Genomic DNA, 72,089 nt, shown 5'->3' on the forward strand with positions numbered 1-72,089 from the left:
ATTCTAAAAGCAAAATATTTTCCCAACTACTCATTTCTTAACGCCCCTGTGAACTCGGATGCTTCATTTTATTGGAAAAGTATTTGCACCACTCATAAAGTTATTTTCCTTGGCTCGCGATGGCAAATTGGTGGGGGTCTTTCCACTAACATTTGGAATGACCCGTGGGTTCCCATCCCATCATGCTTTATGCCTTATATGCCAAAGCATGCTACTTGTGCCCTTACAATGGTTAGTGAACTTATTAACCCAATCTCCAAATTTTGGAATGTGCCTCTTTACAGACCCTATTCTCAATTGACGAAGTGGAAGCTATTCGTGCCATCCCTTTGAGTATCTGCTCCCCACCTGATTCTTTGATATGGCATTTCAACTGCAAGGGGCGGAGTGCATACATGGTGGCTCTTAAATGGATTCATCCATCGAACAATAGGGCTTCATCCTCAAACTCTAACGCTGCCCCAAAATTTTGGGACAAGATTTAGAAGGTAAACATCCCTCCGAAGATCAAAGTTTGTGTTTGGAGAATTTGCAAAAATCTGTTACCTACCCATTATAACTTGGATGAAACAATTCTACATCCTCTAAAGGACTGCCCATTTGCTAGATGCGCTTGGTTATCTTCCCCCTTGGGCATCCCACTGCGCGGTTTTAACCCTAAATCTCTTATGTTTTTTGTTATGTAAATTACAGACCAAATCTCACCTTGCCACTTCAACTTCTTCTTAGTTATCTGTTGGGCCATCTGGGGAGCTAGAAACTCCATGTTGTGGGATGGTTGATGTGACTCCCCTGACATTATTGTGGCTCATAGGCTTCAATGGTGGCAATCTTTCGTCCAATCAAATGCCACTCTACCACCTACTTCAGCGAGGCCTCCTAAAATCTACAAATAGTCTCCCCCACCGGTTGGTTCTCTAAAGATTAATATTGATGGTGCTTGGAGTTCGCAACTAAAATTGGGTGGCTTTGGATGTGTGAAACCCTGTCCCGAATTATGTAAATTGCCATTTTAACGAGATTGTAAAACGACCATTTTGCCCCCTTATCCCCTTACCCTATTCGGATTCCCTTTCCCTTTTTAAATAGTTTGTCACTATTTTATAACTCTTCTCCTCTCACTGTCTGCCACGTGGCAGTTCCCCATCCTTTTTTTCTCATTCTCTCTTCCCTCCCCTCAACCCTCTCTCAGCCCACTCACTCACTTTCTCTTTCTCGCACAAACTCTCTTTCCATCACCCCTATCTACACACACACACCCTCACACGCCAAAAATCAAGAACACCACGACGGTAACAACACCCCTACCATCACCTCACCCCCACATTTTCTCCCTCATCCTCTATGAAGCGCAGAGAGCCCAGGAAAACCCTCTGGCAAGACCGGTGGCTTTCAAGCCAAACTCTGGCCAACTTTGGCAACTACTTGGGAAACCAAGGGCATCAATCTAACCTACACTCTTTTATCTTCATTTTGGTATGTAGTTTTTAGGTTGTGGTAGAAAAACCAGGTCGATCGGAGCTCGGGAAGCTTCGGCTTCCTCATTCGTGAATCCGGCCTAACAACCGGTTCGTTTCGACCTAAACCTAGAAACCCAATTATTATTGGCCCAAATCATTAGGCCAAACTTTCAAGCCCAACCCAAATGAGAACCGGCCTTTTTAGCCCAAACCCAAACCCCATTTTAACCCAGGCTTTGGGCCATCCAACTCGGGCCTCAGGCCTGTTAAACCTAAGCCCAAACCACTTTTAAAGCCCAGCCCAAATCCCAAGTGACCCCAGGCATTTGGGCGATGCAAGCTTGGGCATTCAACCCAAGGAACCCAAACCCATAAACCTTTTAGGCCCAAGCCCAAACCTGGTCCAACCCAAAACCCAGGCTACGCGTGGACCTGCGTCTGGGTGCGCGTGAAGCCGAGCCAGTGCCTACACATAGTGCACACGCACGCACTGGCGAATTTTTTGGCGACCCACAGCAGCGCATGGGGGTACCCTAGGTCCCCCCTTATGTTTTTCGACGTCTTGAATCCGTTTATGACGTCCATTTTTTGAAATTCAATCGTTATGATAGAGTTTTATTAATTAAACTCTTTATGTGCTTAGGTGCGATTATTAGCGGCGATTCCGTCCTTCCTATTTCGCACGGCTCATCGACAACGAAGTATCTGTGAGTGGACCCTTTTAAAATGCATGTTTTAATAGTAGAAATGCATACATGAAAATCATGATTTCATGGTTACGCTTTATGAGTAAATTAGATTTACACTTTATGATTATTATGTTTTACTGAGAATATTTTGGAATATCGTACTTTATCAAATTTATGTTCTAGGTAGTATATATGATGGATGACTATATACTATTTATGAACATGTTTTTACACTCTTTGTAGTATATATGATGGATGACTATATACTATGAAGATGTTTTTGAGATATGTATACTTATGTTGGAAAGATTATATTCAATGTTTTTTTGCGTATTTAGTGGTCATTGTTCTGCCTACGAGCAATGATAATTATATTGGCTTCGGCCGGGCATAGGTTGGTGGCTTCAGCCAGGCGTAGGTTGGTGGCTCTGGTCATATGATACTGTTATATGATACCACTATTTAGCACAATATACAATATATGTTTTATGAAGGTTTTATGGCATGTCAGGGTTTTCGGAAAACCTATTACATATGATACTATTGAGTTTTCATAAAACTTTGAGGGTTAATACATTGATAAATAACTGTTTCAGTATTATATATATATATATATATCAACTTGGTCCACTCATATTTGTTTTGCGTCCCCTTAGGACATAGGAACGAGGCGTATGATCCGAGCTACGAGGCATTTCCCTACCAGTGACATCGTGCCATCCTCTCTACTTTGACACCACTAGTAATAGTACCTTCTGTTTGTATTCTTAATTAGATGTATGCTCTGAACATGTCATGCATTATCACTATCATTTACTATACTTTTATAATTCAAGCGAAATTTATATGCATGTTTCAGGATGCATCTGGGAACTTCTTAGAGGCGAAATGTGGCAGTTTTCCCGACATCTTCTCCCCTCTTCAAAGTCGAAGCATCTGCCTTCCGCACGGCTGTGGTTTGGGCAACGCAAGAGGTCTTCAATCAATCTTTGTTGAATCTGATTCGCTTCAGATTGTGGAAGCCTTGTCTAATCCTTCTACCAATTTGTCTATTGTGGGACAAGTTGTTGAAGACATTAAGGCCACACTTCCATCAATCACTGAAGCTTCATTTACCCATGTCCGTTGCCAAGCCAATGATGCTGCTCACCGCCTTGCCCGCCTCGATCTCTCTCTTAGCCAAAATTGTGAATGGTTTGATTCCCCTCCAAGTATTATTCTAGATTTGCTTGTTAAGGAGTCCGATGTGCCTTAAACTGGCTTCTGTACTTAACCATTGTAACAACTCTTTTGTCAATCCACTATCATTTCTATAAAATAAAATAAAATAAAAAAACAATAATAATAATACTTAGATACTATCTAATAAAGGTGAGTGTTATTGGTGAATGTACGACTCACTTATGTTAAAGGGCACGTCTAAATAAAATCATTATTTTGTTAAAGGTCACAATAAGGATTTTCTTTCTGTATGAGACTGCCACATTACGACATCGTCACGTAATTTTAACAAGTTCACTGTTGTTATAACACATTTATTATGATGTAATTCAACAACATTGGCTAATTATGATGTAACGGTTAATAAAAAAAAATTATGTCGATGGAGCTATAAGCCCTTTACGAAAAGAGAAAAAGAAAAAGGAAATACTTAGTATTTTCTGTGTGCAACTAATGTTTAATTAGCTTATAAAGTTGACTAATTTAGTGGCGAGAATCATCCACTATTGGATAGATATGTACATCAGTATTAAGTGCTCGGGAACATATCTAAAACAAAATCTAGCGGAGTAATCAAACCTGTCTAGCAACTTTGACGGATATAGGAGCCATGAAAGAAACGACCACAGATAAGAATGTAATCTGGTACCTGCAGCCACTTGGTTTTTTGTAAATTATCTTGTTCAATTAACTAAGAAGAATAATGTTAAAGAAACTAAATTTATAGATTAAAATTATAAACTAAATAATGTGTCATCAATACAAAATAAACAAGTTTGTCAACATTTAAGTAATAATCCAATCATTAACTTTTATATCATTTAGTTTATAAAACTTAGTCTACAAATTTAGTCTTCTTAATATTACTCAACTAATAAATGGAGGGGCAATAATTTCAACTCTTGGATGGAACATTTGAAAAGCAGGTTTGAATGGTCATCGAAAAAGGCGTATTTTTTTCTCGCTACCTTCAAATCATGATAATGTTTACTATTTTATTTGTTATCGTTATATGAATCTTAATTTTGAGATTTGTATTTATCCATTATACAAATTTTAAACTTTAAACTTATTTAACAGTAATAAATAAGTGATGAGCAAAAATATTTCCAACAAAAAACGGCCAATAGAAAATAGGCACATCTTTGAGATTGCCATATAATAATGTGGTAAGCATTATCATCATTTGAGATTGTCATATAACAAATGAACACGTCCAATAGAATCTGAACACCTTTTTAAGATGGCCATATAATAGGATGGTGAGCATCACCATCATGTGTTTATATGCCAATCTCAAAGATGTGTCCAAATTCTGTTGGCTGTGTTCATTTATTATAGGCTGGACTTCCGTCTGGGGTTTTTCTCATTATATCCTAACTGATCAAAACCACCATAAAACAATTGAGACCGGGATACTCGATTGTGTCCTTGAATGAAACCATATTTTGTTGTTCATGAATCTTGAGGGTAGCTAGGGCTCTATATTTTTGGTCCACTTTCTTTCTCAATAGTTAACTTTTCTCCCACTTCGCCCACTACCACTTTGATCTTTTGGTCAAATATATGTTTATTCTTCAATGAATGGAGAGATCGATGATGGATTCAAACTTCTAATACTGAGAACATCATACCACTAACCTAAGATTTAATTCATACTAAAAGTTTAGTATCCACATGCTATTGATAGTATCGTTAGAATATCTTCTTTTGTAAATGTTAAATATAGTTGTCAATGTATACATTGTATGATTTTTTTACTGTTCTAAAAATCTCTGCATAACGCTGCCAATGTCCCACTTAGGCCCTACGTGGCTAGTCACTGTCCTGATTAATCCATACGTGTTTGAAAATTAAGAAAAGGCTCCTAGACCTGCTTAAGCGTCCGCTTAAACCCGCCTAGATCGCAACTCTCACTTATATAGAAAATTGATAAGGATGCAAATTTCTTCCTTCTTGATCTTGGACGAAATTGCACCTACAAAACAATTAACACCTTTGGTCAAGGCCAAGAGCTTCACACGCTCACGATGAACAGGGAGCTTTGGGCGAAGAACCTCCGATGCCAAAGTTAGAATTTAGAGAGAAAGTGTTTGAGAATTTTAGAGAATTTTAGCAAGAGAATTGGAAAAGAGTCTTTGGGAGAGAATGGAGAGCTTTTTATAGGTGAATGGCCAGCCTCTTTGGGTGAGAGAGGACCGGCCACCTAGCTCCTTTTGTGGGCTAGGTTATTGATTTGTTTCAAATTGTGAGTTATGAAATAATTAGCTAATTAATCAAAATAATTCCCTAATTAACTTAGCTAATTATTATCATAAAAAGGAAAGATGTGATAGAAAAGGTAGAAATCATGGTTGATTTCTTTGAGGGTGGAGGATAACCGGCCTTATTGTGCTTTTTGGGTAAAATGGATGACTTAATTCACAATTAAGGGATTAATTAGGCAATTAACCCATCAATTAGTCAATTATTATGTTTTTAGAAGGAATGTTTTAGGAATTATGGAATGAATAAATTATTTAATTAATTGATTAGCTAAATAATGAAGTAGAAAATATATAGAATGAGATAGCTAGGTTTTGGGAATTACCTTGTAGATGGGATTTGATGAAATAGGTTTTGAATTGTTACCTATTTTGGACACTTTCGACTTTGTTGAGGGATGATTGCCCGTTGCTTGCGCGTAGGAATCTCATTATACATCAAGGGTATTTTTGTCCTCTTTTGTTCAAAAATTCACGTGTCGCCTAATGAATATTTTTGGCTCCACAATAACTTTATTTTGCATTTTATTTTTTAATAAAATGTACGAGACTTATTGAATACTCTAATAAATCAATATGTTTTAACACTTTATATTTTATAGGTCATTTTATTTTGTAATTTATGAATCCCAATATAATTATGTATCTCTTTTTAAGTATACATAGGATACTTATTTACAGTCTAAGTGCAGTCAAATTAGAGAGCATATAAATCCTAGATATAAAGCAGATTGATCGAATATAGTCATTTCATGTCCTCTCATATCTCCGGGGAGAGGACCCAAGACGACAAGAGCCAAAGGAAAAAAGATCAACTACTTTTTCCTGAAAGTAAATGACTGATTATGTTGTTTTATCGTGCTTTTGACAAGATGCTGACTCCCCGCTAATCCTGGTCTTTCTGTGGTTCCGAACATATTTTGCTGATAATTATTAGAATCCCAATGATTAGTTGTACATTGGTTGTACATTGGTGCATGAACGTAATTATTAAGAATAAGGATCGGGTATCTTGACTACTGCGCTGCACGATACTAATCCAAATGATTATGCTACTTAATTTGCTAGTTGTGAGGCTTTGCTAGTAAATAATTCCCTTGGTATTAAAACGCAATTTACTTTTTGCAAATAAGTCGAGAGGGAAAGGAAGAGTAATGCGTTCTCTAATTAAACTTATGTTAGATTGTATTATAGGTTAAAGAAAAAAAAAAGATAAACTATTAAACACTCGTTTTTTTACTTGCTTAATTGAACAAAAATGGAAGATTGTATATATTTCAAGATACTACGTAAATGGCGCATCTAACATAAAAATACAATTTTGTAAATACGAAAACACTGAAACCCCAAGGATATATGTCACATTCCGGCCTAAATCCCCGCCACATCCCGGGCTCTACTCCACCGTAGCACGATGTTGTTCGCTTTGGGCCCTAACCACGCCCTCACGATTTTGTTTCTGAGAACTCAAATGAGAACTTCCCAGTAGGTCATCCATCCTAGAATTGCTCTCCCGCAAACTCGCTTAACTTCAGAGTTTGGATGGAACCCGAAACCAGTGAGCTCCCAAAAGGCCTCGTGCTAGGTAGAGATGTGAATATACATATAAGGCATAGAGGATCCACTCCTCTGGGCGATGTGAGATGTTACAATATATGTTAACAATAATACATTAACCTAATTGCTAACTTTTCTAATCCACAAATTCTTACATGAATAAACTTTGCATATGATTCAAATTTACAATCTGACAATATCATACTCATGCATATAATACCAAGATGACATACTATTACATTACCAACTTCTTAGGCCAGCTTCAATCGAAGGCTGGCCAGATGGCTCGTTTTAGCCTTCTGGCTCTCCAAGATATTAATATTTTAATGAACAGTACAGGGTCATATTTGCCTCCATCTCCAACTGAGGGCCATTGGGCTAGTTTTAGCCCTGTCACAAAAAGTCGTCTCCAACCGAGGGCCAAACATAATTTATTATTTAAATTTAAAAACTACAAAAACTTAAATTTAAAAAACTACAACTTAAATTTAAAAACTACAACTTGGTTAATGTAATTTAATGTTGTTTCATATTGTTTCATGTTGTTTCATGTTACTTAATTTAATTTAATGTTGTATAATGGCTTAGGAAGTTATAGGGAAAAAATAAAATTTAAAAGAAATATGAAACAAATTTTGTAAAATAGAAGTTACAGGAAAAAAATATGAAACAAATTTTGTAAAATAGAAGTTATAGAAAAAAAATAGAAGTTATTGGAAAAAATTTTGTGAAAAAAAAAAAAATTATTCAAAAATAACGGCTAGCTGACGTCAGCTAGCCGTTGTATTTAAATTTTTGACCTAGCATTCATGTCGGATATAACCAACATAAATATATTATATTGATGTCGGTTATATCCGACATGAATGTTCAAATTTCAGGCCCAACTCGGGGCTGGCTGGCTGGATTGGGCTAGCCGATTAGCCCTTTGGCCCTTTCAGATTCTGTGGGGCCCACGAGCCCTCTGGCCTAGCCCTCGGTTGAAGACAGTTTTCGGGCGTTTTTCAACCCTCTAGCCAGGCCCTCTAAACCCTTCGGTTGGAGATAGCCTTAGGTTTCAATTAGGATTGGTCTAATGATTTAGAAGGCCATGTACAAATTTACAATAGAGACCTTTTTTTATATCAAAATTGAAAAATCTAAAAAAAAAATATGCACATAAAATAGGAGTTAAAATCATGTTACATCTATGATTCAAAATTTAAATAAATAAAAGTCATTTAGAATTACGATATAGTTTTATTTATTTTCACTTATAAGTATGATTCTTAGATTTGAATTTGATGGATGACTATTTCGATACCAAATTATTATAAAGAATTCATTCTGTGACGACTAAGACCAAATCTGCAACTCAGTGTTATAAATTATATAGTTGTATTTAAGAAAGATAAATATACATACAAATTACAATGCATCATTTTTGCAAACTGAACTCCTCTGGAATCTAAATTATTCTTTTATTTAAGAAACTAAATAATAAAAAAAAACGGTTTGATTTTGTAGAATATAAGAAAAAGTGGAGGCCCACGTCATGTTGGATGGGAGAGGACTCATGTCTTTCCCCAATTGATGTGAAAGGAAACACCAAGACCACAATATTTACAGCCATAAAAGCCCTATTTAAACAGAATTATTGGAAGCCCCTTATTTTTGGAATTCCTGTGCCGTCGAACATGTAGCACCAGCTAGAAGCCAGCTCCGGTTTCAATGATATAGACGTGCTTTAGCATAAAAAAAAATAAAAAATCATTGGTTTTTGGTCACAGACAAGCTAAACCATATTCCAACAATTTAGGGTGAGTGACAAGCTGGTATAAGCACATCCTCTTTCTCTCTGTATGCTTTTTTTTCGATGGTACGTACGGTTTTGCCATGATTAGATTAAGATTAGATGCAGTGTCTCGGTTCTTAAAGGAGAGGCCAAGATGGGCAGTTCAACCCCTCATGACAACAACCAGTTGGCAAAAGCATTATATATGCAAAGTCGAGTACCTGTACATTATGCGCAACCGATTCTAGTCAAATTTGATGGTTTTGAGCTCCAGTTTTATGTTTTGTGTTTTTCATTCTACACGTAAAAACAGGACAACCTGGGCCATAACACATAGGCCTCTTTTGGTTGTAGTGGCAATATCAAGTCACGCACAACTGTCCTTTGTTTGCACAAACAATATAAGAGAAGGGTATAAGATAATTAATTAAGCTTTGAGGCTGAGTTGCCCCACCACCAATATCACTATAGTGTCTCCAAGGTGGAGGCTTTTATCATAAAAGAACTTTATGATAATAGGGGTGAATTCTCCTATGTATTAACTTTATATTATTTCATTTGTTTAAGAAAAAAAATCCTATTATTTTTTCATATGACCGATTTAGAATTCTAGTCTCCAACATAATATAAACAAAAAATTGAGTGCAAGAATAAGCATTTTTAATAAGTTCCGTATTGGTGTAGGTTAAGAATATAGCTATTTTAAATACAATAAAGTTAAAAGAAGGAAGTGATGTTTAAACAAACAATATTATCTACACTAAGGGAAAGGGGATGAGCTTAACCTCACAATGAGTTAGCAATAAAATGGTTCGAATTCACCTTTGGCGAGAATCAAACCTAAGACTTCTCAAGTGAAGAGGAATACCGCTAGACCGTAGTACTAGTGACAAAAGGAAGTGACGTTTGATCAAGAAAAATTATTGGAGAATTAGTAATTTATGGGTTGGTTGTTTTCCGTTGCATCAGTTGGTATCATAGCAAGAATTTACCTCATTTTAATGGCAAACGACCATAGGAGATACAACCTCCCATTAACGTCGATTATTGGAGGAAGGTTATTTAAGACACACAAATTTTAATCAGTGGCTGCTGTAGATAATATCTTGTTGAAGAGGGATGTTTTGGATGATTTTCCTGAAGCTAATCTCGTCAATATGATTTTGAGGGTATTGATATTAAGGACAGTCCTTATTTTATGGGAAGTTTACATGCTTAAAATTTAGTAATTAGATTGATGACAAAGAACATTTCTTTGATATCATGGAAGTCCCATAATAAAGTAATGGTAAAGATGACTACATCTAACCTATCAGGAAGTGCATGCATCTTCATAATGGAATGATCTACACAAATGTTAAAAGTTAAAGTATGGCAAAGGATGAATGAATCGTTATTTTCCTTCATGTCACTTTGTGTTCAATGATTTTGATGATCTGTAACATATAGATAAGAAAAAATAAGCTTTTGTTCTATATTGAGTTTTCACATCTGCTTTTAAATTGAAGAAAATTTTAGAACCTCTAAAGAAAATACTTGAGAAGCCGATTTCGAATTTCCCATTGAGAAAGAGATAGTCTTTTTTCTCGGTGAACAAGTAGTTATGAATATTTTGGATACTCTAGGGTTTCTATGATTTAGGGTTTTTATGGGTCGAGTTCATTCACCATATCAGCAATAAAACATCATAATTTTCTCTACTTTCCATTGAATTTGAATTCATGCTCCTGAATTGAACACGATTATCGATCCGTTTATGTATATTTTCCGCTGTCAACTACAAACCGTCTGATACGGACTAGAAACAAAGTCACAGAAAACAGTATCCCAACAAGATTTCCAGATGTCGACAAAAAGAAACAATTGCATGCAGATTGTGATGGATGGAATTGGATGATAATGAAAAATATCATCCCTAGCAGTTAGTCTACGGGTGCATGAATATGAATTGAATTAGGTCCTACTCATGAGGTCCAATCTGAATTGTCTGCAATATATTCATGTAATAAGATTTTTTTTTTTTCCATGTTTATCTCTTGCTGATGACAGGAATTAGGTTAGGAAGGAAAATTAATATCAGTCAATGTTTTAGTGCGTCCGTGAAGACCGTTGAGTGTTCACTGAAGCCTTGACTATTAAGCTCGCTAGGGTTAGGGTTTAGGGTCTGCATCACATTTTTGACTAAAGGTCTTTCCATGGGTACATCTCCTATCAACCATAAAATTTGAAACGTTTTGTTTTTGTGGTCGTAAAATGGGGTTTCTTGATGAATGAAAAATATTGAAAGTGAAAATAATTTAAATAATTTTTAATTTTTAATTTTCATTTTGTATGTATTTCCTTATACATTTCTAACACCAACTTTTCTCTCTCTCTTATTTAACATTTAAATAAGGGATCTATAGATCTTGGTCCTCTTCCCCACATAGGCATTAGTTGTAGTCCATCTTCAATTTACTTAGACATCTCCGAAGGAGTAGACAAAAAATTTCTTTAAAAGTGTTATTTGCTAACCTATTTGGCACTTTTATGTTACTTTAAATTTTTTTCACTCCAACACTCTTCAACTATCTCTACAAATTTTATCTTTCACTATAAAATGTTTAATCTTAACTTTAGGGAACTGTTATTGATAATCCAAAAATCTCACAAGTGTATTTTTTTTCTTCTAAATAGAAAGTTTGGAGTGCAAAATGAAAATTTTGGAGTGCCAATTGATAGAGAGTACATTGTAAGGCTAGGATGTTGCCACCTGTAGGAAGATTAGAAAGTTAGTTAAGTTGTTAGTTTGTTAAGAAGGCTGAGATGTGTATAAATACTGAAATATGTAATTGCTTAAAAGCTAAGGAAATATACATAGAAGATTACAGTTTTCTATTTCTCTCTCTAAAAACTCTCGACTCTCTCCCTTTTTCTCTATTTCTGTTTCTGTTGGTTAACATGGTATTAATCACCATGAAAGCTCACGCTTGACCTTCGATCCGAGTCTTCCGAAGCTCTGATTCTTCGTCTTCATCGATGTTCTTGTTTCTTGCTCGTGGTTCTTGATTGAATTCACTCCGTCTGCTCTGCAATCTAGGGTTTCTCTGCATCCCTAGGGTTCTGCAACTATGATACTGGCTGCGATTTTGTCTTGTACAATTCGTGCACTCCAGGTGTTTGGTGCTTGGTCTCAGAGACATTTTTGCCAAATTCAGAAGTCTTTAACTCGCAATACTGTAACAATGGTAACTGCTTCTCAATTACTGCTTCTTCAATCACCGATAACTGCATTGGTGTCATCGATTTCCACATATGTGAATGTTAAACTAGATGATTCAAACTATCTAAATTGGCATTTCCAAATGAAATTACTGCTTGAAAGTAATGGAATTCTAGGGTTTGTTGATGGATCTCATCCCTATCCTGGTCGATTTACCTCTCATTCTGGAGAATCTGATGTTAATTCGTCCAATTCATCTTCTTCCTCAGATAGTGATGAGTATTTGGTTTGGATGATGCATGATAAAGCCCTAATGCAATTACTCATTGCATCTTTGAGTCCTGTAACCATGTCATGTGCGATTGGGAGTACCAGTTCTAGGGATCTTTGGATTCGATTACAAGAGCAGTTTTCAACTGTCCCGAAGACTAGCATTTTTCAGATGAAATCGAATCTGCAAACAATTAAAAAGGGCTCTGATTCCATTACTCAGTACTTACAAAAGATAAAGGAAGCTAGAGATTATCTTTCTGCCACTGGGGTTTATTTTCTTGATGAGGATATTGTTATACTTACATTAAATGGTTTACCAACAAAGTACAATACATTTCGACCTGTGATAAGGGGGCGTGAAAATGTCATTTCTTTGAAGGAATTTCGGATCAATTACTTGCTGAAGACGCTATTCTCGAGTCCACTGTCAATGCACCATTTATGACAGCCATGATTGCTAATACTCCAACTCAGAGAAGACTTAATCAACCAAGTTTTGTATCTAGTGGATTCAAGCAATTCAATGCTAATAAGAACAAGGGAAATGGCAAGTTTAATCAATACACAATAAGCTTTTCACCCCGACAGTATATGTATACTCAAACACATGCCATTCAAACTCCAAGTCCTGGCATACTTAGACAATTTCCAAATACACAGCAGCTTATTCCATCTGCTCTACTTGAGAAGCCAAGTTGTCAAATTTATGGGCGATTCAATCATAATACATGGTTTTGTTTTTATAATGAGAAGGGTCCCAATTACATTGGTGCTGGAGCTCATTCTGCTTATTCCCCGACGCATTCATCTCTTCAGCAGGGGTATCAATACTTTCAGGTTTATGTCTATCCACAACAAAGGGTTCACTCATAGGTTCTTGGACAACAATCTCAATCATAGGCTCCATTATATGCTTACCATACTATGGTCTCACAATCAAATCATTCACATGCTTCTACATCTAATCCACAAGTGTGGCTCACTGATTTAGGTGCCACAAATCATATAACTACTGATCTCTCTAACTTATCTCTGGCATTTCCTTATCCCACTAATAAAGTCATCCAAACTACAAATGATGAAGGTTTGCATGTATCTCACATTGGTAGCACTGTCCTTAAACTTTCTATATATCCTATCAAATTAAACTACGTGTTATATGTTCCTAAATTAACACAGAATCTTCTCTCAGTACATAGGATCTGTTTGGACAATAACTGTTGGCTTATCTTTGATGCCTTCTGTTTTCGAATTCAGGACAAGGCCACAGGGAGGATCCCATATAAAGGGCTATGCAGTAATGGAATCTATCCAATCTCTCCCTTAGCCACTGTGTGTCCTGCAGCTTCTCAAAAGTACTGTATCTCATAAAGCTTTCATTGGTCAGCTTGTTAACTCTACTATCTGGCACAATAGATTAGGACATTTATCTAATTTTGTTGTGTCTCTAATGTTCCATAAATCTAATGTTGTTTTTTCGCAAAGAATCTAGGCATGTAATGTGTCAAAGTTGTTTAGAGGGCAAATTCTGCAAACTGCATTTTTCTTCCAATGTCAATAAATCTATAATTCCCTTTGAAATGGTGCACAGTGATCTTTGGAGTCCTGCACTTTGTAAATCTGTGGATGGATATAGGTACTATGTTGTCTTCATTGATGAATGTACCAAGTATTCTTGGATTTTCCCATTGGTTAATAAATCTGATCTTTGTGCCATTTTTGTTGGCTTTCATGCTTATGTTCTCACACAAATCTCTGCAAATATAAAATTTTTGCAAAGTGATGGTGGTGGTGAATATATTAGCAAAACTCTTAAGTCATTTTTTTTACAAAAAGGCATTTCCCATAAAAAAAATCTTGCCCTTACACTCCAGAACAAAATCGCATGGCTGAACGAAAGCACAGACAATTCGTTGAAACCACAATCACGTTGTTACAAACAGCCAAAATACCCTCACAATTTTGTTCTTTTGCATGTCAAACAGTTATCTATCTTATTAATAGGATGCCTACTCTCATATTGTCTAATAAGTCTCCCTTTGAAGCCTTACATAGTGTTGTCCCAGTACTTCATCCTTTATTAAGACCATATAACTCAACGAAACTTCAAGCCAAGACTACAAAGTGTGTCTTCTTGGGTTATGCATCCAAATACAAAGGGTACATTTGTTATGTTGTGTCTTAAAATAAATTCTTTGTTTCTAGACATGTGGTGTTTAGTGAGTATGAGTTTCCTTATACAAATGTATTGGCACAAACTCAACATAAATCTTTCTGTTCTGATAAGTTTGATGGTCTTTCTTCTTCTCCTATGGTTACACCCCAGAATATCGTCACCTTACCTTCTCCAGTTATTAACTCAAGTTCAGTTTCTCCCTCATTTTCTTCATTCAATACTCCAAGTCATTTTGAGTCATCATGAAGTTCACCATTTGTTGTAGTGTCTTTCTCTATATCCCCACATTCATCACTCTCACCTAATTCCCAAAGTTTATCTCAATCCATTATTGGTGTAGTTTCAAACACAGCTTCCATCCCTATGACACTTGACCATAATCCAGATACTTTACAAGTGGCTCCCTCTATACCACCATTTAACTTACATCCTATGCAAACTAAGAGTAAGAGTGGTATTATTAAGAAGAAGGTTTTCTTATCTCCGTTTGCGGCCTCCAATGATATTGATTTGCCTCTATGTGAACCATCATCATATAAATATGCTCTTAAGAGTTCAGTATGGTTTCAAGCAATGAAGGAGGAAATCAATGCTTTACATAATCAAGGGACATGGATTTAAGTCTCTTTACCAGCCAATAAGAACTTAGTAGGGTGTAAATGGATTTTCAAAATCAAAAGGCATTCAGATGGGTCAATAGCAAGGTATAAAACTCGATTGGTTGCCAAAGGCCTTAGTCAAGAACCTGGCCTCGATTACGGTGAAACTTTTAGCCCAGTTGTTAAACCCACCACAGAGAGGATTATGTAGCACTAGCTGCTCATTTCAATTGGTCACTCTGTCAACTCGATGTCAAGAATGCATTCCTTCATGGAATTTTGCAAGAGGAAGTGTACATGGCTCAGCCACCTGACTTTGAGGATCCCCAGAATCCATCTTTGGTGTGTAAATTGCATAAATCACTCTATGGATTGAGGCAGGCCCCAAAGGCATGGAATGATAGGTTCACTTCTTTTTTTGCCTCAGTTAGGATTTCATAACACTTACTCTGATTCATCATTATTTGTGAAAACTGCTGGTGCAAATATTGTGATATTGTTGCTTTATGTTGATGACATTATCATCATAGGCAGTGGTCCTACTGAGATACAACAAGTGATTAGTGACTTAACTTCTAAATTTGATATCAAAGACTTAGGTCCTCTTCACTTCTTTCTGGGCATTCAAATTTCCAAAACTACCAATAGTTTGTTTCTGTTACAACAAAAATATATGCAAGATTTGCTTGTTAAAACAGAAATGATTGAGTCAAAGCCCTGTGATACACCTTGTTTCCCATACAACAGATTACTCACGAATGATGGTGAGCCCTACTCCAATCCTACATTGTATAGAAGTGTAGTGGGAGCACTCTAATACCTCACGTTTACTAGGCCTGATATTGCTTTTTTTGTGTGCCAAGTATTGCTAGCTCATGCAAAATCCAATGGTCTCTCATTTCACTGCTGTCAAAAGGATTTTGAGGTAGTTGAAAGGTACGATGGATTTTGGCATCTCCTACTCTAAGGGAGATTTAACATTATATGTTTTTAGTAATGCTGATTGGGCGGATGATCCCAATGATCGATGATCTACAATCGGTTTAGCTGTGTTCTTAGGAAATAATCATATCTTATGGTCATCTAAAAAGCAACAAACAGTTTCACGTTCATCAACTAAGGCTGAATATCATGCTTTATCTTCCACAGCAACTGAACTGGATTGGATTCAACAGATCCTCACTTTCTTGCATGTTCCAATATCTGCAACTCCTGTGCTATTTTGTAACAATCTTTCTGCTATAGCCTTGTCTTTCAATCTAGTAAAACATCAACGGACAAAACACATTGAAATTGATGTGCACTTTGTTCGAGAAAGAGTAGCCAAAAAGAAGCTTCTGGTTCAATTTGTCTCATGCAAAGAACAATTTGCTGATATATTAACCAAAGGTCTCAGTGCTCCATTATTTCGCATTCATTGTACTAATCTCATGTTAGGATCCTTCAAACATGAGATTGCGGGGGGATGATAGAGATTACTTTGTAAGGCTAGGATGTTGCCACTTGTATGAACATTAGAAAGTTAGTTAAGTTGTTAGTTTGTTAAGAAGGCTGAGATATGTGTAAATACTGAAATATGTACTTGCTTAACTGCTAAGGAAATATACGCAGAAGATTACAGTTTTCTACTTCTCTCTCTAAAAACTCTTGACTCTCTCTCTCTCTCTCTCTATTTCTGTTTCTATTGGTTAACACCAATAACAATTCTCTAACTTTATCTTATATCATGAGGCCCAAATTTTATTTTAAACTCTTTACGAAATAAATAAAATACATTGTGGAACCCAGTTTGCTAATTTGAAGAATTAGCAACAGGTCAATTTCTACTTCTTTAATTGCTAATTAGTTGCTATCTTCCTTGGAGATGTGTTTTCCCTAAGTGGCATAGCAAATCTTACTTTACTACCCAATTACTACCTTCCTTAGATATGCTTTTAGAGATACGGTCCAATCTGTTTATTAGGTTGCCACATAGGATACATAGCTAGGTGGGTTTAATGTTTTGTTTAGTGATTTACTAACTACATTTTTATGCATTGTGTGTATATGGTTGACACAAGTTAGTAATGGCACAAATAAGGAAATAACAAGGCTTATCATTCATGTCCGACGTGTTAGAGTTTCACCGTGTTACAGAGAGGATGATGGACCAATTAAGATATTCATATTTGGAAAATATGTGAACAACAATTTTAACCGGTGTTCAAACCATTTTCTAATGAGGACGACATTGAAACAACAAGTTGGACGTCTAACAAAACAAAAAAAAACTAGTGATGATATGGATGAGGATCCTCTCCTGAACAAAGGATGAGGATCCTTCTGACAAAGCTCATCGGGCCATTAAAATTTTATCCAACAGCTACAATTATTATAACTTTTAGAGGGGCCCCCTGTTTATAGCCGTTGGATAAAATTTCAACAGCCCGATGGACTTGGTCAGGAGGATCCTCACCCTTTGCCCAGGAAATAATCCTAATCCTGATGATATTATATTAAGCAATGGAGCCAAAAACCAAAGATTAATGAAGGACATATCCACTTTTGACACTTACACCTTAATAATGCAAGAAAGAGAAAAACAAAGACATACCAAGATTAAAATTTGCGGCCCAGAAGAATACAACCAATGCTCACCTTAATAAGGTAACAAAAATGTTTCTCTTATTGTATTTTCTCTACCACATTTGTATGCTACTCTTACAAGGACTTCAGAAAATGTTTTCTCACTGTTAGGAAAAATCAATATGTGATAGAATGTTAATAGCCATAAATATAACGCTCGAAAGCATAGTTAGTAAATTCGCGTAGAATATGCATATTATACACGTACATACGTATTTTTCAAAAAAAAATTATGTTTTTCATACATGTTTTAATGATTCGTTTAACTGCATGTTGTTTTTAACTGCAAAGTATTATACATGTACTTACATAATTTTTACATTTGATTACACTTTATTTTAACCCATTTATAAAATTCACGTTTTCTATATGTATTTTTAACATATTATCGAAGAAATAAAAATATTTTAAATAAATTAAATATTAAAATTTTCAAAAGGCCAAAATTTTCAAATTTTAACAAAGTTGTCAAATAATACATGGACGTATTTTTAACGTACCATACCCGGTCCGTTCCTTATTTTTTGAACCATGCTTGAAAGCAACGGGATATTTAAGGGGCTAAATCTTAGACATATTGTCATTCATTAGACATATTGTCATTCCTAACACATTGTCATTCATTTTTTCTTCTTGAATGATTTCATTTAGATTCAGTCGTGCCCTCGTCTTTCTCTTTTAAGGGGTTAAATCTTTTGAACCTTAAAGTCTACCATGCTTAAGGCGTGCACCAGATGAACCATTCATTGCCACTTTATTTTGTCCAACAGAGACATCAATTCTTGCAGGTGCATTTGCAGCTGGTATATATGATTTTGTCACTTTTATAGCATCTTTAAATATATCTAGCATTTGATTGGCAATACTTTGAAGATGAACGATCATTTTCACTTCATTTTCACATTGAGTGTTACATGGATTAAAATGAGATAAGGTGGGAACAACTCATGTCAGCTCTTGCCGTTCTTCTGGAACGGTCTTTTCTTTCCCTAACAATGGGAAAACTCTCTCATTAAAGTGACAATCAGCAAAACGAGTTATAAACATATCACCTATCAAGGGTTCCAAATATATAATGATAAACGGTGAATCAAAACCCACATAAATTCACAGTCTGCGCTAAGGTCCATTCTTAGTGCGTTGTGGTGGTGCAATACGTACATAAACTGCACAACCAAAAACTCGTAAATGTGAAATGTTTGGCTGATGCCCAAACACGAATTATACTGAGAAGTATTAGTAGTTGGCTATAGGTCTCAATTGAACCAATGATGCAGCATGTAAGATGGCATGTCCCTATGCAGAAATTGGCAATTTTGTTTTCATGAGCAGAGTGTGAGCTCTTAATTGAAGTCGCTTGATAAATGACTCTGCTAGACCATTTTGAGTATGGACATAAGGAACACAGTGTTCAACATCAAGGCCCAATGGCATACAGTCATCATCAAAAGTTTGAGATGTAAATTCACCAGCGTTATCAAGTCGGATTGACTTAGGGCTGGTTTGGTATTGCTGTGCTTTGAAAAAAAACTGTTTCTACTGTGCTATGAGAATAAGTACTTGTGAAATAAAGTAGCAGAGTGTTTGGTAAACTTTTTTGTAAAAGTACATTTCAAAAAAAAAAAAAAAAAAAGCAGTATTATAGTGTTTGGTAAACTTTTATGTAAAACAGATGTGAAAAAAGCTGATTTTTCAAAGCTAGGTTTTGCATTTTTCTTGTTTTTGGCTTTTTTTTCACCCAAAACTGTGAAAAAAAACTGAAGCTGAATGTTTACCAAACACAAAAACAGCTCCCAACTTTTTTCAGAATCACCTCAGTACCAAACCAGGCCTTAATGGGGTAATCTGGGAACTGTGCTCGCAACTTAATTATCTAAGCAAGAAGTCTCGCAAAAACTACATTCCGAGTAGATAAGAGACAAACATGTAACCATCGGATAGATGCATCAACCAAAACCATAAAATATCGGAATAGTCCACAAGATGGTTGAATAGGCCCACAAATATTCCTTTGAATTCTTTGCAGAAATGATGGGGATTCAGCATCAACCTTTACCTATGATGGTATAATTACCAACTTACCTTGAGAAAAAGCCTTATAAGGGTTATCATTTGAGATAGCAATGTGTTTACTCAATAATCGATGTCTATTAGAGTTGGCAATGATTCTACGCATCATGGTAGATCTTGGGTGACCCAAACGGTCATGCCAAAGCATGTAAACTTTTGAATAAATGAACTTCTGGTTCATGACAGTATGTGATTCAACTGTCTTTATATATGTATAATATAATTCACTCGTTAAACCACGCAACTTCTCCAATATACTCTTTTGGGTATCATTGGAGGTAATGCATAGAAACTCAACATTTTCTGCACTTCTCGTTTCAATGTGGTATCCATTTAAACATGTCTTTGAAACTCAACAAATTTCAAGTAGATCGAGTAGCGTACAACGCATTCTGTATGGACAATATTGTTTCATTTGGTAACATAATATGGGCTTTCCCTGAGCCTTCAATTACATCTGATTGGCCTGATATTGTTGTTACCCTTACTTTTGTAAGCAACAATCTGGAGAAATACTTTCGATCTCGAAGTATTGTATGCGTGATTGCGTTGTCTGCAAGACAAATATCTTCGCCATTGCTATTGTTTTGAGAATGACCGTAGTGCTTATCCATACTTTCTGAGTAAGGGGATCACGGTTAAAAGCAATTTATAACAGGAAATTTAAATGCCACTTTTATTGAATTTGAAATGCTTGTTTTAAGCTACAAGTTCAGTACATCAAACATAAATGATTCAGTTGGACTGGTACACTTCATTCCCTCTTTCCACAATAAAGTTTAAGACATCTAGGTGGGTTGTGTTCAACTGTCCTAATAAGTCACACACTGGATAAGGTATATCCATTGGTTCAGCCTGGTTGAGAAAATTGGGCTCAACATCCTTCTCCTTGATAGATGCTTAATATAGATCCACCAGATGCTTTGGGGTACGACAAGTACGCGCCTAATTCTCATTGCCACCACACCTATGGCAGGTTCCTTCAGAGTTTCTGGGAGCATTATTCATATGAGCTTTGCCTTTGTGGGGATTTACATTTTTGAAGCTCGGGCCTGAATTATGCCTTAGAACCTGGTTATGAAACTGGACACCATGATTCCTGCCTTTCCCATTCCACCATCCTCGCATGTGGCCACGTCCTTATTTATGAGTATTGCCATCAGAGGATATGGCGTTCACTTCGAGGGAAGCAGCATTCACTTCTGAGAATGGTGCAGATCTAGTAGGTCAGGATTGATGATTTTTCATCAAGAGTTCATCATTTTGTTCAGCTACCAGGAGCACAGATATCAGCTGGTTGTATTCAATAAAACCTCACTCTCTATACTGCTGCTATAGGAGCACGTTTGAGGCATGAAAGGTGCTGAAGGTCTTTTCCAACATATCTTTCTCAGTTATGGTTTCCCCACAGAGTTTCATCTGGGAACTAATTCTGAACATCGCAGAATTGTACTTAGCCACTAAATTGAAATCCTGGATCCTTAGGTGAGTCCACTCATAATGAGTTCTTGGAAGAATCATCGTTTTCTGATGATTATATTTGTTTCTCAATGCCTTCCAAAGAGCTGACGGTTCTTCAACTATTAGGTATTCGCTCTTTAGTCCTTCATCAAGGTGGCGATGGATAAAAATTATGGTCTTCGCCCGATCTTGAGAAGATGCAATGTTCTCCTCCTTAATTGTTTCTCCAAGATTCCCTACCTCCAAATGGATCTTGGTATCCATTATTCATGTAAGGTAGTTCTTCCCAGTAATGTCCAAGGCAACAAAATCAAGTTTTGCCAAGTTCGCCATTTTCTTTTCTGAAAGAAAAATTGAGATGTGTAAGAACTTGTAATAATATGTATTCTGGAGGTATGTGTAGTGTTAGAACTTTTGGTTCTTATAAATTTTTTTTTCATTTTGATCCTCAGGCCAAAATGATAAGCACTTGAAACTTCTGGCTCAAGATTTACATGATGAATGAGGAGGACGATTGTACCGCACCATTCTCATTGAAATAACATAACATATGATGGACGATTATTCTGCAACACTCAAGTAGCAAGAAAATTTAAATATGCAAAGTAGGGTGGGTAATTATACCGTACCACCTCAAAATGCAATGAAATTAAACAGCATGTAAATTAAATATGCAGGGTAGGGTGAGCGATTATACCACTCCACCTAACATTTGCAGTAAAATTAGATCTGTAGTCCAAGATAGGCAATGATACCACACCATCTTGGATTGCAGTAGATTAAATTTGCAGTTCAAGATGGACGATTGTATCACACCATCTTGGATTGCAGTAAAATCAACATAAATAAACACTGGGTTAATAATCAAGAGCTACACCAAACAAGAAATCAAAGTTATATGTAACTGTTAGGTTGAGAACTAGAAGCAAGCATGGTGCAAACAGTTTTTTGCGAGGGTATGTTCAGCAGTTGAGGCAGAGAAAGAAGAAGAACAGTAAAATCCTTAGAGGAAACATTTTTTTTCTTTCAGCGAAGAGAAATGAGAAATGGTTAGAGAGTCGTGCTGATAACGTGTTATAAATAGGTAAAAGTTAGAGAGATAACATTTACTAGTAACATGAGCGAAAGAAGAAGTTATATGTAAAATTAGATCTGTAGTCCAAGATAGGCAATGATACCACACCATCTTGGATTGCAGTAGATTAAATTTGCAGTTCAAGATGGACGATTGTATCACACCATCTTGGATTGCAGTAAAATCAACATAAATAAACACTGGGTTAATAATCAAGAGCTACACCAAACAAGAAATCAAAGTTATATGTAACTGTTAGGTTGAGAACTAGAAGCAAGCATGGTGCAAACAGTTTTTTGCGAGGGTATGTCCAGCAGTTGAGGCAGAGAAAGAAGAAGAACAGTAAAATCCTTAGAGGAAACATTTTTTTTCTTTCAGCGAAGAGAAATGAGAAATGGTTAGAGAGTCGTGCTAATAACGTGTTATAAATAGGTAAAAGTTAGAGAGATAACATTTACTAGTAACATGAGCGAAGCAGGTGTAAAATATTACACTGTAACTATAACACAAGGAGACAACAAATAAAAGATGGAGGGATAGATAATGATGTCATTGATCTTTCCTTGTTCTCTGTGTATCTTGAAAGCATACAGAGTGCTCTATTTATAGAGCAACTTCAAACAAACGTATTAACTATACATTAAAATTTACAGCACACATCTTTTGACAATAAGATCCTCCTTCATTTCCCAAGTCAATATCACTTTGTGTGGGCATTGAAAAATCTACCAATGTTTTCAATATCACTGTGGGCATTCACTAACCCACCTGTATTTTCAACATTTTTTTTTTTTTTTGGGGTAAACATATAAAACCTGATTTTCACCGATGTGATTTGTGTTAATTCTGAACTTGAACCACAGCATCCTTCAAAAGTAGCAGATTTGCAGTTGTAGAGCCCTAGCCTGGGCCCGTTTACTAATTAGTGGGTTTTGGATGCGGGCTCTGTTTAAAACGGATCAAATTAACTAACCAAGATTGAATGGAAAGTCCAATCCATACTGGTTCGTTCGTTACTCTTCGTGTAGGAATTAGGAATAAAATTATATTTCTTGGATTCCAAGTCAAAATTTCTCATGGAAGGGGTTGACATTGATAAAAAGTCAGCTCCAATTTTAATCATGCAACTAATCTATCTTAGTCCTCTTTATGTACAATTAGAGAATTGCTTTGTCTTCCTTTATAAAGACCTCACTTAATTGAGAACTCGAAGCTGGGTCAAAGACTCAAAATAGACATAATATATCTATTATTCATTTTCCACAAGGATTTTACAAACTCGTTCAAATGCAGCTGGTCTTAACTATAGTGATTGGTAGTACTACGTGGTGGAGCCACATGGGTCATTGGTTGTCCATGATCCCAACAACTTCAAAATCTCTATGCATATATGAATGTGTATTTGTATTTAACCCCTATAAACAATTATGGAAAACTAAATCATAACTTCCGCCTTCTTTTAATTTTGTTTTCTTTTATCATCCGTGTCTTTGTTTTATTTCTTCTTGTATGTGACTCTATTCTATGGCCAAGTGCTCAATGAAAAGCCAAACCTTGGCAGCCTTCAACATTACTACATAGTTTACTACAGTTGCCCTCGACAAACCTCTATTGATCCTAGTAGTTATCGACATACGTTGGCATAAGTTTTTGACAAATATCGCAAGAATTGGCAAGTGCCCATCAGGTACTCAACAAAATAGTCCAATGAAACTTTTTCTGTCGAAATTATGGCCCCATAACTGACGTGAATGTGTGAAGGACACCTTAAGAAGTATCCCCGTCTCGCAAGAGCAGTAAGGGCCTAGATTCTTTCTGCATGCAAAATCCTACCAATTTCTCCTGTTCTTGTTTCCATATTTATTTTCATTTTGGTAGAAGCAAAAGAATTATTATTTGCCTCAACTTGCAATACTAAAGTCTATAACAGTATGAGACTTCTTAGTGTGATGATGATCACACGGTCACATGATGTTACTAATTTACATATTATAATATTGGTAGATGATAGTTAGCATACTCATAGTAGTGTGAATTGATACAATTAAATGTTAGCATCTCATAGTAGTGTGAATTGATACAATTAAATGAGATTTACATGTTATTGCTTTTTTTTCCCTTTCACTCTAATAAAGCAGCAGCCTCTTTCACAAGCAAGAAAGTGCTTATTTCCTACCAAATTAATCGGTGATATATATGCACAAGAACTAGGAACAAACTTCACAAAGAGCAGGAAAAGTTAGGTTTTTGAAATAAGTAATGGAAAACATGACGAGGAATTCCACCCTCTCATCACATTGCCTACGCAGCTCAAAACAGATGATATACACATGGGTGGTGCTATCCACACACCTATTTTACTTCTCTTACATTCTTTGTTAATTTTTATTATTTAATCTTTTTTCAATTCATTCAATCGATGACTAAAAATTATGAAAAATGTGTAAAATATGAAAAATGGTGTGTGGACAACACCACCGTATATACATACCACCTCAAATAATCAACTTTTGTTGTGTATTACTATTTCCCTACAATCACTTTTCAAATTGAAAATTATAAGTAGTTGATGCAGCAAGCCACTCTTTTTAGTTATAATATTATATATTTGCTTTGTTGCAAAGTATATTAAAACATGTTTCATTTGTTTGGATGCCAAATGTGCAACTTAATTAAATATATTAGTGTGTTCATTGGTTATTAACAGATATGAAATCTCTTCCACTTTCTCCACCCTTTCAACCTTTTTTTATTTTTTATGGTAATGATACTAACGACCGAAATGATGCACTATACAAAATAATAAATAATTCACACAAACGATTCACTAAGCGTTTTTTCTTTCAAACACGATTAACTTTGACTATACGTGCAATTATCTGCAAAGGCTACATGCAGGGGCAGAGCCAATTCAGGCAGCTAAACCTTCTGCACATTTGCATCACTATAGCAATGTAGATCTTTTCTAACATTTTGCCAAGTTTGTTCAGCTTTGACCCTTCTCGCCCTAGTAATTATTGAATTCCTTATTAACATTGTTTTGGCTTTTAGTGAAAGTAAGTCAGGAATGGTCCATATATACTAATTTTTGGAATGATAATTATCATTCTAATGCGTAGATATATTGAATTTATTATATTCTAATGTGTTATAAGAGCAGTTCTATTCCAAAAAAAATGCGCCAGCACCCATCGCATTAATTCACTTAGTGAATAGTGATAGACCTCAATAAACAGTAATAGGCCAGTTGCATCTCCATCCCTAAAACTAAATAGCCTAGTCAATTTTATTAAAATATTATTATTTTTTATTGTAAAATAATAATTTGACTTTTCTAACTCGGTTTCTCTCTTTCTCGCTTGGGTCAGTCTCTCGATCTCTTTCTCCCTTGTCCGACTGCTGCATCTGCATTGTACATGCCTCTACCTCAAGGTCAAGGTAAGAAACTGCACCTTCCTATTCGAATTGGGATTAGGGGTTGGGATTTCGAATTCAAAATCAAAGGTAAAGTTAAGGATTGTGATTTTGAAAGCTCAGAAATTGTGGGCAAAGAAGATTGTGAAAATCTGATTGAGGACGATCATAGACCAATTGTTTGGAACCCAGAAGAAAATTTAAAGAATTAAACTTTGATTTGATTTATTTCTTTACCGGCGGAAGGTTGAAGGTTGTGGGAAGAGCTCCGGCTAGTTTAAAATCAGGTGCTTGGTGGTGAACACCCCCACGGCCAACACCGTTGCGGCCGCCGAGCACAGGATTGCTCACGTCAGATGGCTCGGCTTTTGCATCTGTCGATTCTAGGCCGGTCTCTTGCCTGGTGTGGGCTGGGTGCTAGCCTATTAGGTTGGGTTGGAGCAAATTGAAGGGAAGCCAGTCTGTTTTTTATAGCCTGGGTGCTGGCCTAAGAGCTTCCCTTCAATTTGCTCCACCCCAACCTAATAGGCTAGCACCCAGCCCACACCAAGCAAGAGACCGGCCTAGAATCGACAGACCCAAAAGCCGGGCCATTTGACGTGAGCAATCATGTGCTTGGCGGCCGCAACGATGTTGGCCGTGGGGGCGTTCACCACCAAGCACCTGATTTTAAACTAGCCGGAGCTCTTCCCACAACCTTCAACTCCCGCCGGTAAAGAAATAAATCAAATCAAAGTTTAATTCTTTAAATTTTCTTCTGGGTTCCAGACAATTGGTCTATGATCATCCTCAATTAGATCTGCACAATCTCCTTTGCCCACAATTTCTGAGCTTTCAAAATCACAATCCTTAACTTTACCTTTGATTTTGAATTCGAAATCCCAACCCCTAATCCCAATTCGAATAGGAAGGTGCAGTTTATTACCTTGACCTTGAGGTAGAGGCATGTACAATGCAGATGCAGCAGTCGAACAAGGGAGAAAGAGACCGAGAGACTAAGCCAAGCAAGAAAGAGAAAGAAACAGAGGGAGCGAGAGAAACCGAGTTAGAAAAGTCAAATTATTATTTTACAATAAAAAATAATAATATTTTAATAAAATTGACTAGGCTATTTAGTTTTAGGGATGGAGATGCAACTGGCCTATTACTGTTTATTGAGATCTATCACTGTTCACTGAGTGAATTAATGCGCTAGGTGCTGGCGCATTTTTTTAGGGATGGAACTGCTCTTAGACACTAAAAAGAAAAATAATAGAGATACTGCACAATTAGAATGAATCAGAGATTATATATTAGTATTTAAGATATATATTGTTTATGGATGTGTATTTTTCTATTTTGATGAACAACAATGAGTTCAATTCTTTTAGCACTGCTCATTTTCAATTGCAAGTGGAAAGTTTTAGGTTTGACTCTCAATATGTGACTTAGTTAAATCTCTCACTTCATGTAAAATTGATCACCTATGACAATATTTCTGACTCTGCCACTAATTACATGTATTCTTTTTATTATTAAAAAAAAACACAATTATTTTAAATGTATAAATTTACATCTCGTCTCATATTTGTTGTTTCATCACTTGGGTGTCACGTGGGTTGCCAAATTTTATTTTACGCATGGCTGAAAGGCATGTCGACTGAAAGCTCAAAACTATTGGAGAGAAGAATCAGAATACTTTTGTATAAACATTGAGGGAACACAAGAAAGCCAAAAAGTGGGCGGGGGTTTTGTGAGAGACTAAGGTATATGTGGTCATAAATCAAACATAAAAAGTTAATAATCAAAATTAGAATAAAGGCAGCCAAAAGTGCTTTTGCTATGCAACTTGCAGAAAAGTTGCTTCTTTCAAAAAAGAAAGTGGGTAAATTTGTCACTTAATAGTTGAGTCCTGATTCTCATCGGATTTTTTTGTGGGGATTTTGAAGATATGTGAATCGTGTCCGTTTATTGTACATTGTACGGTTAGAAATTATTTTAAATATTTTTATTTAAAAATAAACATAAATAGTACTAGACAAAAATTAATCGCACGATGTACAATGAATGAACACGATTCACGGATTTCAAAAATCCGAAGAGAATCCTATTGGCTTAATACTTCAAATTTTTTTTTTGTAGGGATAACCCATTCTTTATAATTTGGTCATGTTGCCTCGAGTATTTTGTCTAGTGGGTGGGACCAAAATAAGGTGTGCAAGGCAATATGGTGGGCACTAGGCTTTTCATAAGGTTTTTGCATAAAGCAAACAATAATTTTAGTGCCAGCAATTAGCAACAGCAAGCAACTAAACAAAGGGTCCAATTCAAACAGAGATTTTTTAATGTGTCCAGAATACGGGTACATATATTATATATAGTAATTTTTTTTTAAAGTTTCCTCTCACTTATATAATAACATACAACATATATGCTCGTTTTCTAGATACTATGAAAAATCTCTCCAATTCAAGGAATGGGAATAGAAATGGGAATAGGGATAGGAATAAGAATACGGATTGTGCTATTCTTGTCCAATGCTTAACTGCCTAATGGATGTTGTTTGGGATTTACCTCCTAGATAAAACATGGGGGGAAATCTTTTAGTTCCAATGAAAAAAATGGCACGTGATACATACAATGATTATCCAAAAAATTACTTGATCTTAGTCAAGCACAAAGTTGGTGGTAAATAATCCTAACTTCTGCAATGAGGACAGCTCCATACAGATGTAATCTACATGGAGCTTGGTGGAATGACTGCTCATCCACAACCCTAGTCAACTAAGACAAGACAGTTCTCAGTTTCAAGACCTATCCTTCAGTTTCAACCGAAATCAGCAAGTGCACACTTGGATATTAAGATCAAACGCGTGGAGGACTATTTATGTTAAAGACCTCTCGTCATTGGAGAGTTTTCAACCATAACATTGTTACTTCAACATTGGTCTTATTACCGGAGAATTTTCAACTATAACGCTACATCTTAGAAATTGGTCCATTAGAATCTTACTTTCTGTCCATTTAACTAAACGGTCAAAGAATCCTTATCCTTATGACAATGTTTACTAATCAAGAACTAGGGTCAGGAGGAATCATATTAATTGGAAATTGGGATCAGCAGAAACCAATCGAAGTGAGACATTACTCCATTCCACTTATGTAAACGCATCCTTATTGTCATTACCGAGTACTACGTGGGTGATTAACTGTTTCATATGCTCGATGATATCCAAGCACAGGTGACTTATACAGTCAAGATCATTCCATCCACATTGCAAATTGACTAGGAAGAAGATCCTTTTTGTCATGAAAGTGCTTTCACGCATAAACAAAAGTCAGGATGTTATTTTTCTCAAAGAATCCAAAGCCCCCATATGTTAAGGTCCAACTAAAAATTAAGTAATGCAGAAATTGACATAAAGATTGATTAGTTATAACATTATGGCTTAGATGTCCCATGAAATACCATAGGAATAGGATTAGGGTGACTTTTTGAAGTTTTGCTTTATATGGCACAGTACACCTGAAGAATCATTAAACCATGATTCCTCTTGTTGATTACAATTGGCAGTCAACCAAAATCCAAGGCTACCAGATATCACTGACAATTGGCTTGCTTTTGAGGGAGGGAGAGGGAATTTGAACGGTTTTTAATTTATTTTGTTGTACGGCTCTTTGTAGAGAATTATTTCACAAAATCAGAATTTCTGTTGAATTATTTGAGTTTTGAACATAAGATTTTTAAGTGCATAATAAACGCTCTTAATTACTTCAACTATAAGTTTATTACATTCCACAAGAACGTTTTTGAGAGAAATTACTATATTCATTAAACATACAATCAGATAAGGGGAAATGTGCATATGCGGCCGAGGGGTTAAACCACCATATGTGACCCCTCGCAATTTTTTTTCCTTTTAAACACTTATTATGTTAATCTTGCCTTTGTTTTTTCTATTAACTCTCACGCTAAATTCCTTTTGAGTTGTGCATTTTTCTAATATGAATGAGTATTTTGATTCCTCTCACTTGAATTAGTGGCTCTTGGTCTTAGCTTACGGTCAAGATTCGATCCAGTTAAGGGGCAGTCAGATGCATTATATAAAATCCTTTTTTACCGAAACGAGTAAGGGGTGAAGAGATCCAATTATATTTTTGTCACTTGAAGTAATCCACTGGACTCGAGCATCCATGACATGGATTGGGTAAAACCAAGCATAGTTCTTTTTTCTTGCATTAAATTATTTTAGTATCAACGTGACAAGAGAGGATACTAACATTTCGTGATAAAGAGATAGTAATGAAGTTAATACTGTGATAGTTTTAAAGCACATAAACAGATTTATGCATGCATTTATACAAGCAGTGGTGGATATGTATTGATACCAAGGTGGTTCCAGGACCACTGAGTTCAGGAAATATACATGTAAAGATCTTTTGAGGACATTCCGAATGTTTGGTATGGATCTCTTTTGAGCCTTTCAAGTGTTTGATGTAATGTCTGCTAAGTATATCTCGATAAGTTGCATCGACAACACTCAACAATTTTCTTGATATTACTCATCAGATTGCTTTGGTATATGTTGATATCTGTTGACATGTGCGCAACATAGTTTGACTTACGACGACAATCTCACCAAGTTTTCTACAAAATACCTTAGTAAATAAACTGAATTTTTTTGGTGCATTTCCCACTTTATTTATATCCAAAGTAACTTGCACTTTAACACTGAGACCCTCAAAGTTCGAATTTTAAATCGACCACTGGATATAAGTCATGTAACAGACAAGATACTAATAGAGAATGATAATCTCGGTTTCACTCAAGAATCTACCCGTTCCACGACTTTTGGGTTTTGATTCAAATGCTACAGTTATATAGCGCATCGATGGTATCACTGTGCAAAAAAATCTTAAAAGCAAATGGAAATGTACCATAAAATCACTTTTTGCAGAAAATTATACTTGATATAGAATATATATAAACAGATGCAAATTTTCAATCCCAGATTACTCTCTCGTTTCTGACTATTTACTCAAAACTCCCAAAGCACACAACCAGAACATTACAAGTGATCATAAAGCTCAAAGCTTCATGTAAATACGAAGATGAACTAACTGATCTTTTTGTAGAGCTAGGGACTAACTCAAAGTCCTCATTAACTTTTGTCCACCATAGATCGAGTAACGCATCCTCCTCCCACTCCAAAACATTGAACTAATGCACGAACGTTCACTGATATCGCATTGATTGCATCTCAAACCTCGCATTGTAATGTCCAAACTGAGATCCATGAAGACTGCCACTCAGAAAACTTTGCTCCTCAAGCTTAGGTACGTGTGTAGATATCCCACAAAACGGTCCCATGAAATTGTTGTTCCCATTTGCAGAACCAACCAAATGCTGTCCCTCGTCGGGTGATTTCCAGTCAATGCTCGTGCCAGTCAACTTCTGATGCTGGTGTGGCTGCTGCACCACGGTTGAGGAATGAGCCGATGATGGCGGGCTCTTAGTATTGTCAGGTGAGGCCGGTTTCACGTCGGGGAGATTGACTGTTGTGATATCATGGATGCTAGATCTTCTCTTGTCCTTCCCGCCTGTGAGTTGCCTGATAAAGTACTTTTGTGCATGACTAGCAACCTGAGTGGGCGTCCTTGTGGTCACAAAATTTCGAGAGATGTTTCTCCAGTCACCTTTTCCATACTTTTTAAGGCCCATCAGAAATTGCCTGTAGTACAATATTTACAGAAGCTTCAACATCAAAACTGCAGCAGAACACCACTAGCAAGCAAATCCAAAAGCACTTTTCTATTAAGCCAATATTTTAAACAGATTATTTACTGTTCATGTGTATATTAAATTGTACGAATTAAACCTAATTTACCAGATCAAACAGACTTTAGCCCTCAAAACATCGTAATCTCGGCTTAAGAAGCTCTATATACCGTTTAACTTTGTTCAGCTGGATTTTTAACTGTACTTTATGTTTACTTCTAAGCTTTAATTGGTTTCAAGTAAGTAAATAAGGCTTTAAATCCCCGACATGGGATTAAAGCTCTCAACAAATACCAGGACAAATAAATATATCACATATTCAATTAGTAAGTGTACCTATGTTCTTCTTCTGTCCATGGCACTCCTTTCTTTCTCTCCTGATCAGCGGGCCTAGTCGAGGCGCCTCGCTTTCCACCAACACTGTAAAACTGCTTCAACCCGTCAAATCCGTGGTTGTTAACCCACTCCAATGTGAAATTGTTACTAGTGTAACCAGGAATTGGGATAAGCCCAGCTTCGATATCACTGATATCTTCTTCTAATTCCTTGTACTGTTTGATGACATCTCCAACAGTCTTTCCGGGGATCATAGCCGCCACACTGAGCCACCGCTCGGGCGTGTCCTTATCGTATAAAGCGAGAGCATTTTCGAATAGCTTGTTCTCTTCTGCAGTCCAATCGGCTCCCTTGCTCTCTTGAAACAACCAATTGGAGTTTTGCAGATTTGGAGAGAAAATTTCCATTCCTCGGAACATGGTTTTTTTCAAATAGTTTGGCCGATCTGGGCAACAATTGAATCACATAGCAAGTATGCCAATGAGTGTTTCTCTCTCCTCTCTCTCTTTGAAAGCTCAAAGAGAGAGAAAACCCAGATAGGAAATGCAGAGAAGTGGAGGTCCCTGTGACCAAATAGGCTTTAATGAAGGCGTAGTATTTGGAAAGGAATCTCGGAGGGATTTAACGCAAGCACGGGTTGTGGAATCTGAAAAATACCCAACCTTTACAAAACCCAAGGGGAAATCCAATAAGCAAGTTCGAAAATATTAGATCTTGGATTGCCAAAGATAAACCCTAGACAGCCAATTCAGAAATACATCGAAAGGAGTAAAACCCAGATCAAGTTTCCAAGAAAGATGGACGCTGGCAGAGAGAAATGAAAACTTCAGACGATTATAACAAAAACCCAGAAAAGAAAGCAAGAACCCAATTAAGGAAAGTGGAAAAAGGAGAGTGCTTTTTGCATAGCTGAGCTGCAGAGGGGAAAGTTGATGTTTTCTTTTGCTGGGTTTGCAGCTTTTGGAGTTAAAGCTAGAGAGAAGAGGAGAAGAGCGAGAAAGGAGTGAACGCAGAAGGGGGATTGTGAGACTGAGCGATCTATGGAACAGGAACAAAGTAGAGAGAGAGATGGAGAGTGAAAAATGGGAGAAGTCAAGTTGTCGAATTCTGATTGGTGGTATGGGTTTGTGGGCGCAGCGAGTAGAGAGAGAAGGGGAAAGAGTAGAGAGAAACCAGGGAGAGAGATGCCCAACTGAACTAAATGTTGAGACTTTGAAATTGACAGCCTGTGATTCGCTGATTGGTGACAGAATGCGCATGTGGGCCTTTTGGTAATTGCGCACAGAAACAGACCAATTTATTTTTTTCCTGTAAAACATCCCAGATAGAACTTTATATTATATTTTTTGAAAATGTGAGATTATTTTTTTGAACAAAAAATATTATTTACATTAAGAAAAAAACTACTTAATGAGATTGCAATGATATAGTTTAAATTTACTTTTGGTAAGAATTGAATTTAAAATTTCTCACTTACTAATAAAGAAAAATACTACTGAATTATAGTATCAAGTAGTAATCCTACACACATGGGCAAGGGATTATTAATTATTAATTAGTGTGAAAATCATAATTAATTAAGTGTGTTGAAATTCGTGAATAACCGTCGTTAGAAGTGCACTTGCATATATAATGCCATGCGCATGTACATTAGAAAAGTATTAGGGTACTTGTTAGGAGTACTTGTCTTTTAGTCGTTTTCTTCTTATAACTAATTTATAAACTCTCTTAAATTTTTACTAGTGCATGAAATTGAAGCTTATACATCTTTTGGGTTTGTATATATGAACAAAGTCAAATAAATAACCAATCATGTTAAATTTCTATATAAAATATATTGTATTTCAACATATATATTGGTCCTTGGGATATGAGGTAACAAATATTTCAAATCAAATTCTAAAATCTTCTGAACACAAAAACTTATTCTGCCGGCCCTTGCAATTAACTCAAGTGGTAAGGTAAAATGGGTTTGTATAAACCTGGGTTTATTTTCGGTTTTTTACTTTTTTAAGAACTAGCAAGTGGTTTCACCATAATAGTTCATATTTATACGGACCAAGAAAACTATGAGAGGCATTTTCGGATCTTTGAATGACACAAAAATGAAAAACCTCCTCAAATGACTATTTCATGCAAAGTCACATTCTCACGTTGACATCCCAACACAATATTGATGTATATTAACAAAAAATGGTTTGTGATGAAGTGTTTTTATTTGGTTATCTCTAATTTCTATATAAAGTAGAGTGAAAAGGGACTAATTGCAGGAAAAGTTGGGAGTAGTAATTGGTTTGCATTATTGAGAAAGGAAAAAAGAAAAGTGGAAGTTTACCGAAAAGTTTATTAAACTATTTATACAAAAAGTAACTGGAAGTTTGTATTGCAAAGTGACACACTCGATGAGTAATGTCTCTTTGTAAATGGAAATTAGAACATTCCCCAATTTTGTAATTAACTATAGACTAATTAAATGTAAGAGAAATGTTAAGAGGACTCTCTTAAAAGTGCGACTCTCTATGAACATTGTGTCATCTCAAGCTTTTGATACAATATTTTATACTGTTGACATGGAAATTGTCATTAGACAGTGAGGTGGCAGAAAGTCCGTGAAAATTTCCCTTAGGCCATCTCCAACTTATGGCTAGGCTATAATTCTATGGAGCTCACATGCCATTATTTGGCCAAAAGGGCATCAGGCTGACCAAATGTAGCCTCTTCTTAGCCACCCAGCTTCTCAGTTGTAATAATTGATTCAAATTCAACAGCTACATTTAAAAACAACCAACAATAGTTTAATTAAATTAACCAATAAATTTAAAATATAAAAACATAACACTCATAAATTATCGAGAGGCTATGTTTAGCCCTTTCAGCCTTCGGTTGGAGATGATATATGAGTATGATCTGACACTATTTATTAAAATAAATTTTAGCAGGGCTATGATTCTGAACTGGTCTATGCTATTTCAGTCGTAGATAACCTTAGAATTTCTATTCTATGAGCTCCGAATTTGAAATCTCTCCTTTTTTATTAATATAATAGTTTGAACACCTTCCTTTCCTCTAATAATATTTTTTTTTTCTTTCAAAAACATCTATTTAATTTTTGAAAAAAAAATTAATTTGATAACTAGAAATAAGTATGAAGAAGAAAAATTGTGCGTAAGAACCACTTTTCTATAAAATATGTCATATTACTAGAGACTTTTTTTTTTTTTTTTTTTTAAGAATTTATGGCCCCCAAACCAGGATTTTTTTTTAAGGAAAACTAACGAAAATAGTTTGAAAACTTTGAGCTTTAACGATAAGAACAAAATAAAGGTAAAGTGAATAGTATTATGATTGATTTTTTTGTATAAAAATATAATTTTTCGTTAAAGTGAACAGTATCAGAAGCTTTTCGTTCAAGATCTTTTTTTTTTTTTCTTTTTTTCTTTTTTTTTTGGCTTTAATTGCAAGTCATGTACTTGGTGGAGATTCGAGACATTATTAGGATTTGCTTTAATTCCAAATATGCGGCTGTGTTTGAGAGTTTAGATATTGAAGAGAGGTGATAAACGGATAACATTTTAAGGCAGTGACGAAAAATAATAAGGGAAAACTTATTATAACTTTAATTTTACAAGTCATTATTAGTTAGAGTCCAATTTTGTTTAATTTTTGAGCTAGGTCCAGTAATTTATTGTCCTCATCAGCTTATTTGTATTCTCTTACCACATTTACCCTTAAAATTGACTAATCAAGTAATTATTGTTTTTTTGTTTAATTTGTGATTAAAGTTAATCTTATCCTTAATTATAGGATTATTTTTAGGGATTTAAATCTCATTTTTTTCTTCTCCTTCCACAAACCGTTCATTTTTCTTTTCTTGTTTTAATTCTCTTTTCTTGTTTCTCCCTCACAATATCTTTCTCTTCTTGCATTATTCTACCCAGCAATCTTATTCCATAATATTCATCTACTGCTTCTCCTCCTTCCATAAAGATGATCAATATATATTTGATTGGATTAAAAAAAGATTGCACTAGTCAATCTTATGCATTTAGGAAATAAAATCCTAAATGCCCCACCAAAGGAATAAACCCTCCATCCCCAGCACTCATAGTCACCAAACTGCTGCTCCACTTTGATCTGCGCCTTCCACCAATTTAGGTAAACAAAATTTTGTTTCGTTTTTTTGGGACAGAAGGGAGAATATCAAACAAATTAAGATGGCATCATAATTAAAGATCCCCAAACACCAAGGTACAAGCACAGAAACTAAAACAAATTGAATCAAATGGATATATAAAAACTCTGGCCATACGAGGAGGATGGATTGGGTGCGCCATGAATTATACACAAGGAGGATTGAAGATGCATAAATCATTCCACCAAAACAGGTAGATAAAAATTAATTAATTAATTCCACCCACAGAGGTAGAATGAAAACCCTTTTCCACCCATAAAGGTGGACAAAAACACATAACTTACGTCCATCTATCACAGGTTTTAATTTTTTTTATCTACCTCTCACAATTGTTTTACTTTTATTTGTGATAAACTTATCATACTTGTTGTCACATCCCGGCTCGAGATCCACCACATCCTGAGCCCACTCCACCACCGTAGCACGATATTGTCCGCTTTGGGCCCCGACCACGCCATCACGGTTTTGTTTCTAGGAACTCACACGAGAACTTCTCAGTGGGTCACCCATCATGGGATTGCTCTCGCGCGCTACTCACTTAATTTCGGAATTCCCATGGAACCCGAAGCCAGTGAGCTCCCAAAAAGCCTCGTGCTAGGTAGGGATGGGAATATACATATAAGGATAACTCTTCTGGGCGATGTGGGACCTTACACTTTTTGTATATGGATTTTTAATTTTTTTTTTATGAGAAAGTAGATAAAGGCATTTGAAATTCAAATTTAACAAATTAAAATATATTTTTATTTTTACTTTAAGGGGCAAAATGGACATACTAACAAATCAAATGAAACTGGACTTGGTCTGAAAGTAAGTGATTTTTTTGGACTTGGATCAAAATGCCCCTAATAATAATGTCTATATATTTTAGTGTGGGTTTAATTCTCATTGATCTCTCTCCTCCCTAACATTTGATAATTTAATTCACTAATACTATCGTTTATAAAATAATAAAAAATAAATAAATAGGGAGATCATAAAAAGGAAATTTGAAAATCCCATTTCACAACTTTATAATACATAAACAAAGACTTGCACATCCATGACCAATACATATATTAATTCTTGAGAAAAAAATAAAAATAAAAGTGTATATTATCAACTTCAGCAATCCAAAAATTAATTCAAACTTGCTTGAGCAAATTGTTTCATTCACTCAAGCAACAAAGCTTGAATCTACATATAGATAAATTTGTTTGTTTATTCATCCTCTCTTTCTTCTTCTTCTTCTTCTTCTTGACCATGTGTGTGCCCTTGAGTCTGCACAGCTCAATTTTCGTTAGGTTTCTCTACTTGCAAGAACAGAGGCTCCTTTTGGCTAGGTTAACATTTTGGGAGATCCTTTGGAGGTGGAAGAAGAGATTGATTAGGTCCTTTACCATTGTCCACCAAGAATGCCATCTTAAGCCCCCATGTTGTGTGCACTTCCAAATGGCAATGCATGAACCAAACTCCTAAAATTTATACACAAATTGGGGAGGGGAGAGTTAAGACCAACTAAAAACTGTATGCACTGGTCATGTGTGACATCTCTCTACAACATGCGTGTGAATCCCATTAAATAATGGTGGATTCTACGTGTATGTTGTGAGAAAGAGGTTATATATGAAAGTTTTTTAAGATGATTGAATGAATAGAATTTACCTGGATTATCAGCGATAAATCGGATGGCTGTCCATCCGCCGGATGGAACATTAGCTGTGTTCCTTTCAACAGGATCAACAAGATTGAACTTCTTAGGATCCGTCTTGGGGTTATAGTTCCCAACTCCCCTACCCACAGAAAAGAAATTGTATCCATGCAAATGGATAGGGTGGTTCTCAGGGGCTATAGTCCCAGTGTCTTGCAACACAAGTTGAACTGTTGAGTTATAAGCTAGCCTATAAAGCCTTGTCCCATTTGTAGTTGCCAAGCTTGAATTAGCCGGTGGACCTCCAGAATAGTTGAAAGCCGTCGGCGGGTTGCCGGGGAAATCCGTAGTAAAAACCCCACTTTTGTTGAAAAAATGTGCTTGAAGCAGAGCTGTGGTTGGCATAACAAATGTGACATTGTTAACACTAGCCACTACTCTGCTTCCATTACCAGCTTTGCAACTGGGGCATGGATTAATCCCAAGTCCAACTGTGAACAAAAGATTGTGATCAATTTTTAATGGGACTTTGGCAGGAAATTTGTTGGAATTTAGGGCTTTTAGAGAGTTTATGAAGCTGTTAGCAACTTGGGTTGCGTTTTGGGGAGGTGGGCTAGTGAGCGTTGTAGGTGTGCTAGCAAGTGTGCCAGTATAGTGAAGAGTGGCGGTGGCAGTGAGGTTGTCAACGGCGATTGGAGAGTCCATAAATGGCGAGGCTGCCATCATGTATTTGCCGGAGTTTTGATTGGCCGTGACTAGGGCATTGGTGGTTTGTCCCGGGGCAATCACAATGGTGTCCGTCTTGAAGGGTTTCACATATGTGGCATCTACTTCCACTATGGTCAAGTTGTGCCCTGCAATTTTGAAGAAGAGCTCCTCATTGAGCGCAGCATTGATGATTCGTAGAAGGTAAGTCTTGCCGCTTTCCACAGGCAATGTAAAGCCACCTGCATTAGTAAATATCATCAGTAATGCTCTCTTATCAGACAACATTTTATTTTTATTCAGAGTATTACGTACCTTCTGAAGAACAATTTGGAACGACGCCTGGATGACCGTTAATGGTGTGAGCATCTGATACATTAGGTGCTATACCAGATTTGAGAGCCTGATTGATCACAGTTTCAGTATCTGATTTCCACCATTCACCTGCAATTTTCATGTTCTTAGATCAAATTATATAAAATCCCAAACATTGATCACCTTAATTGTGTTATTATTAGAAAGAAAGAAAATCAATTTAGTCTCACCTAATACCACATTTACTTCCTTGTGGGGTGCTGGGAATGGATAAGGCACCCCACGCTTGGGCAAAATTACAAGGGCACCATGGACGGTTGCCCTTAGCCAGTTAATATGTGCATGCCAAAGAAGTGTGCCTCTTTGCCCTGTGATGGTGAAGTTGTACACATAGCTTTGGCCTGGGGGAATTGGACATTGTGTGATGTATGATGGACCATCTGACCAACCAGTTCGTAGTTGCCGGATACCATGCCTGCCAGTCCAAAAATTAATTTGAATTTTACTGTAATTTAGACGAATGATTAATCATAAAGTGGTATATGATTAAGGTGGCAACTAAGTTCTCACCAGTGAATGGAAACATTATACTTGACATGGTTGGTAACTTTGACAAGCACATTATCGTCTTCCCTGGCATAGAGAGTTGGCCCCGGGAACTTGCCGTTAACGGTAACTATTGGCTTACTTGAGCATAGTTTAGTTTTATTTCTCAGCACCACCTGCACACATTATCAACATGACAATGGAAAAATCAAAGTTAATATTCTAAACTACTCTTAAGTCACAAGAACAGAGATTCGAACTTATGTACAAATTAAGAGAATGATGTATTACGCTAACCAACTAGCACAACTCACATCTTCATGTTAAGACTTATGATTAACTGAGTGTATTAAGAAAGCTAAGCAGTTAATTAGTTATCCAAAGGTGTAACTTTTAGGTTTTGAGGGTGTACCAGCTTACATGTACTTTCCATTTTTGAGTAATAAATCCTTAACTTTGCACTACTTAAGTGGACTGGCCCTCTCAGCTAGCTTTAAATCTAAGAAATCCATGTCTGAGATTATATGATTTTGGTTTTATCTGAAATTTCCACTTTGACATTTCTATTATCTTTTCCACATTTATAATTTATCTATGCATGTATCAACAAATTAAAATCAATTGTAGTAAAATTGAGCATGAAGATCCTCATGGCCAGAACAAATACCATACATAGCAAGAACACAATTAGTGCATACATAGACGACGGCATGATTTCCATGCAGACGATGGTGATAGTCCGTCACCTGTGACCCTTTTTTGTAGTAATGTATGTAACAATAAACCATGTAGCAAGAACAACGTTGTTAACGGTACTTACATTAAACTTGTAGTGTCGGACTCTGCTCTCAACCAAAGCAGGAAGAACGCATGCCAGAAGAAGCACAAGAAATCGAATCGACCACACCATTTCTCAATACTCTCTCTGATTCTCTTTGCACTAGCTAGTGTACTAGTACGATAAACTTCGTTTCTTAATGGTTTTTGTTGCTATTGGTGTTGGGTTCATGGTCATGACTTGCCAGCGCAAGCTTATAAAGGGTGACAAGAGGCACGGCTGTGATGTCGTTTTTCCAGGGTAGGTGGACGATGGTAATCTATGAAAACAAGATTCTTAAGCTAACCCAAGGTCTTCCCTGTGATTTCTTACATGTTACATAAAGTTTCTAATTTACCAGCTTCCAGCTGCATATTTCGGTAAATGCTGTTTATAATATGCTTATTAAATTCCCCTTATCTGATTTAATCCTTTTTGTTACTAATTTGGTTAATCGGGTGGACTTTGTTGAGTGTTTTGGGACAACTTATACATTAAGTATATGGGTCAACCCAGCAGCTGGTGGGCCATTTGGATATGCTTATATTAGTGAGGTTTGGTTTTTTATCCATTCATTAGTAATAATTTTGAGTATATTTGGAAGCAAAGTAGTTAATACCAAATTTCTTATACATGTTTTAGCATAATTATGAACCTAAATAAAGGTATCAATACTAGAGTCACCATTTTTTTTTATTAAATTTGTTTACCAAATAATGTGTAAGTGTATATGTCAATAACATGTAATATTTAACCTAGCCCTAAATTTAAATGAATTAAACATTGCTGCATTATTGTGAACGGATTTTTTGTTTTCAGTGCTACTCTATAGACAAACCAAAACATTAGAACAAATTTTCAATTACCAGAGTGCAAAATGGCTTGAAATAAGCATTTTACATTTCTTGTTGGTCGGATAATAAATGAGTTCCCAACTTTATTCATCCATTGGAGTAAAATTCACGTTTATATACGTCGAAAATGCAAAATAATATGTAAATGTAATGCCGAGATGCTCTCATTCCCGATATTTTAAAATAAGAAAAACAATGACATTCCCAAAGAAGCTCCGCTAGCAAATAGTACTCTTGCTTAAGTTAATAACCAAGTCATATTACCCGTTAATGTTAACGGGTCAAGTTTGGGTTGGGTTGTATTACCTATTTATTTGAATGGATTTGATACGATACAATCTGTTAAGATATCGAGTATGTTATGAAAATGATACAAACACTGCAAACATGACGTGATCGATTACCATCAAGCTACATCCCAATGGACCGATAAGATTTTGGGAGATTTTTTTGACATTTTTAAGCTATTAATTAATTGCAGAAATAAGGGCATACGTATTTGGTATTTCATCTTAATTGGATGCATGCTTAGGCATTTCATCTTAATTGAAGTGGAAGTGAGAAGCCAAATACATGTAGATCTGGTAGGTAGTGAAATGCGTATAGGGAAGTATAAAATACTAAACATCTACTGCATGCCGCCTAATTGGATGCTTAGGGAACAAATTAGCTTATGGTTGAGAAATGACTTTCAGGTCATATATCAGATAGGAGCTCCAACAGATGGACGATGGACGACATGATAATCTGTTTGAAAGCCAATCAAATTTAAACCGAAGGTCGGTAGGTCACCCAGTCTTTTTCAAACTCCCTCTTCAGCATGCTCTTTTTTTTTCATCAACTTCTTTGCTTTGTCCATATTATTTCCCCTTTTTTTTAAAAAAAAAACCTACTCATCCTCCCACACAAACACATGACTGATTACATTAAGCGTACTTGACAAATTAACATGTGTACGGTGATTAGAGGTTATGATGGTCAATTTGATTGGAATTCAGTCTTCATCATGCGCTATTTTGCTTGAAAAAACCATGTTACCGTTATTATAGTAAATTAATAGTGAGATTGTAATTTCTCGATCGATGTACCATACAGTATAATCAGTAGCTTAATCATATGTTATAACACATAACTTAGTAATTAAGATTTAGTTTTAGTATTCTATAATAATTTCTTATTTAGATAACTAGATATATTGAGTCACCAATATCTTCTATATATGATAGTCGAGTTTGTTTAAATGAAAAAAAAAAGGTAGAAATTATTTTGGCTAGGTTATGAGTCATAGTGCCAGTCAATTAAGACATTGATAGTATAAGCTGATATCTAATCTCATTGAAAAAATGGCACATCCAGAACAAGGCGAGAATTCATGTAACTTTCACTGAAGACACGAGTTCATCTTAATATCTTGAATCTTTGATGAAGCAAAAGTTCAACAGCTCAGAAATTACATGTTGTCGAAGGTTCTGAGGTTGCGACTAATCCATCAAGTGTTATAACAAAACTTTCAATGAAGTTGCAATAAAACTTTCATGAGGTTGGGAAGCTATATAATTTAATATTTAGTTCGATTTACAGATAACATAAATGTTCTCTTAGTTGTCAAATGATTAAAGAATGTATGGCTGTCATTCACTTTCAAATTTGATATTAATTTTGAAAAATAAATAGCTGTGTGTAGGGGTGGAATTTTTTGCCAAATTACCATACCAACCGAATTACCAATTATCTCATACTAGTTGTGCCAAAAAATTTGTACCATTGGTAATGGTACAATATTTGTATCGTATCATACATTTTCGGTACAGTAATGGTATCCAAACCATTACCAATGGTATACCGTACCGTATCACTACTATCAATATTATATCATTTATTTATTTTTATATATATATATAATTAGGTATTATTATCATTATATATGCACTTTATATTTTTCTCCTAGTCATTTATCCAAAACCATCCTCTCACCCTCTAACCTCCACTTTCCCAATAAATAAAAAATAAAAAACTGATGGAAAGAGCTTGAAAACTTTGAGTTTTAACGACAAGGACAAAATAAAGGGTAAAGTAAATAGTACCATGATTGACTTTTTAGTGTAAAAATATGGTTTTTTGTTAAGGTGAACAATACCGGAAGCTTTTCATTAAAGTTCCCTAAAAAAAACTAGGTCTTCTTGCTGTTGCGACTTCATCTTTTCACTCATCTTGTCATCGACTTCATCTCGGTTGCTCCTGTTCCGACGAGACTCTCTCTCTCCGCAGTCCATCTCATCTTCTCCTTCATCAAATTGGGTTGTCTTTCTACCTGGCTTCGTTTATCAAGTTAATTTTTGTTCAATCTTAAAGAATGTAGAGATGGAATTTAGGATCTTTGTACTCTTTTTTTATTTTAGGGATGTTGGGTTTTAGCAATTCTTCCATGTATTTACCTTTTTTTTTCTTCTTAAACGAGTCTCTATAAAATTCTCATAATTAAATAAAAAAATTTAGTAACCCGTACCTTGAATTGGGTTGGAAAAAAAAAAACAAAATTGTGGCCCAAAAGAGTGGCCCCAAAAAAAAAAGTAATAATTATCATTTCTATATCTTGTCAACCAAGCTATTTAGCATGCCGAAATTCGATATATAAAAAATTTGTCACGGTAATGATAATAAATTTTGTCATACCAAAAAATTTGTATGGTAATTGGTACATGGGTTTTGATACGGTTATTGTACCAATACCACCCCTAGATGTGTGTAGAGCCAAAAATAATTCAAAAATCCAAAAGACGACACATGACCTTTTACACAAAAAGATAAGAATGCCTTCATTAAATGGGCAAGGCCCACAAATCTCTCATGCTCATGGCAAGGAGGAAAAATCAAGGGCAATAAAGATTGAATTAATTACTAAATCATATATTTAATACATTCATAATTGAAGATCAACTCAAACAAGTAAGGAGTTGTCATCACAATCATCATCCTAATATAGTATCTCATAATTAATATATTTGGGATATATTTTTTCCTCATCCATCCTACGGATAACCCACATTGGCCAATGGAAAGCCGCCTTGCGTAGGGCCAAAACCCTAACACTATGCCTGACCACCTTTCTATAAATGCCCCATCTCCACCAAGTTCTGGTAAGATTTTGTTATGAACTTCTCTGAACACTCAACTTTTTTTTTTTCTTCAGAGAAACTGATTTAGGCATCAGAGTTCCATTGATCAAACTAACCCCCCCCCCCTCTCAATATCTCATGGCCTCATGAGGCTTAGGCCTTGACCAAAGAGTGTTTATTTATTTTGTAGGTACAAATTCGTCCAAGACTGAAGACGGCAAATTTTTGCTACCATAATGTACTTTTAATGTTTTAATCAAAATTATTAACATCGAATTCATTTGAATAAAAAAATATATATATCAACTTCATAGATTAGTGATCATGAATCTTTGACGAAGAGAACAAACTTATCGAAACAAAATGCTATAAGATGAATTTGAACAATGGATTTTTAAACATTGACAGCATTGCAGTTGGGTATGATCCATGAGCCTAATTCAATGTTAGGCCAGCTGAAAACATATGCTGGGAACTTTTCATCCCAAAAAGGGCTGACCAAATGTTAACTCAGGAATATCATCGGCTAGTCAAAGTTATAAAGAATGTTGGGTTGGGTCATGTATGTGCAAGTCATTCTATTAGCCCAAAAAAGTGCCCAGTCTGAAGTTTTACCAAAGAGCTTGTAGCCGACACCCATCCGAGCTTCATGGAGCATCGAAAGGCGTATTGAATTGAAATTTTTAAAAATTTTGAGCGTGTAAGTTCATGAATTTTGATGAAGCATGTGAGACTTCAAATGGACTTTGAGAGAATTCTGCATGAGTTTTAGTAGAGTTTGTGAGAATTTTATCATGAATTTTAATGAATAAAATTTCATGAATTACAATGGACTATTTAGTGGTCTATTTAATGAGCATTTCCACTAGTTTCAATTTTCACAGCTCGAAATAGTGGTTGGCCATCATCTGTGATGTTAGTGGTGATAGTAGCTGTGGTGGTGGCGGCGATGGTGAAAGTTGTGGTGATGGCCATGAAAACATGGTTGTGACAGTATGCTAGGAATTGAGGTGGCGATGGTAATGGAGTCAAGTGTTGATGGTGGTGGGGAATTGGTTTGGTGATGGTGGTAGCGTCATGGTGGTGGGGGTGGGAGTGGAAGTGGTGATGGTCATGACAAGTTGGTGGAGGTGCCACAAACGTCGCAGAAGTAGTTTGCGGTGAAGCCATTGTGGTTAGGAGGATGGTGGCTGATTATACACTCATAAGAGGAAAAAAAAAGTCTATCAAAATCTTTGGAAGAGATGCTACATTTGTATGTTCTATATACATGGTAAAATCTATCAAATCTACCATAATTCAGTGTTTTTTTATAATCATTTCAAGCTAATGACTTTTTGAAAGAGTCCAAAAAAATTCAAGACTACCCCTAACTGAAGTCTTTAAAAAAAATTTGATTGGATACTCTAAGATTTTTTTTATGTACAATGATATATTTTTATTATGGAGGTAGGAAAATAAATTGGTTTCAAACTTATCATTCACCAGATTCAAACTTAAAACGTTTCACTTACAAATGAAGAAAAATACATCTAAATTGTTATAGCGTAAGAATACTCTTAATACTTTTAAACTCTTTCAAAATTCTTCAAACTCTCAAATCAATGCACCCACAAAAACTCGTAGGCTTTCTTTGATGGGTCAACTTAGACATCACTAGATTGGGATCCAAATTTAACCAAAAACACTTCTAATAATGTTTGGAAGAAAAAAACTAAAGTGCTTATAAATTAGAGAGCACACTGCTCTTCAATTTTTTTTTTCTTTCAGAAAACACTTGATTTTTATTTTAAAATTTTTGAAGCATCGCCTCCTATAGTAGCTCTTAGAGCAGTTCCACAGGGGCTTGATAGCCCGGCACCCAGTTAAAACCCTCCAGCCCTACCTAATAGATTGGCACCTAGTCCAAGCCATGCAAGAGACCAGCCCAAAATTGACAAACCCATGGGACGGCCTACATTTCTTTTCTTCTTTTCTCTTTTCTTTTTTTTTTTTTTTTTTTTTGGCGCCAGAGAGGTAGTTGTTGTGAAGGCTGAGGAGCAGAGCTGGTCAAGGCGGGAGAGGGTGTCGAGAAGGAAGGAGCCACAGAGGGAGAAGGACAGGAGGATGAAGCGGATGATGAAGAGGTGTGGAGATGCAGAAATTAAAAATATTTGAAGGACAGGAGGAGTGGAGATGCAGTAGCCAAAGCTCGTTGAGAGTGTAGAGGAGCTTGTTGTTGAGGTCGGCTTGGGATTTGAAGGACAGGAGGGCGACGGCGTCGGAGGATGGGAGGAGGAGGTTTGGAGGTGACGGTGGGAATGGAAGGGAAGTGCAAGGGTGGACGACGGTGGGGACAAAGAAGAGGTGTGGAAGATGAGAAAATAAAAATATTTTAATAAGAATAATATTATCTTATTTTTTTATAAAGTCATAAATTAAAAATAAAATTATTTTTTTATTATTTTATAATAAAAATAATAATATTTTAATAAAATTAACTAGGCTATTTTTTGTTAGGAATAAAGATGTATTTAATCAATTATTGTTCATTAAAATCTATCATTATTTACTAAATAGATTAAAAAAGTTGGATGCTGGCATATTTTTTTAAGGGACGGTGTTGCTTTTATGAGCACCAAATTACTTAACAATAAAAAAACTAGAAGTACTTTCAAACTAAATGTGCTTCTTGACGTGTCCAAACTAAACCGCCAGAGAGGCCTCAATTGTCAATTCGATGGCAAAAGTTAGTAACAACTCCATGCCTTTGCCTAAGAAGGTGTGCCAAGAAAGCAAAATCTAAGGACCTGACTTGTCTGCCCTATTACTTTTCATACATTATCATCTCCTTCTATTTATACAATCATAATTAAGCTACGTTAATAATTTACATTATTATAATTTTTTATCTTATTATTTTTAAAAAAAATCAATTTAAAATATTGATGTAATTAAATTATAATCATACAAAATAAAAGAAGATAAGAGTGTATTGAGAGGGCAGAGAAGCCTGGTCCAAAATCTAAACATGTAGATTTTATTTTATTTTATTTTATTTTTGGTGCCAACCAAAGATGTAGAGCTAAAATATAGGTAGCATCATCAATAGGACATGCTGTAGAAATAGGATTACCTCTCCTTCTAATCTTATTTTTTTTTTTTTTTCCTATTTAAACGATTACGGTTAAATCACGTTAATATTTTGTATTAATTTTTAATAGTCAGAAGAAGATGAAAAATAATTTATGAAAAAAGAAAATGAGAGAAAATAAATTTAAGACGGAAGAGAATCGTACTCTTTGCTGCTGACTGATCATATAAGATGTCAAAGTTAATAGGACTAGGATTCTCTCCCCTCCTCTTTCCATTCTCTTACATCCCCTCCTCTCATATTTTTTTATTTTATCTTTCTCTTGCTATAAAAAATTAATATAAGATATTAACATAAGTTAACTGTGATCGTTTAATTAGTAGGAGATGGAAGAGAAGGAAAAAAAAGAGAAGAGAGAATCCTAATCCCTTGTCACCTCCACCTCGCTGCCACAGCTGAAAACGACACAAGTCCTGCACTATATTTATGTGCAACATTGAATCAACGATGCATTGAAGAGTTCTTTCGAATCGCGTGCCATTTGTCATTTATGCACGAGTGATAGATCTCTACTTATTGAAGCATAAAACTACTGTGAGCTCAAGGGATCGAGAGAAAAGATTCATGAGTGAGATAGCAACATTACTAATGGAAGAAGAAGACATCCACACCAAAGATGGAACAACTGATTACCAGAACAGGCCTGCCATCAAGAACAACACGGGAACATGGAAAGCTTGCCCTTATATTCTTGGTAACTAAAATCTAGGGGTGTTTTGCTGGTTTCCTCTCTCGAACTTGCGCCCTACTACCGATTTTCTATTAAAACTTATATTTTGGTGAATTTTTCCCTATCGTCATGTTTATCCACATTTCGTCCATTAAATGCTTTTGTTGCTTTTACTTTACTGAAGTGTGACCTTTAAGACGAAAGTTAGATGAAATGTGGAATAATCATAATTGTACAGAAAAATATGATCAAGTGGTCAACAAAATATGTTGAATTAATTGCAATTCTTGGCTTTTGATTGACAGGAAATGAATGCTGCGAAAGACTGGCTTACTATGGGATTAACACAAATCTTGTTAATTACCTCAAGTTTCAACTGAACCAGAGGAATGTGGTTGCTGTCAATAATGTCACAAATTGGTCAGGTACATGCTATGTCACACCATTGCTTGGAGCCTTCCTAGCTGATGCATACATGGGAAGATATTGGACAATTGCTGCCTTCTCCATCATCTATGTTTTTGTAAGTTAATTTCTTTCTCAAACCAAAGAAAAAGTTTTATTGTTAGTTAACCTGACAACATAAGATATCAGCCTAAAGTTAATTTGACTAAGCATTTGAATGACAACAAAAGTCTGACAAATGAACATTGCATGCAATATATTGTAATTCTTGTTGAACTTATAGGAAATGAAAAGCCATGATTTGTCGCAGGGAATGACTTTATTGACCTTATCAGCGTCAATCCAAGGACTAAAACCACCCTGTGACAACAACAATGTGTGCCATCCCACAGGGTTACAAACAGGGGTGTTCTTCACAGGACTGTACCTCATAGCACTTGGAACTGGAGGCATAAAGCCTTGTGTCTCATCATTTGGAGCAGACCAATTTGATGACTCTGATGATGCCGAAAAAAAGAACAAGAGCTCCTTCTTCAATTGGTTCTATTTCTCAATCAACATTGGTGCCCTTGTGGCTTCCTCTGTGCTTGTTTGGATACAAACAAACGTTGGATGGAGCTGGGGCTTTGGCATCCCATCCGTGGCTATGGCACTTGCTGTTGTGAGCTTCTTTTCGGGCACTCGATTGTACAGAACCCAGATTCCCGGTGGGAGTCCCCTCACTCGCATTTGCCAGGTGCTTGTTGCATCCTTCAGGAAGTTCCGTGTTCGAGTGCCTCGTGACAAGTCTCTCTTGTATGAGACTGCCGACCAGGAATCTGTTGTCAAAGGAAGCCGGAAGCTTGATCACACTGACCAGCTAAGGTAATTCTTACGCTTGTAACAAAGACGTACTTTAATTGTTGCTTTTGAAACCTAAATTTTGATTTGAAGACTTCTGCTAATTGCTAGAGTCCTAGAAAAGCTCAACAAGGTAAAATAGAAAATGCTCTATTGCCAAACTTAGGTTGAAGAACTGTGAATTTGAACCACACATTACGGACAGACTTACGTTGGATGTTCTATTGTTTATTATAGTACAATCAATTACAGTCCAGCATAACAAACGAGGCAATAACAACTTTTTCAATTACGAACTTTGTAGTTTCTTGGACAGGGCGGCTGTAGAGACACAGTCAGATAAAGTCAAAGGCTCAGCGATGCCATGGAGGCTCTGCAGTGTGACACAAGTGGAAGAGCTTAAGTCCCTCATAAGGTTGCTTCCCATATGGGCCACTGGTATAATCTTCTCAGCCGTCTACAGTCAAATGGGAACATTGTTTGTGCTCCAAGGCAACACAATGGACCTCCATGTCAGCAAATCCTTCGAAATCCCATCCGCCTCGCTCTCCCTCTTTGACACCGTCAGTGTCATCTTCTGGGTTCCAGTTTACGACCGTGTGATAGTCCCGTTTGTGCGAAGATTCACGGGCAGAAACAGCGGCTTCACCCAACTCCAAAGAATAGCAGTTGGGCTAGTAATCTCCATCTTTGCCATGCTGGCCGCGGGGGCTTTGGAGCTTGTGAGACTTCGGGAAGTTCGAAAACACAACTACTATGACCTAAAGCATATACCCATGTCGATTTTTTGGCAAGTTCCTCAGTATTTTATTATAGGGTGTGCTGAGGTTTTCACATTTATTGGGCAACTGGAGTTTTTCTATGAGCAGGCTCCTGATGCAATGAGGAGTTTGTGTTCTGCTCTTTCACTTACAACTGCTGCTTTGGGGAACTATTTGAGTACAATGCTGGTGAACATTGTGACCGATGTAAGCACTAAGGATGGGAAGCCGGGATGGATTCCGGACAACTTGAATTATGGGCACCTTCACTACTTCTTCTGGCTTCTGGCTTTGTTGAGTGTGGTGAATTTAGGGTTTTATCTTTTGGTTGCTAGATGGTACACTTACAAGAGGGCAGTAGTACCTAGTCATTGAGCAGTGACTAGTATTATTCTGCATTGTTGAGGCATCAAGTTTATGTAGCAAGGATCCATTTTGGTAGTGATCTTGATCCAAAACTAATAAGATCAAACATGACCTACCCACCTTAAACAAAATATGAAGCCTAACATTCTTGACTTGCAATGTATTACGAAAATATTATTGTATGATGGTAGCAAATAGTGCCCAATGGCGGAACCATGAATTTTCTCAGTGGTGGGTATATTTTTTGTTTTCTTCATCTATTATGCGTGGGTGCTTAATTAGTATTGTCTTACGAGTTACTGGGAGGTGGGCCTCTTTTTCTAGAGTAGAAAGTGCTAATTTTAGCTAAATGTGGTGGACTTCCTAAATAATTAAGCATATAGTTTCAATTTGTGCAAAAACTTGCATCCGATGTAGAGCCCGCCATAGTTTAAGAGTGGTTCCGCCCTTGGTGGCACCAAGTAACAAATATTGATGATGGTGTTATGAGTCCACGTAGTTCATAATATGCTGCAACGTTAAGTTTATATAGCTTAGAACTTGTTGTGTACTAATTAATGATCAAACAAATATTGCAATTTAGTGAATCAGCAACACTCTGCACATGGCTGTCACACAAAATAATCTCTCTTGTTACACCTTCCGTTTTAGATTTTTTTTTTTTTTTCTTTCTTTCTTATATATCCATTTGGAAAGTTTGTAAACAAAGTAAAGCTGTCGAGGGCATGGCAATGTGGCATGCCTTCTCCAGTCAATTTTATATATGTGATACTTTCACATGACTAGAATATCTTGACCGTCGATCGGATTTCAACTAGAGTAGGACTGTGCTGTAAAAATGGGACTCTTTGTTTTTCATATTTTGGTAAGAAAATGGGGGTTTCAATTGATAGCTCCAGTAAAGAGTCCAGGTACGAAGTTAACATAAAATGACAATAACTTAAGGATTACAAAAAACCATTAATTTCAAGTTCTTATGGTAAACCAGAACAAAATTCCCTTTCTAATGAAACCTCTTTACCCATCTATTATCGTAAGAAAGCCATCCCAATCACAGTTGTACCGACGCTAGCCATTGATGAAGGCGTGTGCAATACACTGATCAACGGCTATTAAAACTTAAAAGTCAGTATCCCTAATCACCATTCACAACCACATAAAAAATCTACTCTTTTTCGCTCTTTTGAAGGTATGTGATTTGTCTGCACTTTCTTCCCCTGTAGTCATTCATGTCAAAGATGCATATATCTTTAGACTAGAGAATGGTAGGTTTTTCCTCTCAAGCGATCTAAAGAAAGGGGCTGGGCAATCGAACTCGAGACCTCGAGTGCAAATGCTCTTTAGCGAAGTGAGCAACAAGCGTCTCAAGTCTCTTTATGATTTCTAATTCTTCAACTTTTTTTTTTTTTTTTGTTGCTCTTGCACACAGTTATACTGTACTTTTCTTGGGTTTTCCTTTTCATATGATATTGGATTGTGAAGGTTACCTTTTCATATTGAAAAATCCCTAGTTCTAAAAAGATGGAGTCTGACTCTCCAAATGATCACATATTGCTTAGGCTTCACTCAACTTTTGCTTATTTGTGTTCATGGAATTTCGATTAATTAAAATGTGGGTTGTGGATTCTATGATGATTGTAGAGGCTCTAGTAGATAATATTAGATACATTCCCTTCAATTCTGTTGAGATGTAAAGAAACCTAATTAGCTAGTTTGGGTTTCTATCTCTACAATCATCCTTCAATAGGATTTTAAACTCCTTTTTCTTAAGGAAGTAACAAAAATTATAGTCCTGTTACGAGACTGCTACTGTAAGAAGTACTTCTCATGTGTTGTATGATGACATTTTTATTTGATAATTATCTAACGATGTTCGAAAACATAGATATATAGATGGTTGGTAAGGTTGGTACCATACGTGTGACCTGTTACATGTCCAAGTGTTTGGTGAAGTTCCTAATTTCATATTTTGAGAATCTAGAATTTACTTGGCCACAGAATTCCTAAAGAGAATATATATTCCAAGGCAATGCTTTCACTTTCAAAATTTTCATGATTACTCTCTTATCTCTTATCTCAGCCTGTGTGTGATGATGATGGTGATTTTGTAGGTGAGTCTTTGGTTTTAAATACCAAGAAAAAAAGGCCTGGAACTCGAAAGATTGCTAATCTGCAGCTATGGCGGACGATGATCTTTACACGAACGATGGGACTCTGGACATCCATAAAAAACCTGCTAACAAGAAGAAGACCGGAAATTGGAAGGCATGCCGCTTTATTCTCGGTACGGTTTTATTGGTTATGAATTTGATTTTTGATTTTGATTTGTTCATGGTGTTTTATGGCGCCCTCATGTTGATCACTAAATAATCCTGTTGCAGGAAATGAGTGCTGCGAAAGATTGGCATACTATGGAATGAGTACCAATCTAGTGAACTATCTCGAGAAACGTCTCGGCATGGGAAATGTCACGGCAGCAACGAGCGTCTCTAATTGGTCAGGGACGTGCTACGCGACACCATTGATAGGAGCCTTCCTAGCTGATGCATACTTGGGAAGATATTGGACAATTGCCATCTTTTCAATCGTTTATGTTCTTGTAAGTTTGGTCCAAATATAAATTGTGTTCTTCAAGAGGCTATATATTGAAGAACTTTTGTTTTTATTCCAGGGTATGACACTCTTGACCCTCACTGCATCTATCAACGGAATAAAACCACATTGCGATAGCTCTGGTTGCAACACAACATCGTCCCAAAGAGCGGCCTGCTTTGTAGCTCTGTACTTGATTGCAGTAGGTACTGGTGGAATCAAGCCATGCGTTTCATCCTTCGGCGCAGATCAATTTGATGAAACTGACGAGACTGAGAGGAAAAAGAAGAGCTCCTTCTTCAACTGGTTTTACATGTCAATCAATGTCGGTGCACTTATTGCTTCCACAGTTTTGGTCTGGATGCAAATGAATGTGGGATGGAATTGGGGGTTCGGAGTCCCAGCAGTCGCAATGGGGATTGCAGTTGCGTTCTTTTTCTTGGGAAGCAAGTTATATCGTCTTCAGAAACCAGGCGGGAGTCCCCTCACAAGGATTGCTCAGGTGGTTGCTGCATCCATCAGGAAGTGCAAAGTGAAGGTTCCTGCTGACAAGTCTCTTCTCTATGAGACTGCAGATGAGGAGTGCAACATCCAAGGAAGCCGGAAGCTTGAGCACACCAACAAATTAGGGCAAGAAGCTAGCACACAGCTAGAATTTCAATGGGAAACACTTTGCTCATTTTAAGCGATTTTTCTAAAAGCACGTCGAAACTTTTCACAAGCATCTTGAATGCTTCTCTTCTTGAACAAGCACAGTTTTTATAACCTAGCTAGCAGCAACAATTTTAATCTCATGTCCAACATTCTCAAAAATATTTAGGGCTATCTGAAAGCGTTCTTAACCGTTTTAAAAGCATATTTAAATCTCTTGTTTGGGACCTCACCTAGAAAGGCTAAAAGTGTTTGCGGACAACCAAAGCGCTTCTGACTACGTTTTGTATAAATACTTAACAGTATTTCTGAGTCATAGAAGTGCTTTCTTGAGAAGCACTTACCATGTGCTTCTTCGTAAAAACACTTTCAAGTTCAAGGACACTTTGATTGTTAATAAACATTTCAATGTATTTTTATTGATGTGTTCTCAACAATATAACTAATATTTTTCTTTTTTTACGAACATCATGTAAAGAGAATTTCTGTATAATAATATTTTTCAAATTTCAGGTTCTTTGACAAGGCAGCTGTGGAGTCAGAGACAAACCGTGCCAAGGAATTGCCAAGCCCATGGAGCCTCTGCACAGTGACACAAGTAGAGGAGCTGAAATCCATCATCAGACTCCTCCCCATCTGGGCGTCCGGTATAGTTTTCGCCACCGTCTACGGCCAAATGAGCACAATGTTTGTCCTCCAAGGCAACACCCTAGACCAACACATGGGCCCAAACTTCAAAATCCCATCAGCCTCCCTCTCCCTCTTCGACACTGTCAGCGTCATCTTCTGGGCTCCGATATACGACAGGCTCATCGTCCCCCTCGCCAGGCACTTCACGGGCCACGAACGAGGCTTCACGACGCTTCAACGGATGGGAATCGGCCTAGCACTCTCCATATTCTCCATGGTTGTTGCTGGGGTTTTGGAGGTCGTTAGGCTTGCCACTGTAAAAAAATATAATTACTACGACCTAGAGTACATTCCCATGTCGATTTTCTGGCAGGTCCCGCAGTATTTCATCATTGGGTGTGCTGAGGTTTTCACCTTCATCGGGCAGATGGAGTTTTTTTACGACCAGGCGCCTGACGCCATGAGAAGCTTGTGCTCTGCACTGTCACTGACCACTGTTGCACTGGGGAATTACCTCAGCACTCTGCTAGTTACTGTGGTAACTAAAGTTACCACGAAGAATGGGAATCTTGGGTGGATTCCGGATAACCTTAACAGGGGACACCTGGACTATTTTTATTGGCTGTTGGCTATTCTGAGCGTTATTAATTTCTTGGTGTACCTCTGGATTGCTAAGTGGTACACTTACAAGAAGGTGACTGGGTGTGCTAAATGATATGCAGGGTGGTGGAGTGGCACTTGTTAATCTTCTGGCTGTCTGCCATTTCAGTTTTTTTTTTATTTGATTTTAATGTTGGTGTTTGAAAATATTTGTTGGAGGATTTCTGCGTTGATTTCAAGATTGATTTAATGTGTGTTTGTGAATTTTTCATAGCATTTTGTTGACTTTATTGCAATTAATCATTCGTAGGTTCATATAATTGGTTGAACCCTGCATTTTTATTCATCGCCCATTCACTTATTTAAGTTAAGAGTAGTGAAGTAAAAAAGAAAAAAGATATTTTAGCTAAAATGGTCATTGAAATTGGAATAACTCTTTACTTTGATCTCTGAGATTTGAAATCGATAGAAAGTGGTCTCTGAATTCTACAATCAATTATTTTGGTCCTTCCGTGAACAACCCATGTTAAATAAAGACTAAAATGACAAAAATGCCCTCAATTTTTTGTCAATTGAGGTATTTTTATCATTTTATTCTTATTTAACGAAGATTTTTCTCAGAATAACCAAAATTATTGACAGTGGACAAACTCAGGAACCAATTCTATCGATTTTAAATCTCATGGACTAAAATGAGAAGTTATTTCAATCTCAAAGACCATTTTAGCTAAAAGACCAAAAGAAAATGATTGGTCGAATCCTGCATTTTTTTTGTGGCATGTTTGCTTACTTTGGACGAAAAAAAGTCATGAATAAAAAACGTAGAAAACAAAAGGTATAAGAATGAGATAACAACTCCGTATAAGCAACCTAATTCCTAATTTCCAGGCATTGTATTGTCGATTGTAATATGTGTGAACTACATATTTTTTATTCCGTATAAACACATGAGGGATCAAGAATACTAAAGAATCATAATACCTTTGTGTGAGTAAACACAGGAAAGACACGAATGAAAATAATTCTAATACCCTTGTGTTAGTAAACATAAAAAATTTAGTCGTTATAACGATTCAAATACTCATTCCAGGTAAGTATGCAAGTCATCAGTTGTCAATTGTTGGTACAGAAATAGAACGAGAGGAACAATTAGGTGATAAATCCCCCCTCTCTAACAAGAACTTTTTAGTATAAGAAACACTTTTTAGAGTAATGGAAAATGCAACGCCAGATGAGAGGCTAAAGAGCACTCTCAACAGTTTTAACTGTCGACATACAAATCTCTCTCTCTCTCTCTCTCTCCCCCCTTCATCCAAACTTAAAGCCCGCACTGAAAACGGGTAAGATGATTGGCCTCAAGCTCATTCAAACCTCCTTCACCCCCATCAAACATGCCAATTTACACACAGGACGATTGTCCAACGCCAAGAATTCCATCTTGCGATTCAGCAAGTCCAATGATTCTGATTCGGAGTCAGATGCTTCCCCTCCCAAAGGCGACACTCACAAGCAAGAGCTGCTGGTGAGGATAACAATGCTTCAAGCTCAGAAGGTCCGTCTTGCTGATTACTTGGATGAAAGGTCAGAGTATCTTACCAAATTTGGAGAAGAGGCAAACGCCAAGTTTGACAAGATTGGAGAAGATGCTCTCAAAGACCTGGATGAAGCCAGCGACAGGGTCTGTTTTTAAGTTCCTGCTCCATGCACCGCATAAAAGATAAAAAAAACGCGACTTGCTATACACTTCTGTTGGATAACTTGGATTAAATTCTTAATCGTTTGTGATTAGCAGATATTGGAGAATATAAACAGCCGCATGCAGGCCCTTGAGGAATCTGCAGGAGTAAACATAAAGGAGATGGAGAAAAACGAAAACGAGTTAGAAGCATTCAAAGGTCAGATTGAAAAAGAGCGAAATGAAGGGTTATTTTTTAAGAATTTGACGCAGGGCAAGCTGAAAAAAAAAAAAAAAAAAAAAAAAAAAAAAAAAGATGCTACCGAGGAAATAAATAAAATCAAGAAGCTTACCAAAAAAAGTGCAGGATCAGAAACCAGGAGGAACATTTACCTTGCTGTAATTGGTCTGCTACTCGTACAACTTGTCGACTCTTTCATCACTTCAACACCTGATTGGAGAAAAGTTGCATTTCTCGGGGCAATTTTTGTGGGTTTGGTTTCTCAGGTCATCTATGAGCAGAAAATGTTATCAGAAACGGAAAATACAGAAGAAGGGAAGACACAGGGAGAAAGAAGGTAAAAATATTATGCTGTAAAATTTTCGGCCTCAACTATTTTACTGAACATAGCTTGGGTCTACACAGATAATACATGTTTTTTCCTCATCAACTCAATTGTAAAAATTTTAGCCATAACTCTTTTACGTTATCCAATTAAAACTTAAAACTGTAGAATATCTCGAAAATATGAGAAACTCTAATACAGACATTTCTAGAATTTAACTGCCCAAAAAGACGAATGGAAACGATGCACTACTGCTCCGCTACACAAATATAGCATGATCAATAAACCCAAGTAAATCTTACAACTTGGGTTTGATACATCAAGCCTTTAATTTTGCATCATCAAAAGGTGATCTTGGTGATACTACTGTAATCACCAAAAACTATGTAACCAAGTTACATATACGATGCTTTATGAATCCACTAGTGTATATATGACCTTCTAAATGTTCTATACTCACTAGTGTACAACAAAATGCATGTTGACCTGAAAGCAGTAGCCGCAGAAATTGAATCTGGTGAGGAAGGTTAATGATACAAATTCCGCGAAAGCCACACGTGTGCCAAATAATGACTTTAAAGATGGCATCCAACCTGCATCAGGAGCTCTGCACTATTATAAATATAGCATGATTAATAACCCCAAGTAAATCTCACACCTTGGGTTTGATACATCAAGCCACTTTGCTTTTGCATCATCAAAAGGTGATCTTGGTGATATTACTGCAATCACCAAAACCTATGGCACTCAATACCATATATGATGCTTCATGAGCTTTTAATTATTATAATTCATGCTAAGACAGGACTCAAGATTTTAAATTTATAAGTAATGTCTTCGACGTTCTATATGTTCTAAATAAAACCCACTATGTGCAATACAACCCAGAATTGATAACTGAATGGCAATTGATACTAAACCTGGTAAGCAAGATTTTGGATCTGAATTCTAGAAACTCATTCTTCTGCCAACTAGTCTTTTCCAGGATTCAATAAAATTGGCATTTAACCTGCAGTAGGCAGATTTTGCACTGAGAATGCAACACACCCAACAAACAAATGTAGGCAAAAAACAGATCATTCATACCTTATGTCACTTTCAGAAGAAAAGGACGTTCTTCATGAAGAATAATATTGCTGTACAGATTCCTCATCAGTAGTATCCCAAGCACCTACCGACTAGCCCAGCGACATATTTCCACAGACCTTTTCTCATGACACGTGGAATTTTAAAGTATCCCAGTGCTAACAAAATATGACAAGAGAACAAAAGGAAACTATGGAGGTCTCATCATGTGATCCCAGATGAAACAACGAATGTGTTGACATCAAAGAAAAGCAACAGGAGATAAAACTTGCTTCCGCGCTAATTTATACCCAAGAAGAGTTTGAAGTGGTCCCATTGTTGAGCACTGCCCTAACAAGTATGTACCACGTAATGGAAGTTGGAAGAATTCCAAGATGTAAAGCCTTTTCTAAAAACCTAATGGCATCTGATATTCTACTGCATGAACAAAACCCTTTGAGAGTAACATTATAGGTGATGATATCTGGTTGTAGTCCGTCTTTTAGAAGGCGGGCCCAAATTTCTGATGCCTTTTCACAGTCTGTAATTTTGTAAAAACCCTCCATTAGGGTGTTGTAGGTTACAAGATTTGGAACGCAGTTCCAACGCCCCATCTGAAAATAAAGCTGCAAAGCATCTTCAGCCTTGCCTGCAGAGCAAAGACCATGAATTATAATGTTATGCATAGTTACATCAGGCTCGAAACCCTTGTCAAGGGCTTGATGCCACACGTTGAGGGCCATGTCAATCTTTTTGCCTTGACAAAGGCCATCCATTAACAAGCTATATGTGATCACATCCGGCTTCCATCCTTTTTCCAGCATTTCCCTCACAAACACATATGCGTCACTAAATCTTTCTGCCTTGCATAAACCATTTATGAGAGTATTGTAGGAGATAACATTTGGAGAGCAAAACTTAGTGCACATTCCTCTAAAAAACAAAATGGCATCTTCAAGTTTGGAAGCTTGGATATACCCGTATATCAATGCATTGCAAACATGAGAATTTGGTTCATAGCCACACTTATCCATCTTACCTACTAGCCTGGCTGCTTCATCTAGTATCCCTTCCTTGCATAACCCATTAATCATTGACGAATACGCAAAGGCATCCAGATCAGCTCCTGTGTTTTCTGCCTCTTTTAAAATCTGCAAAGCCTTGTTTAAATACCCATTTTTACACAGTCCATGGATTAACACTCCATAGGTTGTGGCATCTGCAACACAAGCCTTATCACGCATTAGTCCCCAGACAGAAATTGCTTCATCAACATTCTCGTTTTCAAACAACCCTCTAATCAATGTGTTATAACTCACAACATTACGACAACCACACTTCTCCATCACGTCCCACAACTCAAAGCACTCTTTAGTCTTCCCTGCCCGACAGAACCCATTGAGCATTGCATTATAGACAACCACATCCGGAACTACCCCTTTATCAACCATCTCTTTATAAACTCTCTCAGCCCCATCCACATTCCCTGCTTTGCACAACCCATGAATCAAAGAACTACAAGTATACAAGTCAGGTCCTCGATCATTTGTCTTCATCCTATTCCATATCTCTAAACTCTCATTGAACTTCCCACATTTACACAAACCATTGATCATAACATTATAAGTAACAATATTAGGATAAACCTCTGAGTCCTTCACCAACCTCTCCCAAATCTCATTAGCACTCACACTATCGCCTTTCCGGAAAAACCCATCAATCAAAATATTATAACACATCACATCAGGACCAACCCCTCTCTCAAGCATTTCATCAAACACCTCCAATGCATCACTCAAGTTCCCACCTTTCGCAAGCCCGTTGATCAAAGTCCCATAACTAAACACATCAGGCTCCAAACCCTTTTCCCACATCCAATTCAGCAACCCTTTAGCCTTCTCAAACTGCTTCTTCTTGCCCGAAATCTTGATCAGAACATTATAAGTCTGCAAATTTGGCTCCAAACCCACCGTTTCGAAATAAGCAAAAAATTTCTCAGCTCGGTCCCATTGGTTAGACTCAATGAACGCATTCAGCAGCGAATTGTACGACCTTACGCCGGGCGCACACCCAAAAATCTCTTCCATTTGCTGAAACACGGCCAACGCTTTATCGGGCATGGAGTATTTCGTATACGCTTTGATCACCGTCAATGCCACGTCCTCGGGGCACTTGCATTTCTGGGTCCGAATCAGCTCGACGACCCGCTCGACGTGGACAACGAGCTTCGGGTCGACGAGCCGGCGGAGGATGTGGTGGAAGACGTCGGAGGAGTGGTTGTAGTTCGGGTGGCGGGTCGCTGAGTCGAGCAGGGCGAGTGCGGAATGAGGGTTCTTCTCGGCTTTGAGGAGCTTCAGGACTCGCTTCGGAGAGAGAGATTTGGGGAAGTCGACCATGGCAGTGGCAGAGTTGCAAATTTGTGTGGTTGCTGTGTCTCATTGTTACGGCATGTTATGGGTGTGCTTTCGGTCCGCCCATAAATTTTCGAGCGGCTGAAATGGATGAGAAGCGGGAGAGAGAACAATCAAGTAAACGGATTTAATGGGTCGGGTAATGGGCCGAGGGCACAAATACTGAGGCCGAGTGGCCCAATTTTGTGGATCTACATTTTTGGGTTAATACTTTTTGGGCTAAACCTTGGAGACTTTGCGGCAACAATTAGTTTGAACTCAAGACCTCTTTCAACATCTATGTTGAGCAGAGATTGCGTGCGATTATACCAAATAATCATTTACATACTTATTTTTTTTACTCAAATACGTAGGTCTGTTTTTTCGCGTCGCCATAAATTTGTTTATATTTGCTTACTTGGAAATGAGGAAAGTGATTAATTGGAGAAGTCAGTATACAGGAGAGAGGGGATGGTTATGAAATCAACTAGCGTCCCTCATTCAATCTAATTCCTAGTTGTTTAGAACTTTAGATATTGGATGACGAATTGTAACGTAGGACATATGAGAGGTCGAGCAATAGAATATATCCAGTACCATTCCGGGTAAGTAAACATATCATCAAAGTATCAACAAAATTCTTAAGCTTGGAGCCTCGGAAGTTTGGAACAATGAAAGCCCAGCCTCCAAAATCATGTATCAGGCCCCTTATAGCCCAATTTAACAAATTAATTTAAAGACTTGAAGAAATGTGTGTTACACATGATCTACATTGTTCTATCCGTAAAAGAAATGTGGAAAATTGGGGATCTGTCCTGTTTGAACTCTTTTAGCACATCCTTTCCATCCAATCACAATTCCTCAGCCTCTCTCTACTTTTACCACTAAAAAAGACAAAGGGTAAAAATGCAAAGACCTTCTTTTCTTCTTTATCCACATCCCCTAACCCTTTGAAGGGGGAAAAGTGATGATTTTCTTGCAATTTATATAATAAAATATACTACAAGTTAGTTTTTTTTTACTCTCCTATACACTTCTCTTTGGATTTTTTGTAAATTCCAAAGAGAATGGGTGGTAGTGTACTGTGTATGTAGAGAAATGCTAAAGAAACTCTTTCAAAAGTGAAATTCTTTACGAACTATTTGTCACATTATATTTTGGTATAATATTTTATAACGTTATCACAAAAATTAACATTATATAAAATGACATAAAATCCACAAAGAGTCTCACTTTCAAAACCCTCTTCACCTTTATCATATACGTATGCCTAGAAATTGCCCTCGTGTCTTGGGATTCCTTCACAATAAAATTTGTCTAATCATATACTTCTTTCCATGGCAATTTTAGAGACCACAGAGACATAAATCTTTACAAAAATTTATTTACGACATGCACGAAAATAAAAGTAAAACGAGTAGTGGACCGTTGGTTCGAGATCTTTCGGTCGGAAAGATGCCATGTGGAGTGATTAGCGGCACAAATGGAGATATTGATCATGCATATATTTTCAGAATATATGTAATTATGTTCGTATAATAATCCATGATTATGTGGAGCAAAAATGTGAATGAAGTAAAAGGAAGGAGGGAGGCAGGCAGGCATGTTGGGTCCAAGATGGAGGCTTTGTTTAAGTGAGACGGATCCTCTTTGTGAGGATCTTGAGGATTCTTCAATCATATTCGTTCATCGTACATCGTATGATCAGTTTTTATCAAGTATTGTTTATATTCAATTTTAAATAAAAAATTTACAACTATTTCTGATCACATAATATACAATAAAAAGATGTAAGTAGAGGATTCTCAGAATCCTTGCAAAAGAAAATCTGACGAGGATTCTTTTGGTTCGTTTAAAGTGGATGATCAGACAAACTATATATACTATATATATATGTGTGTGTTTTTACAAAAAAAAAAAAAAAAAAAAAAAAAAAAAGCCAAAAACAAGATAAAAAAATGGGGGAAATCAAAAGCGTCTGATTTGTATGTTGTGTGCGTATGCGTGTGGGGTAAAGGAGAACTCAATGACATTGTCGCTTTGCAACCATTTTCCCTTTGTAATCATGAGCATACCTTTTGCCCTTTTCAATTTTCCTCAATTAAATGTGCACCGTGACATCTCTTTATTTAACAAGACTTGGACTCTATCATTAAATGAGGTAAGCACCGGAAGCACTATGACTTGTTCAATCTTAATCAATGAAGCACACGAGACATGAATATCAATATAGACGTAAAAATAATAAAGTGGTTAACATGCGCCATGCTTCACATTGAAAAGAAAAAACTAAAACGGACAAAAGCGACGGAAACAATCAAGAAACTCACGTAACCAAAATCGATTACAACATATTATTCGAGTCCACAAAACTGAAAACAACCAAGGCTTTTGTCTAAACCATAAGCCTCAATCATGAAACTATACCAACATGAGCTGAAGTCGCACCGCCACAATACTCGACGCATCTAACTAAGAAGAATAAAACAACAAGCAAACATGAAGAGTATTCAGTCGATCTCTAGCAATCCAAACTGCGTTTATCAAATAAGAGGCATGTGGTTTGTTTTAAAAAATGAATTAGAATAACCTCTCACCATCTGACCTTTTTTGAGTGTTTCATTTTTATAAACCTTTCCAAGCACATCTGTTAATAATCGAAAAAAAAAAGTGTTTGACGAGTGGGATAGGGATTAGGGACTCTCTAAATCTAGAGATTGTCGGATATTTTCTAAATCTAAAAATGCATTTAACAATTTTGTTGTAGCACAAAAAATATTACATAACATTTCAAATTCAAGTTTTAGACTCTCTTACAAGGCATTGTTCAAAAAACTTCTGCCTAACATTGCCTAGGCGCTAAGCGGCTGACCACCACTTCGATTAATCTTTAAAGGTTTGAAAATTAAGAAATGGTGTCTAGACCTGCTTAGACGTCCGTCTAGCCCGTCTAAGCGCTCGCCTAGCCAATCTCAGTCTAAGTGCTCGCCTAGCCCGCTTAGACCCACTTAGGTCGCAACTATCACTCAGACAAAAAATTAATAGCGCTCCTTTTGCATTTTATTTTTTTAATAAATTGTAAGAGACTTGTTAAAAACTTTGATGAACACACATTATATTATGATTCCCCATATTATCAATATGTTCTAATACTTTCGAATCTATAAGTTATTCTATTTTTCAATTTATGTATCTCAATACAACTATATATTTTTAAGTATAAACAGACACTTAGTTAAGATATATAATAAATTTACTCAAATCTACCTATTATGCCTAGACACTAAGTCTCAGTTTGCCACTCGACAAATACCTAGAGTCTTATAGAACCTTGCTTAAAGATGGTGTAATAAAACAGCATAATTGGATATAATGGCTTGCGCGCAACTAGTGGAATCTGTGGGTGCGCGTGCATTTGTGATTGTGCATGTTTTATGTTTGCAATATTTGAGTAGGAGAGAACTGTATTAAGCCGTTTGAGAATAATCAATAGTAATGATTCAATGAGAAAGGTGCGTGCTTTATCATACGGCAGGGTAATGTAAACCCAACTTATCATTTCCCTTCTCTACATATATCAAAAGTATTGTAATCTTCACATATTTATTTTTACTTGTCATACACTTCTGTTAATTTTTTTTTATTGATATTTTTCAATTCGTTTAACTCAATGGTAGGAAATTGAAAGAATTGTGTGAAAAAAATGAGTGTAGATAACACTATCCTACCAAGATTGATCGTAACCACAACCCTAACCATAAATTTTTACAAAGTTCGACCATGCATGGTGCGATGCAATAGATGCGTGATTTTTCGGTCTTTCGTGCGTTCGGATGTCCACTTGTGATCCAATTGCCATTTTGATCAATCCCAAGTATTATTTTGTCATTCTAAATCGCCCATTACATGTTAATTTTTTGCTCAAAAATTAAGAATTGAAATCTAAAGTTTAAGCGGTAGGGTTTTTTCTATCTCATGAGAAGCAACTTTGTTGAGGATGTGATAAAAAAAAGTTGATATGGAAGAGTCTGGTGAAGAAAGGTGCGACAAGCGCAATGAAATATATAACCTACATGTTCACCAGTCAATGGCCGAGAGCGAGCCAAGTGACCGAAAACATATGCAAACGAAATCCAGACCTTAATGTTCAAATAAACGAATCCAGGTCAATATATGATAAAGTAAGAAGCATTATTTCATTATTACATTACAATTTGGGTCCTCTATACTATTTGGTTTTTGTTTTGAGACGCTAGAACATACTCAAATATCTCACAAGACTGAGATTCTTTGGTTGTTTTTTAATTTAGAAAATGACAAAGTTATAAAGGAAGTAGGGAAAGCTCAATCTCACTGCATAAAGCATATAAGCATCGGCCTTTGGGGAGACAAAACTATAAGTAATCTGACTACATAGAATCTTCAGTTCTTCTCAAAACTACAGAAAAAACAAACCCTAAAAAATTGATGATCGATCCTGACCCTCCTAATGGATCTGTCTTTGCTCTTGCATGCTTGAACAGTTCTAATCAGATCATTTCCATGTCGCTATATACTGCAGAGAAAATAAAAATATGTATGAGACAGTGGAACACTGACTCTGCTAGTTTCAGAGAAAATCCTAGCTAGGTAATTACCCTCCGATAAATAGATGTGTGAATCCCTACACATGCAAGTTGCAAAAATATAAGGCTTTTTATCCGAAAGGGTTTCAAAGATTCGCATAATTTTTACATTGGTCTCTGATAATGAAAATCGGTAGAAGTAGTCCTTTGCGTTCATTCAATGTAAATCATTTTGTCATTCTATGAAAAATCTGTCAAAATTCTCGTTAAATTATCACGTGAACGACCAAGTGATCACCTTTTAAAGATTATTTTTGTCAAACCAACCACTCCACTTAATGAGGATATTAGCAGGTTTATCATGAAATAACCGAAATGATTTATGATGAACAAACTCATGAACTACTTCTATCAATTTTCATCATCAAATATGAAGTGGAGAATTATTCTAATCTCAAAAATCATTTTGGCTAAAAAGACAAATATAATACTAACTTAGTGCATTGCATTATCAACATAATGGATTTGCTAGCCTTGGGAGGATCATGCAATGATTTCACACTAAACAAAAGGCATGGGAGTAAAAATAGAGGTAAATTATGGTATGATTAACCTAATATAGTGGCATTTTAACTAATTAAGCTAGTGCTAATAAAAAGAAATTAATCATCAATCTATACCAACTAGTGTCTACGTCATCTAGTATGCGGGTGTCTAGTGATTTTGATATTAAAAAAAAAAAAAAAAAAAAAACAAACAAACAAACAAACAAAAAAGTTGTACTGATGCGCTATTTCCTTTTTAAATTATTAAAGGGCCAGTTTTCTGACTCCCTCATCCCATCAATAAGAAAAATCAATTTGTAATTTGTGTGCATTTTATTTTTGCATGTGATTGTCTATTTTCCACGTATATATACTACACTGCGAACAACGTGTACATTGGAGAAGGACAACAAAATTAAGAAATGGTACGTTTCCAAAGTAGTCCAAAGAAATAATGCAGGCAATATACATAGGCTAGACCTTACAATGATTTATTTGAGAAAGTAGTTTTCATTTAGGGACATATATTTTGTGGGGACTATATATATTTGTGGACTGTCGCACAAATATACAAATCGATTCCAAGAAAATGATATGCAGATTGAAAACCATGGCCTTATATATCCCACATGTTTTCGAGAAGAGATTCTCTCTGGATCTTTTTCACTAAGGCTACGAAATTAAGTGATTCGGATTTTTGAAATTTTATTCAACGGCCCACCTATTTTGACCCTTTAAAAGCTATAATAATTTTTTGCCAGTTTGATAAAATTTCAAAGGCTCAAATCACTTAATCTAAAGACCTTGGTGGAGGAGATCTGAAGAGGATATCTTCTCCATGTTTTCTAGGTTGTGGGGGCACTGCATGCATGCCCGGGCCACATTAGGGTTGGAGAATTTTTGTCACCAAATTAAAATCTCTGTTTTTTTTTTTTTTTTTTTCGAACGATAAATTTTATTAGATTAGTTGTTAGATGATGAGTCACCGACGAAATTTGAATCACATCGTTGTTATACAATGATTCAACATTTTTCCACCAATGTAATAAAGGGCGACTTGCCAAATTAAAATCGTTGTTATTGTTCTACATATGTTTCTCCGCACTAACTATTATAACTTGAAAAATATTGATATCCAGTTTGGATATTGAGAATTATGTATCTATCTGATGAGATCTACCAATAATATATATTCAACCAAACAAACGTCACTCTAGAAAGACAAACGTTCTGACCTATGAGAGAGAGAGACAAACCCACGAACCCATTTGAGCTTATATATTTGTTTTGTTATATATATTTGTTTTTTTTTTTCTATATAACATTTATATATTTAAGTTACTTTATTAGAAAAGGATAAAGTAAAGGTTGAGAAGACACCCCAACACTTTACGCCACATTCCATGCACAGAATATAACGTTCATACACTTTATATTATATATTTTGCTTTACTTACATTTCTATAAGTTGCCACTTTATACAACGATTTATTGAAAAAATAATTTTTTTGTGAGAGATTTTTTATTTAAATTTTAAATATTACGATTTTGATATTAATTTATTCTTCATTTTTTAGAAAAAATTTATACTCTTCTCAACTAGTGTAAATAGGATCTTCTAGGACATTGTTAGAAGTCACAGACCAAACACAAACTCATCTTATTATTTTCTCTGCACCCTACGTGCTTTTTATATATATTTTTTTTCGTGATGTGGCCATAGCTTGCAATTAAATTCGTATTTTAACTTGATTTTTCATTATAAAATGATTTTAACCTTCTTGCACTTGGCGTAATTTTTTATTTTCTCGCACTTAGATTACTTTCTTGCATTATATTTTCTTACAATAGGAACATCTAACCTAATTACTTATCAATTCAATCTAATCGACTAGTTCGTTTGGGTTGATGCGATTAGCTTTCCCATCTCATCTCATATGACCATAATAATCACCAAACTTACTTCCAATCATCTATTCACTCATGGTGTCCGCACGTGCAACACCCATCTCAACGCCTCATCAACCACTAAATCCATTTCATTTGACTTTTGCAAAACAATGCCCATTTCACGGTTAGTAAAAGTTCTTGCATCCAAGGCACAGAGAACTTATGATCGAGACGCGTTCCTTCCTTAGTACTCAATCGCATCGAAAGAAGTCAAATCAAAGCGCAAACAAAATTACCAACTTCTTTTTACTCGCTCGACCTTAAGCAATGATTTGACACGACCGCCCACAAATCAAGAAGGACTAAGAGATCCCAAAATCCTCAGCTTGTGGCCGGGACCAATTTTGAGACCAACAACTACGAGTCAGTTAGATGTGATATGATGAGTTAACTCTTAAGAGAGCTTTTGTATATGTGGGCATGGTTCATACACTCAGTACATAAGTTGTTGTCCTAAATACCATTTATAACAATATTATAACACATGTATTACATTAAGGATAATGCTTATGTTCCACTTATGAAGGAACCTACTTGTTCTCCAATTTACGAGTAACATATTTTTACTGTACGAACATTATAATCGGAGTCGTTCATTTCTTTATAATCCTCTAAAGATCATATTGTAAAATACCATTAAATTTGAACAACGTTTAGTCATTAAATGCATTAAACAAATAAACAGTTCATTATGCAGATGTTTTTTGTTATGAAAACCGTCCATTAATTTATTTGGTGCATAAAAATAGGCTAATAATGTCTAAACCGAATAATTTTTTGAAAATATGATATTAGATAATGATAAAAAAATAAACACTTTCAATTACAATATTCATACAATTAAATCATGTTAATCATAAATGAGATGACAAATAAGTTATTCCATATGCAGAACACAAACATTATCCATATACTAACACCACCTGACAAATTGACGATCATGACAGAACCAATTCTCGTAAATTCCCACCCTACCACACTGTGTCACCATCCCACAAGGGCCACAACACCACCATCTCTTTAGCTCTCTCTCTCTCTCTCTCTCTCTCTCTCTCTCAAACATACTTACTCCTTTGGTTGCATCCTTAGCGCATGTGAAGTGAGTAAGTCTGTGAGATTAATGGGACCCCGTGATGTGCAACCGATTAAGGGTAGGTCTGCTGGCTAGGTACAATTGGTTGTATTGATTTTCAGCCGGCGGTTTATCTCGTGAATCGGCGGTGCTTGTAATAACTGTGAGGATAATGGAGGTTAAAAAAAAAAATTATAGTGGTGAAAGGAAATTTTTTGTAAGAGCTTGTAAGAAATTAGATTTTATATTGCCGATTAATTTTATAGTGAAATTCTAACTTCTTCATAGTATTAGAGCAGATTGGCTTACATGTGAAGTCCAATGGCCACACGTGCTCCACGTGACTCAATTTGTGTTGTCCACGAGTTTGGCTTAAAATTTCGTCACACATGAGGGGACGTGTGAGGATGTGGAGGTAAAAAAATCTCACATTGATGAAAGAAAAAACTTTACAAAAGTTTTTAAGAAGTTGAACTACTTTTTATACCACCAATTATTTTTACGAGGAAACACAACATCTTCAATAACTTGTGGGGTCTCAACTCTCAGTTTGACTGGTGTTAATGTCAAAGCATTATCAAGGGTAATACTCTATTATCTGTATAAATCAAATTATATCAACTACACAAATGTTTTGCTAGACTGTGAATCTAACAGTAGGCTGAATTTAATATTTCTCTTATTATATATTTTCTGAGAGAGGTTGTCCTTTCTCTTATCAGATTTTTTTCGAGAGAGGTTGTTCAACATATAGTGTGTCAGACTGTGAATCTAAACCGTAGACTGAAACATACAAGAATCAAATAATCAACAATTCGGATATAATCAAATAATCATACGAGTCTCAAAATTAACTTTGAATATTATAAGATCGTAAACCATACATATACGAGTGTAAATCAGTCACATTTTATTCTTTTTCATGAGCAATTAAAGAATGTACAACCATGTATTGCATCAATCAGCGATCAAACCTTCGACTCGACTGGGGTCGATTCTTTTTGCCTTTTCCAACATTCCCCATTATACACCAGCACAGTAGTATATTACTGGGTACTCAATATAATATGGTCCTACGGTACTGCATGTTACAAAAGCACCCCATGTGACCTTTTCAGGGAGAACTCTCTACATTCATGTTTTCTTTTTTTCCTTTTTATTTTTTTTTATTTTTAGGGGAAGCCTCTACATTCATGTTTGAACCCATTTTTTGGTAGTTTAGAATATATTAGAATATCGTTCGAGCAAAAAATAATAACTTTCACGTTAAGCACAATTTGCATGCAGATTAACTTAATCTTGTCAAAGTGCAAAACAAAATAGATGACCAAACTGTTCGTGCATGTGCCTAAAAGAATGAATATATAAAAAGATTTTGGAAGGTGATGATATCTGCTTTGAATCACAAGTAAATTATTGGAAAAGCAGATTAATTGCCCTTTTGGAGAAAATGGATAGGGAACCGAAGGCTCTCACCAATGTGGGAACGCAAGTCCATTTTTGTGTTAGATGAGAGTCTGAGAGAGAAACTCTCTGAGAATCTATGTGTACAGCAGCAGCAGCAGCGGCAGCGGCAGCAGGCAGCAGGCAGAGGCAGAGGTAGAGGCAGACAAACATTAGGGCACGAATATATGCAAAGCCCTTTGCCAAGCATATAAAGGCAGGCCAAGCTAAAGCCAACCCTAGCTTAAGTGCCCATTTCTTTACACAAATGCAGAAAGATATGTAGGACGTCATATTCTGAATAAAAGATGCATGCATGCTCTCATCAATTAATGGAATGTGGCCAAAGCTTATTTAAATTTAGGGAGAGGACATAATTAACACCAAATTTTGTTCTAAAACACCATCACACTCGCAGTTACGTGTTTTAACTTTTTTGAATGACATTCTGTGATTAGTTTAAGATATCGTCATCTTGGCGTCCTCATTTATCGGCCGGTTGACATTTGGTGGGAATGTTATGTTTTGTGTCTCTTTGTATGTTTTGATTTTTTATGGGACTTGACCTGCATGAAACGGAAACCGCCAAATTTGGTAGTGGTGTCCAAAATTTTATCATGTGTCACTACATACTTTAACCTTCTTGCTGAAAAAAGTTAAGATTTCACTATAAAATCAATTATAAACAATGATTAGCCGTCTTTATAAGTCTATGCAAGATTCCTTAATTTCTCGACATGGTATTTACACATCACACTCGCGAGTGATGTGGAGTGCATGTAAAGTTAGACTTCACACCCAAACTAACTTACTCTAATATCAAGAAGAAAACTAAAATTCTACACAATGCATTATTTAATTTGAGATACTGTCATATTCACGTCACATTTTCCCGCCTTGATATTTGTTTAGGTGTGATCCGAGTCTCATTCTGTCTTCGTTTGTATGTTAGTGTGTGAGTATGACAAGTGATGAATTTGCAACAGGGATTTTATCTGTACTGTTTGGAGAGTGCAACCATCATTTTGTTTGCTTTTGTTTAGTTTTTTTGTTTGTTTGTTTAGAAAATGCCATCAGAATCCTCTCCACATCCTTTCTATGCGGACCCTGGAGAACAAATAATCATAGCCGTTTACATAAAATCACGCAGCTGAGATCACTCTTTCTCCTTCGCAGCTAAAAACTCTCTCTCATGCTTCGTCTCTATTGTTCGATTTTTGGATCGTCGGGCCCATCCCATTCTAACAACATCGATATTGTCCTTAACTTTACCACATGCCCAATCCGTCAAGTGTAGGGTTTTATCACAAAGGTCTCGGTATTAGTTAGAATGGGGTAATCATATTTAAACCCCTTTGGTTTTCTTACACCCACTGATATGAGAATTTAACACTCCCCCTCACGTGTAACCCCATTTAGTGATTCACACGTGGAGATCCACATCAGTAATTGAACTCAACGGTTGTCTCTATGTTAAGAGTTCAGACTTGTTTCATTCTTGGTGACAAGCTCATTGGCTTGCATGGGCCCAAACCATGGGCTTTGATACCATGTTGGATTTTTGGATCGCCAGGCCCATCCCACTCTAATGACACCGATATTGTCCCCAACTTTACCAACTACCCCGTCAGGTGTAGGTTTTTACCACAAAAGGCATCGATATTAGTTAGAGTGGAGTAATCATATTTAAACCCCTAGGTTTCCTTTCCCACCACCGATGTGGGACTTTAACACTCCCCTTCACGTGTAACCTCATTTAGTGGTTCACACGTGGAGATCCACATCGGTAATTGAAACTTAGAGGTCAGTTCACGTTGGGCCCACTTGTTTTCAATTGGAACTCAGCGATTGTTTCTATATTAAGAGTTCAGACTTGTTTCCTTCCTGGTAGTGACAAGCTCATTGGTTTGCACACAAGCTCGTTGGCTTGCACAAGCCTACAATCGTGGACTCTGATACCATATTGGAATTTTTGGATGGTCAAGCCTGTCCCACTCTAATGACAACGATACTGTTCACAACTTTACCACATGTTCAATAT

The 72,089-nt window shown here is 36.3% G+C and overlaps 5 protein-coding genes across 5 annotated transcripts; 2 read left to right on the forward strand and 3 right to left on the reverse strand.

Annotated features, from left to right (window-relative positions):
- Window positions 1-30,768: 30,768 nt before the first annotated feature.
- Window positions 30,769-33,114, reverse strand: LOC103949458 (transcription factor DIVARICATA). The gene is made up of 2 exons (XM_009360579.3): window positions 31,955-33,114; window positions 30,769-31,571 (listed from the first exon to the last, which is right to left on the reverse strand). The coding sequence occupies exons 1-2, from the start codon at window positions 32,371-32,373 to the stop codon at window positions 31,076-31,078; spliced, it is 915 nt and encodes a 304-aa protein (XP_009358854.3). The 5' UTR covers window positions 32,374-33,114; the 3' UTR covers window positions 30,769-31,075.
- A 4,009-nt stretch (window positions 33,115-37,123) lies between these two features.
- Window positions 37,124-40,351, reverse strand: LOC103949457 (laccase-4-like). The gene is made up of 6 exons (XM_009360577.3): window positions 40,163-40,351; window positions 39,367-39,518; window positions 39,027-39,271; window positions 38,797-38,925; window positions 37,791-38,723; window positions 37,124-37,600 (listed from the first exon to the last, which is right to left on the reverse strand). Exons 1-6 carry the CDS (start codon window positions 40,250-40,252, stop codon window positions 37,470-37,472), a joined length of 1,680 nt encoding a protein of 559 aa, XP_009358852.2. The 5' UTR covers window positions 40,253-40,351; the 3' UTR covers window positions 37,124-37,469.
- Window positions 40,352-47,739: 7,388 nt separating this feature from the next.
- On the forward strand, window positions 47,740-55,293 carry LOC103949485. The gene is made up of 8 exons (XM_048583434.1): window positions 47,740-47,956; window positions 48,238-48,455; window positions 48,648-49,201; window positions 49,482-50,310; window positions 52,474-52,588; window positions 52,686-52,903; window positions 52,976-53,526; window positions 54,061-55,293. Exons 1-8 carry the CDS (start codon window positions 47,827-47,829, stop codon window positions 54,890-54,892), a joined length of 3,447 nt encoding a protein of 1,148 aa, XP_048439391.1. The 5' UTR covers window positions 47,740-47,826; the 3' UTR covers window positions 54,893-55,293.
- Window positions 55,294-56,122: 829 nt separating this feature from the next.
- On the forward strand, window positions 56,123-56,613 carry LOC103949454. The gene has a single exon (XM_048583607.1). The coding sequence runs from the start codon at window positions 56,123-56,125 to the stop codon at window positions 56,465-56,467; it is 345 nt and encodes a 114-aa protein (XP_048439564.1). The 3' UTR covers window positions 56,468-56,613.
- A 1,735-nt stretch (window positions 56,614-58,348) lies between these two features.
- LOC103949455 (pentatricopeptide repeat-containing protein At3g09060) lies at window positions 58,349-60,578 on the reverse strand. Its single transcript, XM_048583606.1, has one exon. It carries the CDS (start codon window positions 60,477-60,479, stop codon window positions 58,389-58,391), a length of 2,091 nt encoding a protein of 696 aa, XP_048439563.1. The 5' UTR covers window positions 60,480-60,578; the 3' UTR covers window positions 58,349-58,388.
- Between the last annotated feature and the right edge of the window lie 11,511 nt (window positions 60,579-72,089).

The sequence above is a fragment of a genome, unplaced genomic scaffold, assembly GCF_019419815.1.
Source record: "Pyrus x bretschneideri cultivar Hongxiangsu unplaced genomic scaffold, Pyrus_bretschneideri_v1 Contig2, whole genome shotgun sequence".
NCBI classification, from domain to species: domain Eukaryota; kingdom Viridiplantae; phylum Streptophyta; class Magnoliopsida; order Rosales; family Rosaceae; genus Pyrus; species Pyrus x bretschneideri.

Bases quoted from the DNA above. Each gene is read 5' to 3' on its own strand.
- LOC103949458 (XM_009360579.3), bottom strand. From the start codon at position 32,373: ATGTTCCGAGGAATGGAAATTTTCTCTCCAAATCTGCAAAACTCCAAT. The intron at 31,572-31,954 runs GTACACTTACTA...ATTGTACTACAG, and splicing joins TGGACAGAAGAAGAACATAG to GCAATTTCTGATGGGCCTTA.
- LOC103949457 (XM_009360577.3), bottom strand. From the start codon at position 40,252: ATGGTGTGGTCGATTCGATTTCTTGTGCTTCTTCTGGCATGCGTTCTT. The intron at 39,272-39,366 runs GTGAGAACTTAG...TTGGACTGGCAG, and splicing joins TATAATGTTTCCATTCACTG to GCATGGTATCCGGCAACTAC. The intron at 38,926-39,026 runs GTGAGACTAAAT...TGAAAATTGCAG, and splicing joins GGAAGTAAATGTGGTATTAG to GTGAATGGTGGAAATCAGAT.
- LOC103949485 (XM_048583434.1), top strand. From the start codon at position 47,827: ATGAGTGAGATAGCAACATTACTAATGGAAGAAGAAGACATCCACACC. The intron at 52,904-52,975 runs GTAAGTTTGGTC...TTTTTATTCCAG, and splicing joins TTTCAATCGTTTATGTTCTT to GGTATGACACTCTTGACCCT. The intron at 53,527-54,060 runs GCAAGAAGCTAG...TTCAAATTTCAG, and splicing joins GAGCACACCAACAAATTAGG to GTTCTTTGACAAGGCAGCTG.
- LOC103949454 (XM_048583607.1), top strand. From the start codon at position 56,123: ATGATTGGCCTCAAGCTCATTCAAACCTCCTTCACCCCCATCAAACAT.
- LOC103949455 (XM_048583606.1), bottom strand. From the start codon at position 60,479: ATGGTCGACTTCCCCAAATCTCTCTCTCCGAAGCGAGTCCTGAAGCTC.